The sequence below is a fragment of the Lactuca serriola genome, chromosome 6 (genome assembly GCF_051521515.1).
Source record: "Lactuca serriola cultivar US96UC23 chromosome 6, Lser_US96UC23_V15, whole genome shotgun sequence".
In the NCBI taxonomy this organism is placed as follows: domain Eukaryota; kingdom Viridiplantae; phylum Streptophyta; class Magnoliopsida; order Asterales; family Asteraceae; genus Lactuca; species Lactuca serriola.
Window position 1 is genome coordinate 136521170 of NC_136413.1, and position 72089 is coordinate 136593258.

The 72089-nt window shown below is 35.9% G+C and overlaps 3 protein-coding genes across 3 annotated transcripts; 1 reads left to right on the plus strand and 2 right to left on the minus strand.

Annotated features, from left to right (window-relative positions):
* Positions 1-8687: 8687 nt before the first annotated feature.
* Positions 8688-14077, plus strand: LOC145056924 (putative transcription factor KAN2). Its single transcript, XM_079004656.1, has 6 exons — positions 8688-9481; positions 9606-9682; positions 11289-11334; positions 11424-11586; positions 12539-12599; positions 13958-14077. Exons 1-6 carry the CDS (start codon positions 8875-8877, stop codon positions 14075-14077), a joined length of 1074 nt encoding a protein of 357 aa, XP_078860782.1. The 5' UTR covers positions 8688-8874.
* A 10453-nt stretch (positions 14078-24530) lies between these two features.
* LOC145060190 (uncharacterized) lies at positions 24531-25672 on the minus strand. Its single transcript, XM_079007899.1, has 2 exons — positions 25069-25672; positions 24531-24994 (listed from the first exon to the last, which is right to left on the minus strand). Exons 1-2 carry the CDS (start codon positions 25670-25672, stop codon positions 24531-24533), a joined length of 1068 nt encoding a protein of 355 aa, XP_078864025.1.
* A 25194-nt stretch (positions 25673-50866) lies between these two features.
* Positions 50867-55519, minus strand: LOC145056925 (lysine-specific demethylase JMJ13-like). Its single transcript, XM_079004657.1, has 11 exons — positions 55095-55519; positions 54018-54384; positions 53767-53923; positions 53441-53660; positions 53215-53268; positions 53041-53120; positions 52674-52951; positions 52203-52592; positions 51812-52113; positions 51514-51675; positions 50867-51431 (listed from the first exon to the last, which is right to left on the minus strand). The coding sequence occupies exons 1-11, from the start codon at positions 55095-55097 to the stop codon at positions 51237-51239; spliced, it is 2208 nt and encodes a 735-aa protein (XP_078860783.1). The 5' UTR covers positions 55098-55519; the 3' UTR covers positions 50867-51236.
* Positions 55520-72089: the final 16570 nt, after the last annotated feature.

Sequence of the window (72089 nt, forward strand, 5' to 3'; positions counted from 1 at the left end):
AATCTTAGAAAAATAGTTCGCCCCTTGCAGTTGGTCGAATAGATCATCTATGCGTGGTAGAGGATAACGATTCTTGACCGTCAGTTTGTTGAGTTCTCTGTAGTCAATACACATACGGAAGGATTCGTCCTTCTTCTTAACAAACAAGACCGGTGCTCCCCAAGGTGAGAAACTTGGCCTTATAAAGCCCTTGCTGAGCAGTTCGTTAAGTTGACCAGAGAGTTCTTGCATCTCGGCTGGTGCTAAACGGTAGGGCGACTTGGCTACTGGGGTAGCTCCTGGGACTAAGTCGATTCTGAACTCGACTTGTCGTTGCGGAGGTAATCCGGGTAGTTCTTCTGGGAAAATGTCGGGGAAGTCGCTCACTACTGGGAGGTTCTTTAGTTCTTTCGTTTCTAGGTTCGTGTCGACGACGTGAGCAAGGAATGCGTGGTATTCCTTACGCAGGTATTTCTGTGCTTGAATACTTGATATGATGCGAAGACTTGCACCGGGTTTGTCGCCATAGACTATAAGAGTTTCGTTAGACGGAAGGTTTAGACGGACTGCTTTCTCGAAGCACATGATGTCGGCACGATGAAGGCTTAACCAGTCCATGCCAATGATGACGTCGAAACTTTTTATTGAGACTGGCATGAGGTCGATTGGAAATGAATGGTTGTCTAGGGTTAGGGTACAACCTAAGTATATGCTACTCGTATTTTCAGTTTTTTCCATTAGCCATTTCTACTGTAAATAGTTCTTTGAGTGCGTGCGGTGGTTGGTTGAGCATGCGAGCAAATTTATGGTTTACGAAGCTTCGCTCCGCTCCACTATCGAATAGAATGCATGCATAGGAGTTATCGAGGAGGAACGTACCGGTTACTACTGTCGGGTCAGCAACTGCTTCCCCGTGGCCTATAGCCAGTACCCTCCCTGCTCCTCCAGCATTCCTCGTTTTGGGGCAGTCTCTCTTAAAGTGGCCTGCTTCGCCACATCCATAGCAGGTTGGGCTTGCGCCAGGGCCAGGGACTTGGTTGATAGGTTGTGCCGGGAACTTACAGAATCGGACGGTGTGTCCTTTCCTGTTGCAGTTAGAGCACTGCAATTCACGGCAGGGGCCGTTGTGGTGGTAGCTGCATTTGTTGCACTTGGGCGAACTTCCAGCATACCGACTAACCGGGGCAGTAGTAGTAGTAGGGGTTACTGCGGCATGAATTGCCACCAGTTGCTGCTTTTTGGCAGCCTGCTGCTTCTTCCTTTCATCCCAGAATTTCCGCTTAGTATCGGCGGGTTTGGAGGGTTCCGGGATGGCTAGGGTGGTTGTGGTTGCAGGGGTTTTGACTCCATGGTCAATGAGTCGTTGTGCCAATCGTTTGGCACTGTCGAAGGTAGCGGGGTTTGACGCTAGCACATTCCCCTGATACGGAGGCACTAGTCCCCATATGTACCTCTCGATCTTCTTCCCCTCGGTGGGAACCATATTGGGGCAGAGGGCCACCAGCTCGCTGAATCGGGCAGTATAAGCGACCACATTGGTGCCCTTCATTGACAGGTTCCAGAGTTCCTGCTCCAGTTTCTGGATCTCGCCCCTCGGGCAGTATTCCTCAGTCATGAGGTCTTTCATTGTTTCCCAGCCCATGTCGTTGGCTACGACGAGAGTTAGTGCTTTGACGTGGCCGTTCCACCACGTTAGGGCTTTACCCTCAAAGGTGCATGCGGCGTATTTCACCTTGCACGCAGCAGGGCATGAACAAATTTCGAAGACTGATTCAGTCTTCTCAAACCATTGTGAGAGAGCAATGACTCCGCCGGTGCCATAGAAAGGCTTCGGCTTGCAGTTTGTAAAATCCTTGTAAGAGCACTCCCTTGAGCGCACAGGGATTTCGACCGGAAAAGATTCCACAGGGGTTCCACCTCTGCTGGCATCAGAAGAGTGATACTGAGCCATGGCAGTTGCCACTGCTGCAGCTACAACAGCATTCAGGGCTACAGTATCGATGACCGGAGGCGGAGGAGGTGGTGGAGGTGCAGGATTATTCCTATTCCTAGGAGACTTGCGAGGAGGCATCCTTTAGCTGAAAGTTTAAAAAGATAAGAAAGATGGTAAGAATCAATTTGTAAGCAACGCGAGAGTGACCCATGGACTAACTAAACATAGTCCAACAGTTGAAAGGGTGCTTGAAACCACAACAAGCATTATTAGGAGGAAAGCACAAGTGTATATATTTTTCCCAGATAGTTAGATCTCAAAAATACTGGTATTACCGATGTAATAAGTTCAGTGAAAATCGACCTAACAGTAGGTCATACATCATACCATATAGAAAAGTTTGACAGTTCTTAGATTTCAAATTTGAGTACGGAAGTTAGAAACATTTTACACACAAGTGCTACTTGGAGCACAGATGTTAAAGGCTATTCTTTAAATAAAAGACGGAGCTGTACTAGACATCAACCAACGGCGATGGGAAAATCCCGGGCGAGTACTGCGGTCGGACACTTGACGAAACACCTCTTGAATGGGTCGATCCTGAGTCCTCTGACGAGCTCGAAGTTCCAATATTTCAGCTCGTGAGGCAGCCAACTGCTATTGCAGGGTTTTATTTGTCCTCCGGGTCCGTTCCATGTCTTCTTCAAGACGGCGGATGCTGACTGTGTTGACACCTGAGTCGGCATCAATCTCTATGACCCGGTCGACGGCTGCTCCACCTTGCTCGACAATACGAGCTATTCTGCGGATAATGACAGGCAGAGCTCGGTCAGTAGAGCCACCATCGCTGACGTTGTAAAAGGTTCGGTCCCCAAAGTATGTTAAGGGTTGACCCTGATCATCGCTCCAGCGGTTCAGGTTGTTTGCCCACATAGGTGTAGGGCCTGGAAACGCTGGTCGAGGGTTGTTGTTCGGGGCTTGACCTACAATCGGTAGGTTGTTGACTTCAGGCTCGGAGTCGGACCCATCTGAAAAGCCTTCTGCGAGGTGATCATCCAAAGGGATTGGATGATCAACTTCGGCTCTTCATCGATCCACCCGGCATTGCCTTCATTGGGAAAGCACGGGTCGCCATGATGGATATCTAGCCATCAAGATCTACGCGAGAATAGAGGTATAAAAATATAGTATACGTGTAACTAGTAGCGCAAAATACTCCTATAGTATTTTAAGTTTAAATTCTATTGATCTTCTTGTGGTATTGTTGGTAAGTTTTTAGACTTGTTAACCTATCACAACCATTCTAAGGCATGTGCTAATCACTCCTAGGATCAGCATAGTTGATCAGGCTATGCCATTTCCAGGACTGACCATACATCCCCGAGCTCACTTGTGATATTTAACAATCGTAATACTTTTGTTCTTGTCATTGTGACACTTATTTTAGTATGAATGCAGACTAGTATACTTAGTTAAATATTTTATTATTTTAAGTATAGACTCTTGGTCAGAGTTTAATCCCCAATGGGTTTATAGTTTAGTATATCTTTTATGGGTTGATATACTCAATTCACTATAAACAATGCTCTGATACCAATCTGTCACACCCCAAAACCAAGAACGGCGGAAACGTTCTGGGGCGGAGGACGTCATGTAAGGTAATCACAACACAGTAAATGTAAATAGGCAAACAACATCATCCATTGCATTAAATATATAACTTTAATACATGTGTGTTCTGTAAAATTTTAGACACCAAAAATATAACGTAAATCAAAATAACAAAATGATGAGTCTTGAGTACGCTCCATCATCTCAAAAGCTGGCATCGGTACCTGTCTACTGATGACCTGAGAATACAAGTTATTTTGAAAGAGTTTATCAGCATTAAGCTGGTGAGTTCATAAGTATTTTAGTGTCAATGTTCATTGTCAAAAACGTTTGAACTTGTCCCAATGTATAAGTTTGTAAAAATGTAAATAAATGTTTAAAAGTATTTGCAAAAGTTTGAATCTCTCAGAAAATCCTATATTTTCTATAATAGTAACCTTCTACCAAGGCTTAACTGTTTTGTAAACTCGTCTGTTGTAAAAGTGTGTGATTACCCAAGTATAACTATCATTTGATAAAATATAGTTTGTACATTAATGCTTAAGTGACATTATCACCAAAATATGTAATGGGTAAATCATTGTAGTACTGTAGTTTTGTATAATAAGAACTACTGTTGTACTGATTACTACTACCTTAAACCGGATTTATATTAAGGTATAATGTGATAATTGCACCATACTATCGACTGATAACAACGACATAAAGAACGGTCGTAATAACGGAATGACGTTTGGCACCCGCAGACCTGCAGGTCCGGCTGTAGCTAGCAGCAAGGTGTAGGATAGTCAATCCAGTATAGATCTATACGCAAACTCAACGCTCTCCCTCCAAGAGAATTCTGGCTACAACTCGGGCCATGACATTTAAGGCATGCTCCGATACAGTGGATCACATTTGTTATCGTATTCTTGCATGTGTGATGAAATGTTTCTTGTTCTAGTATAGTTGTATATGTTCTCGTAGTATAGTTGTATATATTCTCTTCCTAGTATAGACTCATGAATGAACTGACTCATTGATCTAGCAGTTGTAATAGTATGATTCTGTGTTACCCCGATGGTAACTTGTTAACAGTGCGTTTAGTACATATGATTATGGAAGTATTTTTATGTCTATATATGTATATTTTATATATAATTAATATGGAAACGACCTTCGGATGGTCACCCAAAATCCTATCAGACCACATCCAAATCGAGGAAAAGGAAACAAGGTGGATAGCCTTCCTAAGTCCTTTAAACATTATTTATACGTCTATACATATATGGGCATGCAATTTGTAATATAAAAGCATAAATAAGTATTTATAAGGCATTTGAAACATAAGTATTATTTTTAAAGAAAGATTGACTTGATGTCAATCTATAAAACCATTTGAAGGTGTAGATTTGATTAAAACAGTTTAAGTATAAGGAACATTTGCTTAAATCACAGTTGTAGTGTAAATTCGAAAAGTAAATGGGTTTGGAAAACATTTAGAAGTAAAACAGTTTGATAGATAGTTTGAATAGTGATAAAACCACTGATTTCCCTAGTTATTAATCACATGTGATTAGTACAATCACATGTGATTGAAACAATAACTATAAGTATTTAACTTGTATTCCCCCCTTTTGAAAGCATATAAAAGCATTTAGAATATTTAACAGGTTGATTAAGGGGTATGAAACTCACTTGATTGATTGAAGAAAGCGAGATGGAAAACCGGGCAGAGTTTCGTCTCGGAAAACGGATTTTTTCTCGGGATTCTCGGGAATCTCGGGAGTAAAATCGACCCTCGGGACTTGAGCAAAAAGACCAGAGCTTCGGGTTATAACGGGCACGGAAAACGAGACAAAGTTGTGAGAGAGAGGAGAGAAATGAGCAACATTTTCGGAAAGCCTCGCATCCTATTTATAGGAAGGCTGAACCGCCTCCGAACGCGGGGCGTACGCTCGTACGCAGCGCGTACGCGTACGTCATGCATGACCGAAGCCTCGACTGCCTCGGTTCGGATGGGACGGGTTGCTGGGTACGCGGGTCGGATGGGACGGCGGGTCGGACGGGACAGCGGGTCGGACGGGTCGGAGCTTCGGACGGGTCGGACGGGTTAGAACTCTTCGGATAGTGCGACGTGGACGATCCGAGACCCTCGATCTCAGTACGCGGGGCGTACTTCGGTCCAATCCGATGACTCCCCTTCGGATATTACCGGGAATTTATAATTAATTTTATATTTATTATAAATAAACTTCAAAAATTCATATCTCCCTCATACGAACTCCGTTTTTGACGTTCTTTATATCCTCGCGAAGGTGAGACCATGATCTACGACTTTCGTTTAGATTCCGTTGGCTAATTCCGAAATTATTTTTATTATTTATTTATTAAAATGACGTGATTAAGGAATTTCTTCAAAATTTCATAACTTCCTCATCCGGAGTCAGATTTGGACGTTCTTTTTATGTACGCAAACCTTGATATGATTCCTATTACTTTATTTAATCCGAATAAGATTTTAGGAAGGTTACATTTTGACTTAAATTTGATCGGTTTTACATTACATTGACCCGAAATATCGGGTTGTCACACTAATGCTCTGAAAAAAATACACATGATATAGTTCTCAGATGTGTGTGTGTTCTACTGGAATGATTTTATTCTAGATATGAATGAACTAGCTAAGATTTTGATTGAGTGGCAATTCATCAAACAAACTGTAAAACATCAACCTGATGACATATTTCATCTCCAGGATCTTTAGCTAGATGATCCTCCACAACAGTAAGATCTAAAGGAAGATTCAATCCGACAATAGCTAAATTTTCTCGAATCCTCCCCCATTGAGTTTTCATATCATTCAGACGATTTTCAGCTTGCCTTTTTTTCTCCCTCTCATACAGAAATCCTGATCGCATCTCATGTAATTCCCCCTCAATGTCAGTTGCCTTATGCTGGATTCCGGTTTCTGTTTCCAGTTCTATTAATGGAATCATCAGTTCCTTAGTATTGTAATATGCTGGACTTCTGCAATAACAGATAAAACTTACGCATAATTAGCTCAAAATAGAATCTCTGAATCTCGAATTACCTAATTTATATCAAATGGGATTTGTAGAATTCATCATTTGAAATTGAGTGCAGAATGAATAGATCCACATATTAGGAAGAAAAATTGAATTAAAACGATTTTAAATATGAGATCGTCGTTGATAAATGAAGAACAGGGTAACGCTTTAATCCATACAGATTCATTCCATCTCTAATTGAAATAACCAACAATTTAATATTAGTTCTGTTACAATCCACTGGATCAAAATTAATGCAATAATATAAATCGATATACATGGATTTCTAAAATTATGTGTTGAAATCGAAGAACTTGCCAAACTCCCCGATTTCATCAATACGGGTCTATTCTCTGAATCCAAATCACGATTGTACAAAAATGCTTTCTGATCTATCATACTCCGTGTTCACATTTCCATTGACATCCTAATATGGGGAAAACAACGATGAATATGTATGAGTGGTCGATTAGAGCATATTGTGGGATTGAGAGAACGACAACGAGAGAGATGGAGAAAGAGATATGGGGAAAATAATTAGTTCACGGATTTAAGATATGTCGATTAATAAAAATAGATTTAAGATATTATTTAGTTATATATTTGTTTCCTATATTACCCCTGTCTCATTTAATTGATATGCCCCCTCCTCTTTAGTTTTCTGATTAATTACAAAAACGTTATTATGCATCTTGACCCTTTTTTTTATCCAACGTTCCACTTTTAGTTCTCAGGTTCTCGGAAAACTATAAGTTCTCAAATGATCATTCCTCTCTCTCTCTCTCACTCTCTCTCTCTCTCTCTCTCTATATATATATATATATATATATATATATATATATATAGTTAAGTTATGTGAGACGGTCTAATTTTGTGAGACCGTGAGACGTAATCCTAACTATTCATTTGGTAGATAACACAAAAATCATTTTTAAAATGCAAAATAATTGAAAATTTTCAAATTTTTTTTTCAAATATTATTTTCGGAATTTATATTTTCCAAAAAAATAAATAAATAAATAAAAATATTTTTTTACATATTCTAATAGAATAATAGAATATTCTACAGATCCGAGAAATCTAGTATAATATTCTAGCATTCTAAATATCACATTAGAATATTTACAATGTAATAATATATTATAATATTATTTCATGTATTTTAAAAAAAAACGGTATTTTTTTATTTTTTTTAGGTAATTAAAGTTCCAAAAATAATAATTAAAAAAAGATTTTTAGATTTTTCCTTTTATTTTGCATTTTAAAATTATTTTTAGATTTGGTCTCCCGGTCTCACAAAATTAGTATGGTCTCAAATGAAACTGAATATATATATATATATATATATATATATATATATATATATATATATATATGTGGGAAAAGTGAATATACCCTTAAGGGTATATAAGCTTAGGTACCCAAACTCACCATACTATATCGTTTTGTATCATATATAGACATTGTAATTGTCCAATATTCTTATAATTCAACTTCTAAATTGAATTACTTCAAAGTTTTTATAAATTTCATGTTTATCTTCCTCTTATATAATTATCATTTTCAACAATAATATATATAGCCTAGTAAGTGTTCGATAAAAAGATGTGATGTAAAAAGAAGATAATAGTGAAAATTTAAAAATATTGAATATAAATCAAGTTAAGGATTGAAGTTTAACAATATTATAATGAATATATCAAACAAATAGACGTATTACTATGAGTTTGGATACCTAAGCTTATATACCTTAAGGGTATATTCACTTTTCCATATATATATATATATATATATATATATATATATATATATATATATATATATATATATATATATATATATATATATATATATATATATATATATATATTAGGAGTTGAATTATTTCAATAATTTCCTTAGATTTCGGATATTGTATGCAATACTTTAGGATATATTATAAAGTTAAACCTAAAACTTAAGAAGAAAAAGTTAAAGATGGTAAAGGAATCAAGTCTCAAACTTATTCACTTTTTTACTTTTCATCCTTTTCCTCGCTTTCTTTCCTACCCCCACGTCCACATACAGAAATTTTGGCCCCCTCCCCACTCTACCCCACCCGAACTCTCTCCCTAGGTCTCTTCAAGTGTCATTTTCACACATATACTTCACATACCATATACAAACCATTCCCTTCACTTCATACTCTCCATCTCCATCTTTCTCCATTAAACCACAAACCCCTCGCAAGAAATCTTGATTATACTTAAAAGATTGGAGCAACAAGACAAAGAGAGAAAGTTGAGAGTTTTGCAAGTGAAAATGGAGTTCTTTCCTTCACAACCAGACTTATCTCTTCGAATCAGCCCACCCAACACCCAACCCACTTCAATAAGTTGGAGAACATCAAATCCAACTGATCAAGATCATGATTTTGATTTAGGTCATTTCTGGACGAGAGCTTTAAACTCCCAAAACCACCAACATGACTCAACAACAAGATCTCAATCCTCTTTCGGTTTATATGAACCATATCAAGCCCATTCTAATGATTCCGGCCTCAACCAGAACACAATCACAACAAATCTTTATCACCATCACCAGGGAGTAAGCTTACAGGAAGAGTTATTGAAACCCATAAAAGGAATTCCTATTTTTTACCAAACTACTCATCCCAATTTACAGATTCCAGCTCAATATCATCATCATCACCAAAATAATCAAGCTTCATTAGATTCTTGCGCTGTTGCTACTTCTAGTAGCTCTTCTTCTTTAACTCATGGCAGTAATTTTAACAATATTGCGCGATCAAGATTCTTGTCTTCGAGGTTTCCTGCAAAGCGTAGCATGAGAGCTCCGAGGATGCGATGGACGACGACCCTCCATGCTCGCTTTGTCCATGCTGTTGAGCTCTTGGGTGGACATGAAAGTAAGTTCTCTAATTTTGCTATATTCATTTTTACGGAATTTAAGACAAAATTTTATCCATCAATTGGTTCTTTTGGCTTTCTTAATTAATTTCGTTTGCGGATATGCTTGTGTAATGAACATAGGAGCAACGCCTAAGTCAGTTCTTGAGCTAATGGATGTAAAGGACCTGACGTTAGCCCATGTCAAATCTCACTTACAGGTAAACTAGCTTACCCCATATCTCTCCTATTTTTTCGAATTATTTCAAGTGAGGTTTTAAGTCTAATCTAACTGGTATTAGTATTTTTAGCTAATGCAACATTCTCAAACACTCCTTCCCGTAAAGCTAGCTAACATGTACAACGCTGTAGTCAGACAACAGAAGAGTACTATTTTTCGATCAGATTTTTTTTATAGACTCAAGTGTTTTTTCTTGGGTAGTTCTACAACATGTTCGTTCTTTAAGGAAAGGCAATGCCTTATTTAGATTACGTATCAAAGCAAAGGTTCTCGACATACATCTTAGTTTTTCTTGGTTCATCCTCTTTGAATATATATATATATATATATATATATATATATATATATATATATATATATATATATATATATATATATATATATATAAAGTCTTCAATATATATGATATATGAGGCCCAGGCACAGATCTCTTTTTATTGGTATTGACTTTTGACTTTTAGACTCTGAGAATAACTTCTTATTTTCAGAAAAAAACAAATAAATATTTTAAAATAAATTCAAATCACACTGAATTTTCCCATGCAGAGACCGATCTCCAATCTTTTGAACGCAACCTTGTTCTTCTTTCTTCTTCTTCTTCTCTTCCTACAAGATCTGATGGCTCTGCAGTGTTACAGCTTTAAAATCAGCTTTTTTTGCTTTCCATGACACATGTTTTTTTTATAATATACTTTTTCTTATATATATATATATATATATATATATATATATATATATATATATATATATATATAGAGAGAGAGAGAGAGAGAGAGAGAGAGAGAGAGAGAGAGAAAAGAAAAAAGAGAAGAAGAAGACAAAACCTAATGAATTAAAAACAAAGAGATATTAGAAGCCAAGACAAGTTTACACACAGTCCACTGTGCAATTGTATGTATTTATTAGGATTGAATTGAATAACAGCATTAATAATTCTCTCTTTTCAGAGGGGAACTTGAGATATGGGAAAGTACAAAAAAGGCCATCATTTCTCAATGATATATGTATACATATGTCTAGTAGCATCACATGCTGTTTCTTAACCACACATCTTGACCATGGTTTAGTACATTGATTGAAGTGTCTTTCCCTCGTATAGACATGCACCATTCCACCCCACAATAGATCCGTTCTTTTTTATTCTGTACTTTCTTTTCGCACCATTACACACACAGATATATATATATATATATATATATATATATATATATATATATATATATATATATATATATATATATTCACCTTTTTATAATGCATAAAGCACATTCACAGGCTATTTCTTTTACAAGACAACTTTTTTATTATATATTTTTATTTAAAAATAAAAAATGGTAACAAGATAAGGATTATTTTTTTCTGGTTTGTCCTAAATCTTTTAAGATATTTAATTCCTCAAGATCGATTATATTTTGCACAAAATGAAGAGATATGGACATAAAATGAATATTTGGTTGTACCATTTAAAGTATATTGTGTTAAATCATTGATGAGTTTGTTGGGAATAATTTAGCGGATAATCAACAATATAAATTAATCATTATGATTCTAAGAAAGATAACATTTAAGTTATTCTTGTTTTGCAGATGTATAGAACTGTAAAGACTACTGATAAAGCATTGGTTTCATCAGGTTAATTAAGCCCCTTATTTGTCTTGTATATTTAATACATGATGCTTTGTACTAACTTCGAATCATGCGTATTTTTCATCTTTACTTAGCACAATCAGAAGTCTTTGGCAATGGAAAATCAGGAGACAATTCTGTTGATATAATGCTTGGCATTCAGACTCACGGAATGGAGTTATTACCCGAAAATGGAGGAATGTCTAGTGTTCATCAAGATAAAGATTTTAATTTTGGTCGTTGGTGCAATTCATCAAGGTGAAACTTTTATTAATTATGTATTTTTACTACTAAAATTAATGTTTCTTGAAATGCAAAATGTAGCTTTATTTATGACAAATATATGATCCAAAAAGGATCTGAGGTACATGCCATGATTCCTAACAAATTTAGAGGGCTTGGACAACAAGCTTAGAATAGTAAACTTGGCAGACAATTTTCACTGTTCATTTGTGGCTGTATGTACAAATTAAACATGCTTGCTGAATAATTGGGGAATTCTTTTGCGGGTTCTTTTGCATTGTCCTTCAATTTAACTTCTACTATCAATCATCTTTCACTATCAGTAATCTGAACATTACTTGTCTACTATTCTCAACATGCGCCTTTTGTAGATTAGTAAAAATCTGTAATCATGTCTTTTGGGAGAACTAAAGTAATCCTTAATTCTGTTTATCATGAAGGAAAGTCAATTCATAGAATAAAAGTCCTATTCTAGTAAATGTGCTTTTTGCGTCTTCTTAAATAAAATCCACCTTTCAAATGGCAGGAAGATGGGCTTTATAGTTAAAATAAAACAATAAAAGTGTATTTACCCTTATCGTTGCATGTTAAGAAATATCCCTTCCCTCTCATCATGTGGCCTTTAATCAACTATGGCCATTCTAGAAGGGCCCCATTGTTTCTAAGTCAAAAGCTCCCCTCTTTGAAACACCTTTGTACCTTTTGTCTATACATTTGTGTTTATTATACTTGTTCTTGTTTCCCCCCTTTTTCATCTTGTGTACATGGCATGGGTATAATGGGACCTCACATGGGTTGGTTTTAACTTTTTATCTCAAAGAAAATGGTAAAAGTGAGAAGCTATAGCTAGCTACAAAACTAGGCATTGAAAGAATTAAAGCTTTCTATACATGGTTTGCTTTTCTCATCTTTTTCTTTTGGTATGGGCTTTAAACTGATGGAATTATTCTTTTCATGGTTTCTGTAGCGGGGAAGTTTTGATGCAAGTTAAACATGGAGATCTTGAATCGAGCATATTATCCCTTGAGGTACATATATATATGCTATATATTTCCATTTATATTTCGAAATAATTGCTCTCGCAGCCCGAGACGCTAGAATACTTTCTAGTGTGAAATGTCTCTGTCTCGTGAAATTTAATGCAGTCGTTTGACGATCATTTATGATGATACTTTTCAACTAATAAAAAAATATAAGAATATGCACCCGTTCATTAATTACTTGTAATGATAGTAAAATGATAAATAGTTAACTTTAAAAATAATAAATAGCTAACTATATGATAGTGATAGCATTAATTTCAAGTTTTCCCTTCTTCTTTTATTTAGAGGCATTTTATATTAGATTCAAAGACAATTTAATAACTACTTAGTGCATTTGAACTTGTATTCTTAATTTTGTGATATTTTCTGAATGGCATAATAAACTTTTAAGATATATATATATATATATATATATATATATATATATATATATATATATATATATATATATATATATATATATATATATATATATATATATATGTGTGTGTGTGTGTGTGTGTGTGTGTGTGTGTGTATGAATGTTTCTGTGTGGGAGTAATAAGTTTTGGCGATGGAATACATTGTGCACAATGATAACGTAACTTTTGAGGAGGTATTATCATACGGAAACCTAATTTACCACATAGGATACCCTCTACGTGTGATAGTGATATTTAAGCTTTGCATGGGAATATATAAATACATGTTAGCTTGTCATATAAAGTGGAAGAATAAATGTGTAGCAAAAGCAAAGGTATTTGGATTTGGCAGGTCATTAAAATATTTAAGTGTAAAGTAGTTCCTTTAATTTAGCAAGTTAAAGGAAGCGAAACATAAAGCAAAGGAAAAAAAAACATCCTCCGTCAAATCTAGGTAACATCCTACAAGACTAAGATCTCTTTTTGAAGTTTGTGGTATCGGACATATGAGGTTTCCTTAATTGTATCAATTTGGCTACGTGAATTTAAAAGGGACACTTGTCCAAATTAAGGATAGTATATGTAAACCCTAATGGCCAAATTCATGGTAGGAACGCTTTAAGTTTAGTTGCATGCTGTAAAGATGGTTGATCTATTAAGACGTATTTGGTATATGCCCATTCTCAACACAATTAAACTTTATTAATTGTGTTTAGCATCAATAAGTAGACAATATACAATAGAAGCTTGATACATTCAAATAGGTTATACGGTATACACGATGAAATGAGCTTCATATATATATGGTTAACCTACAAAGATTCAAATTGCAAACTAAACTTGTTGGTTCTATGGTGTTGTAATCACTTTCGACTAATATTTATATATTACAACTGGATTAAAAATGTATGGTGTAACCCTGGACTAGCTTTCTTCTTGCAGAAGGAAAGGAATTCAAAAGGCATGAAGAATGAGAGGTCATATGAAGTAAGCTCATCAAGCCATTCACAGACCAGCCTTAAGAAGCCTAGCCTAGAGTTCACTTTAGGAAGATCTCAGTGAATTTATATATATATATATATATATATATATATATATATATATATATATATATATATATATATATATATATATATATATATATATATATATATATATATATATATTACTACTCATTTAGATATCATTGAGTTTTTTTAATGGGAGCTGGTGAAAAGAATGGTGCCCACTGGAAAATCTGTAGAGAAAAGTAAAAGAATGGGAAAAAGAGAGCAAAAGGAAGGCAACAAGACAAGAAAGGGTACACAAAGCAACAAAAGGGAGTAGGGTTTTGAAAAGCATATCTTTGCTATTGAAAATTTGTGAGAGACCCATTATCTGACCCTTTTGATATTATAGATCTTGATTATATGTAAAAAAAATTAATCAGTTTTGACTTTTCAATCGATCTTATAATTTTTCTTGAATTCTATGGCAAACATCAATGTCTTGACTGTGTTCTTTATTTTAGTCGATATCAAGTGATGTTCTTTCTCTTTGAGATCGAGAGTTTTAGTCTCATCGTGGACATAGCCAATGTTTTAAAAACTGATGTTTTAGTTAAACCGATATGATGAATGATTTATGGTTCAACCGGTTTAACCGGTTCGACCGTCTGATAATCTGATGTATCGTAACTTTCATCTTTATTCCTAGTTTCCTACATACATATATAAATCAATGATTTGACGTTTACAAACTCAAACATTAAAAAGATACATAAAAACAAGTTATAGATCTATACAAACACATTAAAAAACATATAACGATTAGTCTTACATCAGTCTATGTATATTAAAAAGAAAATAAAGTACAAACTGAAATAAATTATAGTTTTAAATGAATACAAAAGCTTCTTAAAGTTTACCATGTTTTTTTTTTAGAAAATTCCAAAATCAATGTGAAAAAAATTATCAATGTTTATTATGCAAAAATGTTTAATTTCCATATGTTTTTATCCAAATTAACTGATTCAACTGGTTTTTTTTTACAAAAACTGATCGGTTTTTTCTGGTTCAGAAATATAAAAAAACCGGAGCTAGTTGAATGTTATCTTTTCCGATTACCGGTTCGACCGCCCGATTCAAACCGATTTTTAAAACATTTGACATAAATGAAATTACATATTAACTTAAAGAAAAAATTAGATTTGCTGTTTAAACATAAAAATTAGTCATTTCATCTTTGCCTTGCCACATGTGCCAATAAAACAGATATAGTATAAGTGATAAAGAACTTAAGATATATTTTAAATGACGACGACTATATTAAACTACGTATATGCCTGCTTTGTATACAAATTAAATTGTATGGTAAAATGTTATTGTCATATATATGAAGGTAAAAATTTAATCTAATATAAATATGTAAAAACTAAGATATAAACTGCTAATTACAAATATGATAGATACAATGTATTAATAATCTTTTCATCCAAAAGTTGAACAAAATATAATCATCCTTCACGTCAGTTATATATATATATATATATATATATATATATATATATATATATATATATATATATATATATATATATATATATATATATATATATATATATATATATATATACAATCCAATATAAAAAACATAATAAATAAATAAAAAATATATATTACAATAATTATCTCAAAATCAAAAAATAAAAAATAAAATGTTACATATTAACAATAATAGAAAAGTTCATGACTCGTAGATATAAATAAATAAATAAAGTCACAATTTTGTGATTTGTGAGACATACTTTTAATCGATTTCATCTTCGTTTATGATTTCCTTTTAAATCAAACTGATTCACTTATAAAACTTTATCTTTCTATTTTTTTCGTACAACAAACTTTGATTTCCTTTTTATTTCATCATGAAAATTTTAAAGAACCCTTAAACTCCATTTACGAATTCAATTTAAAGTGAGAAAAGAGAGGAAATTGATGGAAGAGAAAGGAAAATAAAAAAAATTGGTGTTCATGAGTTTTATTAAAAGAAAGAAGTTGAAGGAAATGAAATGATCACTTTCCTCCTAACTTTTATTTCGATTTGGAAGGATTTTGAGAGAAAAAACAAAAATGTTTAACTTTCCTTCCACTTCTCTCAAACTCGGGAACACAATATATATATATATATATATATATATATATATATATATATATATATATATATATATATATATATATTTTCCTTTCTTTTTTCTTCTTTTCTCTCCTTAATTTCTTTTCTCTTCTCTTCTTTATTTGCTACAACTCATTAACGGAGTGTAAGTGTCATCTTAATTGGACATAGTTCCTTAAAGCGAAAAATCAAAACTGATGTTATTAGGGCCATTCCAAGCCAATTTGGGGCCAAATGAGACCCCTTAATAAATGAAAAATCAAATAATTATAACTGCTAGTTCTTTTTGTTTTAGTAACATTTATCAAAAGACAAATGAGATCTACAATAAAACTTTTTTATAGATTAAATATACAATACCTTCTATATGATTTCTGATAAATAAAACATTCTATATGTCTTCATATATCTATAATGAGCCTTTGTATAGATTAAATATAAAATACCCATAATTAAAAAGATTAATAAATTAAATATACAATATTTTCCATATGACTTTCTGATAAATTAAACATTATATATGCCTTCATATTTCTATAATGAGCCTTTTTATAATGCCATGCTTTTTTTAATGGTATAGGCAAATAAGTAAAACCAAATAAATCAACTTTAGCTGGAGTACATAGTACAAACTGTTGGGTTTTGAGCATTATAACACTCTTATGGTGCACATGCAACCCTGAATGCTTTGGATCTATGTTTTCTCTAATTATACATGCATTTTGTTTTTCCAAAGCATTCACCCTAGCAAGCATACAATTGAAGTTATATAATAAAACTTATTTTGGATGCATACCTCTTGAATAGGGTAGAGTTCTTGACCTTTGAAAGCTTGAGAACCTCAAGTGTGATGCCTCTATTGGTTCACAAACACCATATGCAAAAGGAGGCTTGAGAGGATAGGCTAGCAAACTCAAAATCGTTTATCACTCTCTTGGAATGATGGGGCAATCGATTTTGGCTCTAGGGAGCTCTATTTATAGTGTTGTACATGCTAGGGTTACACTTTGTAAACCCTAATAACCCATGACTTTCCACATTCTCATGCTCCATGGGTTTAACCTCCATGGACTATCAATGGATTAGTTTAGCCCACCTACATGATCATGGATCATTGGCCCGCACTACAACAATGATTGATCTACATAATCAATCCCCCTATATTTAATTAGTCTCTTTTGACCACAAAATTAGTTCCAAATTAATTATTGATCAATACTAATTAAATAATATGATTTCATATTAATATATTATACTTTTAATATATTAATAAACCCTAAATAACCTTACTGTAACATCCGGTTTACCAAGTATAATATTTTAATTATTTAATTTAAAGATTTTGGAGGGACTCGACGAGTTGGTGCCTCAACTCGTCGAGTAGGGTCGCGACCTGGTGACATGGATAATGAATGGACTCGGCGAGTCAGAGAGATGACTCGTCGAGTCAGCGTTGTTGGCAGAAACCCTAATTCTTTTGGGCCTGGGCCTATTTAAAGGCACTTATAGCCTCCTTGACACCCCCCATTAGTGTCATTCGTCACTTGAGAGAAACCCTAGAGACATTTGTGGGCAAGAGAGGGAAAGAGACTCATTGGAGGTCATTCCTTGGGGAGAAGATCAAGGGTGTTGCAAGGATCAAGAAGAGAGCTTGTGGATCTATTTCATCCCCATCTTTAGCTTCAGATCAAGGTATGAAGTCCTTACCTTTCTTGTTTTATTGAATAGATCCTTTGAGTATGAGAAGTTAGGGCTCATATCACTTTTGGTGGGGTTTTGGGTGCATCAAACCCCCTCTTCTGAGTATGCCATAGATTTGGACCTTGTAAGGTACAAAGAGTCAGAAAGTAGGAAGATATTGTTGTGCAACCATGAGGTTTTGAAGTTGGGAAGCTTTAATAGAGCGAAATATACCATGCATGGATATCAAGATCAGACCTTTATTTAACTTTTGAGTATTAGGAGGTTCGATCTATGAGTTAGAGTTATAGATCTGACCTCAGGTGGCTAAATGAGAAATATGATGGAGCCAACTCACCGAGTCCATGGGATGGCTCGACGAGTCATGGTAGGTTTGACCTTGTAGCCTTGACCCAGTGTTAACTAATCGAGTTAGGAGTCAACTCAGTGAGCTGAGTGAACCCTAGGAAGAACGTGGAGAATACGAGTGGACTCGGCGAGTCAGGTCAATCTTGATTGTTGAGTCAGTCTGGCTTTCTGTTGACTTCCTGGGTGGTGCAATAAGGGGTAAAATAGACTTTTACCCATCCCGAGGGTAAAAAGGGGAAAAAGGACTTAAGGAGTAAATGAGTAATAAAGAGGATAATGATTGAGATGCTTGTCTTATGTGTTAGGCGGAGGCTAGTCCAAGATTTCTGAGTGCTTGTCGGTTACCTGCTAGCCGAGGTGAGTCTTCTCATTATACCTTATCTAGAGTGGTAATTATGTGTGTCCGGAAGCTCTTATGTGCTTATACACGATATGTGATATATGTTTTATGTGATATGCTATGTTATGAGTTTGCCTGGTTTGGACCGGAAGGTCGACAGGGTTTGAACTGGAAGGTCGACAGATTTGGGTCGGAAGGTCAACAAAGTAGGACCGGAAGGTCATCATGGGTAGGGTCGGAAGGTCTACCAGAGTTGTGGTACCGGAAGGTCTCGTAGAGTTATACCTCGAATGGCTAATCATATGTGTCTGGTATTTTGGTCAACTCACTAAGCCTCGTGCTTACCGTGTTATGTGTTATGTGTTTCAGGTTTTCCTCAAGATCGCGGGATGGCACCGGCTTGATTGTACACACCAGAGAAAGAATTATGTTTCGAGGATCCTGGATTATTAATTGATTAAACACAGAGTTATGTTTTGTAAACTAAAGAAATGATGTTTTATGAAATGTGTTATGAAGATTATATGATTAAAAATGAAAATTTTGTTTTGAAAATTTACGTCGTTACAATTTGGTATCAGAGCCTTGGTTTAAAGGATTCGGATGCACCTTCGGGTAAATCTGGACTCAAACTGAGGATTTGAGAAAAAATTTCAAATAAATGATTTTTCTAAAGCGAACAAGAGTTTCTAAGAGAAAACGAGAAAGAGCAGTGTGTACAATTAGCCAGAGCCTGAATGGTGATTTCCCTAAATACCCTTACTTTTGTATTATGAGATATTTATGATATATGTTATGAGATATTATGCATGCTAGAGATGGGCTAGGTATTTCATATTTAGGACTAGAGTGACCCGATTTGTGATGCCTTAGCCTAGGAGTTGTTGTTATCTGTGATATGCTTTCGAGTATGTGTTAACTAAGAGTATCTAGCAGTAATCCTTTTTAGAGAGGGATTTGAGTAGAGGAGTAATCTAGGAGAGATACCTACATGAGCATTTGTGGAGTCTTCTGAGAGGGTAGCCATATGCCCATGTGGGGTGAAGTTGCTTGAGTTCGGTGATATCCTACGAGTATGAGGAGAGTAAGTAGGATAATAGCCTAGAGGGGTTTTACGTGCTAGTAGAGATTATTCAATGCCCGAATGCTACTTGCTTCGTGCTTTGTGGAACTCTCGATGATGGGAGTCAGCTACCAAGTGAATATGATGATATTCAGGAGATAGATGGCTGGCATCATTAGGAGTTCTTCAGCAGCTGATGGCGGAGAAGTGTGAGGACCTAGGAAGAGCCTAGGGGTGACCATGGTCAGATGAGTGGGCTGACAGAGTAGAGCGTTTCGATGTGGAGTGAACACGCATGATGGGATGGGTGATCAAGAAAGTTGAGCAGCTACTTAGAAACATTGGGATGGTCCGTGTAGAAAGTATGGGTAGATGTGGCAATTAGTATAGGCCCGTACTACCGAAAGCAGAGGACCTATACTCAAAACAGGGGGTATTCCGGAGGTTCTAAGTAGCAGATTGAGAGGTGAGGTCATGGTTCGAGTACCATGCTTTGTAACAGATTGAGAGGTGATGTCATGGTTCGAGTACCATGCTTTGTAGCAGATTGAAAGGTGAGGTCATGGTTCGAGTACCATGCTTTGTAGTAGATTGAAAGGTGATGACATGGTTCGAGTACCATGATTTGTAGCAGATTGAGAGGTGAGGTCATGGTTCGAGTACCATGCTTTGTAGCAAATTGAGAGGTGATGTCGTGGTTCGAGTACCATGATTCATAGCAGGTAATGCTTGTGTTTTTCCAGTTATCCCATCGTGATTGATTAGGCGGAGATCAGATGTGATAGAGTATGAGGCCAGGGGGGCATGATTTGTCACACCCCAAAACCAAGAACGGCGGAAACATTCTGGGGCGGAGGACGTCATGTAAAGTATCACAACAATGCAAAGTAGTGAACAAGCAACAACATCATCCATTGCATTAATAGTAAAATTTTAATACATGTGTGTTCTTTCATAGAATAAAACACCATAATAAATAACCAAAATAAAAGACGAATCTTGACTGCTCCGTCTTCTCAAAACCTGGTCATCGTACCTGTCTACTGGTGACCTGAGAATACAAGTTATTTTGAAAGCGTAGATCAGCATAAAGCTGGTGAGTTCATAAGTATTTTAGTGTCATTGATTTGTAAAGTTTTGAAGAAAAGACTTGTAATTGTTCAATGAAAAAGTTTGTATAAGTATGAAAACCCTAGAAAATCTCATATTTCCTACTAATATAAAATGTAGTCTTTTACCAATACCCGACTGTTTAGAAGGTTTGCTTCTCTGTAAAAATGAAGGTTTTTCCCAAGTACAACTATTACTATCAAAATATAGATTACCTCATCGCTTATGTGAATGTGTCACAAAATAAAAGTAATAGGGAAAATTATATAATCATTGAAATCGTATCCATTTGTCTAGGATAAACACGACGCGGTAAATCGCCGAACAGTACAATCGAGGTCATCCATGGATGAGCTGATCCCACTATAGCTAGCAGTCGGGTGTAGAATGGTCAGTCCCGTAGTGTGTAAACGTCTTCCTAGTATAGTATGTAGTAGTCTTCCTAGTATAGTATGTTGCAATTCTCTTCGTATAGTATACTTGTATAGACTCATGAATGAACTGACTCATGTGTAATTCCTTGTACTAGGAATAGTAAATAGTATCTCCTAAACTATACCTATTATAGTTTACTAGTAATTTATGTATAAGAATGAATGAAAGTATGCCTTTGCTACCCAAAGGTATTGAACCGACTGATAGAACTTTTATGTCTACATATGTATACATAATATATAACTAATATTTAGACGACATTCAGACAAATAACCAATACCCTAAGGCCACATCCAAACAAGGAAAAGGAATTAAAGCGAGTTAGCAGTCCTAAGTCCTTTAAACATTACTTACATAACTATATATATATATATATATATATATATATATATATATATATATATATATATATATATATAGGCATGCATTTGACAATATATAAAAGTTTAAAAGAAGTTTTGTAAAACATTTGAAGAGTTGAATAATAAATATTGATGACTTGATGTCAATTTATAAAACGATTTAAAAGCAGTTTGTTTGATATAAACAGTTTAAAGTATAAGAAATCCTTTGTCCGAAACGTAGTTTGAAGTACATGAAATCCTTTGTTTGAAACACAGTTATAACAGAATTTGAAAGGAAAGATTTAGTATATAAAACAAGTTTGATAAAGAGTTTAACATGTAAAAACGTTTGAGAAAACATTTTGAAGTAGTTTGCTTGGTAAAACAGCTAAAAGTATAGTGAAATCCATTTATGTGCTAGTTATTAATCACATGTAATTGATATAATAACTAGTATGATTTAACTTGTACCCCCCCATAAAATCATTTAAAAACATTTAAAAGGTTGATTAAGGGGTATGAACTCACCTTATGTTTGGTGATCCAAATGGTTCAAGTAAGGATTGAGCAGTTCCCCAAATGAATTCCCGATACATAAATGAGTCCTAATGACATATATTGATGCATATATGTGTATAATTAGTGTATAACACAACTAAGCATGAAGGAAACAACCTAAGGGACTAAGGAACTTGGACATGAAGAGATCAATCACATGTGATTGATCAAAGGGAAGTGTGTGGCCACACTTAAGTATGTTTACGGCCAACACACATGAGTTTGCGGCCAAACAATGAGTTTACGGACGTAAACTCATGGACATAATGCCTAAGTGAGTGATTTAAGGTCCTAACAACATCCATTAAGATTTTAACGTTAATGGCTTGCTTGTTGCAAGAGTTTAGTGCTCAAATATGCATCAACATGGAGTTTACGGCCAAGGGTGTTCTTGGGTCATAAAATCAAGGTGTTTCTAGGGAAATACATGTTTTTAAGGATTTAATTCAAAGCTTCCTAGTAGATATGAAGTATAATGAAGAGTACTTACGATATAGAAGCTTGAAAGGGTTGATTTTGGCCAAGAACACTAGTGTGTGTGTGTTCTTGGTGTTCTTGGTGTTTCTTGAAGATCTAAACAAACATGATTTTCATGGATGAAATCAATGTATGAAGCTAGTTAATAAGGTGTATCAACTAATCAAGCGATATAACACTTACTCTTTTGAAGATCTAAGGTGAAAGTTGGATGATACTTGAGAGAGAATGAGGGAAAATCGGCCAAGGAAAGAAAGAAATGAAAGAAATTGTCAAAACTTGTATATATGGGGTGAGTTTACGGCCCACATGGAGTTTACGGCGGTAAACTCCAATGTGGTGGCCGTGAACTCATGATGTTTGGTGTTTGAGGCTTGATTATTGTTCAGTGGTTCTAGCTGGTACTTCCTAGCACTCATTCCTTCAGTGTATTGGGCTCAGAACACTCAAACAGACTCCAAACCATGCCAAATGTTAGCAGGAGTGAGTCTGACTTAAGGTTGATTGGATTGGCTTTTATAGCAAAAAAAATCGGGTTGTCACATGATTGAACGAGTTTCAACGAATCATCCCTTGTGAGGGAAGCAAGATAACTACAAGGTATTTTTGGTGAGATGTCAGATGAAGTCGCAAGACTCAAGGATGAGTAGAGATGGCATTTATGGAGGATTGCAGCCTGAGTTGAGCAATCAGCCGATAGTGGAGATGTCACCTTCTATGAACTGAGTGGTGCTATTTCCGTTTCCTATGGGAAACATAAGAGGTGTTGAGATTTCGGTTTCTGAATTTTGGGGGTAAAATCTGCGGGTTAGCATTAATGGCGATCTTCCACTAGAGTATTTGGGTAGTATGTCTGCCGTAGGGTAATGTTATAGCATGAACAGGTTGTCAGTGGGGACTGGGATGGTCAAGGACCAGGATACACCATATCTGAGTATAGTAGGGCATGTCTTAGCTACAACGACGGACGATCAGGAGGAGTATATCAGGGCGGTGGCTCTTATTGTCTATGATGGGTATTGAGTGTAAAAATGAGGTCTCTACTCTTATAATGGTGGATTCGAGGCGGTTGGCTCGTAAGGTTCGTTCGGCGGTTGAGAATTTATGGTGCAATGTATGGGCTGGTATATGCAGTTGGGAAGGGCAGAAGTTGATTAGGCAACCAACTTTCGGGTCGTTATGAGTATACTTGCATGAGTTTTGGGAATTTTTAGGAGGGAGTTTCGGATTGTCGACAACATTTTCCGAGTCATTGACCATTTCTCCGTGTTTCAAATTGAGAATTGGAGTATCCTGAAATTTTGGGTTGTGTGACAGGAAGATCAGTGGTGAAAAGAATTATGCAGGGATGCGTTGCGTATCCGAGTATGATGGCGTAAGTAGGAGATCAGTGCCTGAGGCAAGACATTGTGAGGTTCTATGATGGTGTACCGAGATATCTGAGTTTAATGCCTTGAAATTTGGAATATTTGGGGTCTTGAGTTTGAGACGGAAAGTGGGGCACCAGGTATATATGGTTCCAGTGGGAGCCCTTCGGCTAATGGCAGCAAGTGAGATTATTTAAGAATATGGATTGCAGTGAGAAAAGGGGGTTTGGTCGTGACAGTTGCCGCCAGAAATTATGATGCATAATTTGGATAGTGTGAGCACCTATCTATGTTGGTCCGCGGAGCATGAGTTAGGTGTTGTTTGTTTTTCTGAAGCCAAAATGTCTGCAGTCTGCGGACCACATCTGCAAGCCTCTACAACAGAAGAGGTGGACCAAACGTATGTAGTCTGCAATAAGAAGACTGTTTGTTTTTTAACGTCTGCAGGCTGCTGAAATAAACTGAATTTTAAATAAAATTATTTTACAAACTTAAAATGATTTTTCAACACCAAAATTTTAATAATAATAGTCTTATAACATTGAAAATAAAATTCATGCAACTCAATTAGTCATACAATAAAAAAAATTTGTTTTACAATAACAATTTCATTTAAAACAATTCAATTTATATAGTGCATCAACTGATCAGCAATTTCATCCCATAACTGAGTCATATATTCACGGTCTGCTGCAGTACCATGTGTTGGAATCTCGTCTTCGTCATCATCAATGGCCACATTGTTATTTTGAAACGGGACATTGGGTTCATCGTATTGTGCGAAATACTCATCACTCAATCTTTCTTTCCTTATATAATTATGAAGCGCGAAGCATGCCATGGCAATGTTTCTTTGTGTCACAAATGGGAATGGTGCCATCCTCTTCAATATAGGGAAGCGTGCTTTCAAAGCACCAAAAGCACGCTCAATGACATTCCAAAGTTTTGCATGTCCATGGTTAAATTTTTCTTTATTGGTCAATGCACGTCTTTGACGAAAATCTCCAAGCCAATACCTCACATTAAGATAAGGGGCCATAAATCCTCGAGGGTGTGCATACGCGGCATCACAAAGATAATATTTGTCTGAAAAAAATGCAAAACACTAATCAATTTTCAAATTAAGATAAAAATATTTAAAAAAAAAAACAAAAACTTACCTGGTGGTGGAAACAGGAATGATGCTTGTGGATCGGCTACTGCTTTTGATAATATTCTAGAGTCATGTGCTACCCCTTCCCACCCGGTCACAACAAATGTAAAAATCATATTGAAGTCACAAATTTCCAATACGTTTTGGTAGCAATCTCCCTTTCCCCTACTTCTATATAAGTCTTGTTTCTTAGCAAGGACAACAGCATGTATCAAAGTGCCATCAAGTGCACCAACTGCTCCTTTGAAAACCCTTCGTAGCCTCTTATTATGTCCTGGAATGTTTGGATTCGGATTAAAAGATGTTGGTACTATAACATCTTGTGCGAAAAGCATCATTTTTTCCAACACTTCATAAAAAAATTTATGAATTGTTTGCTTCGAGTGTTGAAATCTCCGCTTGATAATCACGTAACGTTGATTATGTCCGATCATCATCAAAAACATAGCCATCTTTTCCTTAACTGATACATGTTTGTTGTCCTTTAATGAGTAATTTGCTCTAAAACGAGCACATAGTCGTACAAAAGATTCACGGGACATGCGTAATACTTCAACACATTGTAAACGATTACGGTGTAATAACTCCAATGTGTATTCATGTCCCGTCATTTCCGAATCATTATCCCGCAATCGTTTCACACCCCTCTTCCAAAAATAACGGATGTATAGGTACATTAGAATTACGAGAAGTAACTTTTGATCGTGATCCATATGAACCTAAAATCAACAAAGTAGAACTTTAAAAAACATTACATAAACCATATTTCAAGTAGCAAAAAAACATTACATAAACCATATTTCAAGTATCAAATAAACATTCCATTAATCATATTTCAAGTACCAAAATAACATTACATAAACCATATTCCAAGTAGCAAAATAACAAAAAATAGTTCCAACAAGGGCAAAAAGACCTAACAAAATAGTTCCAACAAAGGCAAAAACATTTAACAAAGTAGTTCCAACAAAGCAAAAAGACATAACAAATAGTTTCAACACTAGAAAATCATCGAACAATCTTCCCATCCTTCAAAACTCCTAAACTGGTACCCGTCATCTCAAGCCACCCTCGTAATATCTCGGGAACATCGGGCAAATGCATCCACATCTCTCTCATGTTCATGGTTCCTCCAAAAATATGATATGCGACAAAGCGTAAAGGATCTGTAGGGCCTAACTGAAGGACCTCTAACTTCTCTAAACACTGAGGAATTGTATACCCTTTAGTCAAACTTTGTAGAGCTTTCTTCATTTCAAATGCTAAATCGTCAGCAGTAATAGAAGTTCCATCAGGTGAAGAAGCAGACGGTGAGGCACTAGGAGCTACAGGAGTTGAGGGTTTAGCCCTTTTGTTGGGGTTACCGGATGGTGTAGCAGCAGAAGGTGAAGCAGCAAAAGGTGAACCAGCAGAAGGTGAAGCAGCAGAAGGTGGTAGCTCATGATGAGAAGTGTCAACACCATCATCATCCATTGCATCAAAAGGGGTGGCGGTGATCTAAAGTGATGGAACACAATAGGAGGATGCGCCAGCTACTGATGATGATTGGGTTGAGTAACTCCTAAAATTACCAGTGGCACTATTTCCATCAAAAAGACGTGCACAAAGATCTGGAAAAGGCAGTGGAATTGTTCTCAAAGAAGCAGCTTTCGGATGCCCCTAAACCCAAATGTAACAAGAAATAGTATAAGAATATTTGGCAACTTCAAACGTAAATGTTATATATATATATATATATATATATATATATATATATATATATATATATATATATATATATATATTGTATATTAATGTATATGTACCTTCTTAAAATCATCCCACTCCTCGGCTGTTAAATTAAAAGTGTTTGTTTGAAAATTGTATATATTACCGGTTTTGTTTTTTAAATATACCCATCCAGTGTATTTGGCTTTCAGAGTATCATATGCGTTTTTCATTTGTTTTTGAGTCAACTCAACCTCAAATTTCTCCTTAAGAACTCTTCTAAGCCTTATCCATGAATCTTTCTGCAAACTCAATCCTTTTCTACCAACACTCTCTACTTCTTCAATACAAGTATCCAATAAGCATTTTAAATGCTCATTGGTCCATTGTTGTTTTTCTCCCATTTCTAATAACCAAATAACAATAAACAATCAACAAGTAACATCATTATTTCAAGAAAAAGCTTGATTTTAGCACATCCTAGGCAAATTATATCATCCACAAATCGAAAAAGGGCTACCTATTTAGGGAATTGAGAGGGTAAGTTTGTAATTTTGTTTTATTTTCAATGATAATAATGTGTAATTTTGTTTTATTTTCACGGCATTATTTCAATAAATTTTGTTTTAGTAAACTTTTTATTTTCACGACAAATTTGTAATTTTGTTTTATTTTCAATCACAATAATGTGAAACTTTTTATTCAATTATAAATAACCTCAATTAGAGTGTTTTAATTCAAAGTTTTCTAAAAAATTTTATAAATCAAAATCATTAGTACCAACACACATCCAAACAGCTAGTGAGTTTTCCATTTTACTTCTATCAAATAAACAAAACTTATGACTCTTTTTGATGCTTTCTATCATATACGTATACACAATCAACAATCATATACATATACACTATCATATACATATACACAATCAATAATCATATATATATATATATATATATATATATATATATATATATATATATACACACAATCAAAACTCATATACACATATACAATCACAATCAACAATCATATACATATACACTATCATATACATATACACAATCAAAAATCATATACACATAAACAATCACAATCAACAAGAGAATATGTTATCTTTTGCTTCACAGTTATGTATATTGGCTTCCAATCAAAGAAAAATATAAATCCAATTTGTTTACAAATCCAATTTGTTTACAAGTAAGATTTTCAATTTGCTGGGAATTTGGCTTTCAATTTTAGCAAGAATATATGATAGATTATACACCTCCAAGATTTTCTGTGAAACAAGGATGTGAATCAAACAAGAAATTGAACAAGGATGTGAATCAAACAAGAAATTGAACAAAGATGTGAATCAAACAAGTTGAATTGAAATTGAAATCGACAGAGAGAGAGAGAGAGGAGGTGACGACAAACCAGATTGCTCGCTAGTTCTCGATGTGTCCTTGTTGTTCGCTCGCTGCTGCAATCCACGGTGATGGTCGCAAAATCGGAGGACGCCGGATCGGAGAGGAAGGCTGCGATCGGTGGTTTTGATCGGAGAGGAGGGCTGCGACGGTGCCGGTCGCTACAAGATGGAGTCGAACAATCGAGGGTTTTTTTCTGGGAGGTTGGGAGGTTGGACGACGAATGGAGGCGGAAACCAAAAAAAACGCATTTTTTTAGGTCAAAGGCATTGCAGACTTTAAAAGAGGCTATCCCATATCTGTGTGGTGTCTGCGCTTGGTCTGCGCCTCGCAGACAGAAGAGGTCACGCAGACCCGCAGAGAAAAAACAAACACGCTCTTAGTGGACGTAGTAGGGTGTTGTGATGCTACGGGGACTAGTCAGCGAAAGGTTGTTGTGGTGCTACGGGGAGCCGTAGTACTCACTGGTCAATGAGAGGGTGTTGTGATGCTACGGGGAGTCATAGTACTTACTGGTCAGCAAAAGGGTGTTGTGATGCTACGGGGAGCCGTAGTACTCACTAGTCAGCAAAAGGTTGCTGTGGTGCTACGGGGAGCCGTAGTACTCAATAGTCAGAGAGAGGTTGTTGTGATGTTGCGGGGAGCCGTAGTACTCACTAATCAGTGAGAGGTTGTTGTGATGCTGCAGGGAGCTGTAGTACTCACTAGTCAGCGAGAGGGTGTTGTGATACTACGGGGAGCCGTAGTACTCACTAGTCAGCGAGAGGGTGTTGAGATGAAGTACTCTCTAATTAGAGCACGACGTAGAAGAGTTTTAGGCTTGGGTAGCCCTAATATTTGAGTTTTGGGAGTCTGGTGGTCGGACCAGGGGCAAGACTGGGGGTCTCCTCAATGATCGGGAATCGTTATATCTGCCATACTTTCACAAAATGGTGTGAAGCATAGTGATGAAGGCGTGCATGCTATAATTTCTCGAGATCACGAGTTCAAACATCATTCTGCTTGTTTTCTTCCTTATGCGTGTTTTTTTTTCAACCTAAGATGCTGACATGACATGCTACGTCGGCTGTCACATCAATCACCCTTCCACATTGGTACTCCACCTCACAAATTAACTATCTGAAAATGTCAGATAGTTAAAATGAATAAATTAGCCGATTTTTTGATTTGTCTATTCAATTTAATCGTTAATTTTCCTAAAATTTTGTAGATTTCCTGTAGTCTAATCCTTATTTGGCTTGGAGTTTTTGGATTTCAGTTTTTATGGCATCCATGTTTAGGACATGAGAGACCAAGATGCGTTGTTTCCTTAATATATGAATATCCTCTTAGCTATCGGAAGATGTAATACCTTAGGAGCTAATTGATATCACAAAGGTAGAGTAAAAACATGATATTGGTTTTGTTGTGATATTTAAAATGGTATTTTATACATGTTGAATTGTAATATATGTGTAACATAGTTTGTTAAATATATAAATATAAATATGTTAAGACTTATAAATAGATATAATAAAATATGGGACCTAGGGACTTAGATAACTATTTTAATAAGCAAGTTTTAAATTTAATAACTGTTTTTTTATAAAACTGTAAATTTGTAACATCGATTTTTCAAATATTGATTTTGAAATATACATTTTTCAAAATAAAAACTAACCTAAACGTATGAATAGAACACAACTCATATATAATTTATGAAATATCAACTTGGTGAATATGCGCCGGATTGACCAAGACTATTAGAATCATGTTGGTCATCGAATGACCTTCCACAGTTTGGGCTGGTCCATCAGACTATCAATGTAAAGATATGATATTTTACCAATGTGAAATGTTTTTACTACTATATTATTATATTAGTTGTGAGTCTCGTGTATTATACGGGTTGATTAAAAAAATTAAATATAAGATGTAGATATTAAGTATTTTCTAAAGTAAAATTTTGAAATAAATATAAACTAAATGATGAATAAATAAGTAATTCAATTTATACTAATAAAAAATTATTATCATGTTTTAAATAATGGTGTTGAATACGAAGGTGTAAAAATTAAGTATTTTTTAAAGTAAACTTTCAAATAAATACAATAAATAGAATAAACCACAATGACCATTTACGTAATTTGTCTTAATTATTCTATAATAATAAAACTAATTAATATAAATTCACAAATGGAATTTATTAATATATTAATAGAAATAAGTATTCACAAATGGAAGGTTTACTATATACATTAATTGACATTAATTACTATAAGGTGGCATTTAATATGTGAAATTGAATAAAAAATGAAAAAATATATATATAAAAATGACAAGTGGAAAGAAAATAATTTTAAAATTATAAGAAAATGACATGTGTCAAATTCAATAAGAAGTTGACATTTGGCAAAATTATCTTTATTTATTAGGGTAGACTAGTTTATAATTCTTAGAACTATGGTGACAAAATTAATTAAACTTTTATTGTGATAACTCAAAATTATTAATCAGTTATTTTAAATAAATTATTAATTAAAAGCAATTTTCTAGTTATAAAAAATTATAATCGTTAATTTAAATAAATATGTAAAATTATATTATCTTATAATTTGTATCAATTTTATTTTAATTTTTATTCTAATGTTATTAATTTAATTTAATTAGAGTGAAAATTTTAAATTTTGAAATTTGAAATTGAAAATTAATAGGTTGACAAGTGGTATGTATTAATTAGGAGGCTTAATAGGGTAACACTTGGCAAAAGAAAAATAAAATATGTATTAATTAGAAGACTTAATAGAATGACACATGTTAAAAGGAGATTAAAATTATTCTTTTATTAAAATAGGAGATTATGCGTCAATAAAACAAAAAGAGTTATATAACAAGTTTACAAGAATATGTTGTGTAGATATTGCTAAATGGTAGTGTGGTCCTGGACTGGTGGTACTGAACCCGACCAAACCGGTTGGTACCGGGTTTTTTTTAAGACCATATCCGATTGCTATAAAATCCAGTGTAATTAAGTGGCTTATAGATATTCAAGTTGCATGAGAGATTAGTGAATTGTAAAGTCATCGATTAAAAACCAAAGTAGTAAATATGTATCAAGCAATCTTTCAAAAAAAATCCAACATGTAAAAACTTCCAAAGTATGTGATGTAAACATTTGGAATCGGGTTATGGTGCTACATACCCAGTAGTATCCTTGTTTTTAATCGAGTTGAAGCTTGACATAATAAAATTTGTGTTAGACGAACAACACTCTATATACTTGATTAGGATCAATCTTTAGTGATAAACATGGATTTGTTGTTATTTAACTAATTACTTAATGGCATATTCTTGTTTTGATACTACGTTTCAGAAAATGGCTGTGAAGCACGTAACAAAGCAAAAATTACAAGGCAAGATTTTGGTCCAAATCGAGGTGTCTATGCCACCAGATGACAGCATTATGTATTATTATTGTAGTTATTTAGTTTTTTTTGTTAGTAGTTTCATGTTAATTAATAATAATACAGAATACATGTGTTTGTTTTGTTGTTGATTAGTGATGCAATCAAAGCGGCGCAAGAAGCCAGGCCAACTCTAACTCTATGTATGTTTTTTTAGGGAAATTGTGTAATCTAACCCACAAATGAAGTCTTTAAAAAAATATATATATTTTTTTTAAATAACTACTCTCCTGTATAAGTCATTAGGCTAGGGGGAGTGATCACACCCACCCCACCGGAAAAGTGCTGCCACATGTTGTCACATCCATAAATTTTACACCAATTTTAAACTTTTTCAATCATAAGTGAAAGTCAAATAGCATTGTTTACAAAAATGCTTTCAAATCAATATCCATCAGAGTGTCCCAAAATCATAACATAAGGATGAGGAGCGGTACGGTCACGCTTTCGCCTTTCCATGATCTCCTGAAGTACCTGAAATAATAAACTGAAAACTGTAAGCCCGAGGGCTTAGTGAGCTACCCCCAAAATACCAATACTACACTGACAATGTCATATCAGGAACAATCAATCAATCAACATGCATACTGGCCATCGGCCTGACTGGACCGCCCTACTGGGCCTACAGTCGATCTAAATCAATCCCGAGCCTTCGGCATGACTGGTCCGCCTCGTGGGCCTGCAGTCTCCCCGGACCGCTCATAGGGTATGTTGGCCTTCAGCACAAAGCAGGACCGCCTCAACCCAACCAATCAAGCAAATAACCATGTGCACATATCTATCATATACTGGCATATACAAACATCAAACATGTCTATCACACTGATCATCAATCATAGAATTCTCTCATAACTAGAGTACCGACCTAGCAGGTCACTAACATACCAATCCTTACGGATCATAAGAGCATAACATACTGTCTACCCTGACTCCGATCTAATAGATCATAACCACAGGTAGCATATCATACAATAACAACTAAAGGGTCGGCCTTAGTGCCGTAGTCCCTATCGATATAGTGAGGATAACTCACATTGCAATTGTCGACTCGGAAGATACACTCCAACTCTCGGATCACTCGACACAGGCTCCACCACCTATGATCATAGTACAATATACTCATAAGTCCTTAACCTTATAAGGTACTCCATAACCCACCAGTCAACCCCTGGTCAAAGTCAAAGTCCTCAGTCAAGGTCAACAGTCCATGTTGACCCCAACTCGCCGAGTACTCTCGTCTACTTGTCGAGTTCCTTGAAGTACAATCCAACTCGCCGAGTCATTGGGGTGACTCGTTGAGTTCCTTCGATCCTCGTTTCAACTTTAAGGCCACCCGTCGAGTTCCCTCCTTGCAACTCGACGGATACACACGCATACATAATACAAGGAAAACTCATCTGACTCGCCAAGTCGTTCTTCAACTCGTCGAGTCTTATGGTAATCTTCATCGGACTCGCCGAGTTGTTCATCCCACTCGTCGAGTTCACGACCATCTTCATGTGACTCGCCGAGTCGACTTTGCGACTCGCCGAGTCGACTTTGCGACTCGCCGAGTCCATTCAGTCCTCTTTCCATACAAACTTGTTTTGAGCTATGCAGCGGCTCCAAATCACAGATCCAAGCTTCTAGGGCATGCTTATCACGTAAAGTTGCAAACTTTACGTGCATGCATGGCCTTAAAGGCTCCAAATGCCAAATCTAAGTTCTTAATGGGGCTTCATGCCCAAGAGGGACCTCAATCACAACCAAAACTATGACTTTATGCTTCTAGAATCCGAAGAGGGTCCAGATCTGAAGTTACAACTTCATATCTAACCCATAGCTCATCATACCAACTTGAAAATCCATAAAAAGCCCTAGAAACTCAACAAAAGGGAAAAAGGGAAGTAAGGATGGCACTTTGATACCTCCAAAGGATGCTAGCTGAGGTAAATCCTACTTCCCACGCCTTCCTTGCTTCAATTTCTTTGCACTCCTCGCTTTCTTCCTCCAAGATTCTCTTCCCAAGCTTCAAAGACCACATAAAGGCACACACACACGTATAAGGACTCTCAGGACTCTCTAGAGCTGTAAAGAGGCCCAAGGGAGGCTAAGGTCCCTTTAAATAGGGGTGCAAACCCCGGGATTTAGGGTTTCATCTTCCAGCTCCTACTCGCCGAGTCCCAATATGGACTCGTTGAGTAGGTCACTTAACACGCGATCCCATCTCGCTGCTACTCGACGAGTGGGTCAACCAACTCGTCGAGTAGAGCTTAACCCAAGAAATTCTATTTAAGCAATACCTGAGAATCGGGGCGTTACAACTCTCCCCCACTTGAACAAGACTTCGCCCTCGAAGTCCACTGGAATAAACAACGTCGGGTAATGCTCGCGCATCTCCGCCTCCGGCTCCTATGTCCACTCGGATCCCCTCCGATGTTCCCACTGTACCTTTACCAAAGGTATTTCCTTGTTCCGTAGAATATTTTTCTTCCTTTCCAAAATAGCCACGGGCCTCTCCACATAGTTCAGGCGCTCATCGACCTGAATGTCATCCAACGACATCACTGCCTACTGGTCCATAATGCATTTTCGCAATTGTGAAACATGAAACGTGTTGTGGATCCGGCTGACCTCTTCCGGAAGCTCTAGCCTCTAAGCCACCCTTCCAACCCTGGCAACAATCCTGAATGGATCAATATAACGGGGACCCAATTTTCCCCTCTTCCTGAAGCGGATCACACCCTTCCAGGGTGAGACCTTCAGGAGAACCATGTCACCCACTTGAAATTCCAGCTCAGATCGGCATCGGTCGGCATAACTTTTCTGCCGACTCTGAGTGGTCTGCAGTCGCTGTCTAATTTGCTGTATCATCTCGGTAGTTTGCAAAACTACATCTGTCCGACCCATCACCCTGTGTCCAACCTCGCCCCAGCAGACTGGGGTCCTACACTTCCGTCCATACAACAGCTCGAAAGACGAGGCGCCAATACTAGAATGATAGCTATTGTTGTAGGCGAACTCTGCAAGTGGTGGGTGGGAATCCCAACATCCACCAAAGTCAATGACGCACACCCTCAACATATCCTCGAGGGTCTGAATGATCCGCTCACTATGCACATCGGTTTGCGGATGGAACGTCGTGCTAAAATGCAGTCGTGTACCCAGTTCCTCATGGAATTTCTGCCAAAAACGGGAAGTAAACCTGACATCTCGATCGGAAATGATAGAAACTGGAACCCTATGGCGAGAGACAATCTCGCGGACGTACAGGTCGGCCAACTTCTCTACCGACGAACTCTCCCGTATGGCTAGGAAATGGGCACTCTTGGTCAATCGATCCACGATGACCCATATAGCATTGAACCCCCTTGCCGTCTTCGGCAACTTCATGATGAAATCCATTGCGATTCGTTCCCATTTCCACATGGGAATCTCCAGAGGTTGCAGCTTACCATGCAGCCTCTGATGCTCAGCCTTGACCATCCTACAGGTCAAGCACCTCTCAACAAACCAAGCGATATCTCGTTTCATGCCAGGCCACTAATAGCTCGAACACAAATCACGGTACATCTTGGTGGCTCCGGGTGAATAGAAAAACGAGACTTATGAGCCTCCTCCATCACTGTCTGTCGGACCCCTCCGGACATCAGAACCCAAACTCGATCGTAACGGGTCAACAATCTGCGGCTATCCTGAACAAACCGAGCGCTTTCGCCCTTAATCCTCTCCAACTTCTAGTTCTCTGGTCTCATACCCTCAATCTGAGCATCCCTGACCAAACCCACCAGCGGGGAATCCACCGCTATCCTCATACACCTGGTTGGGGTCGAGGAACCAGTTGGCTTGCAGCTCAGAGCATCCGCAACCATGTTCGCTTTACCAAGATGGTAAAGGATCTCGCAATCATAGTCCTTGACCACATCCATCCACCTGCGTTGCCTCATGTTCAGGTTCAGCTGATCCATGATATGCCTCAAACTCTTGTGATCCGTGTAAATAGTACATCGGACCCCATACAGATAATGCCTCCAAATCTTGAGGGCGAAAACCACCGCTCCCAACTCAAGATCGTGCGTATGGTGTCTCATCTCATGTGGCTTCAGCTGCCGCGATGCGTAGGCTACCACCCGCCCTCTCTGCATGAGGACTGCCCCCAAACCTGTGATGGATGCATCACAAAATACCACAAAATCCTCCACTCCCTCGGGGAGTGTCAATACTGTCGCCTCGCATAGACACTGCCGGAGAGTCTTAAACGCCCTCTGCTGCTCAAGGCCCCACCGGAAATCCACCCCCTTCCTTGTTAAACGAGTGAGGGGTATGGCAATCTTGGAGAAATCACGAATGAATCTCCGATAATACTCTGCTAAACCCAAGAAACTCCTGATGTTAGAGGGAGATTTCAGGGTCTCCCACTGCATCACCGCCTCCACCTTGGCCAGATCGACCAAAATCCCCTCCTGGTTAACGAGGTGTCCGAGGAACTGGACCTCTCGTAACCAAAACTCGCATTTTGAGAACTTGGCATACAGCTGTTCTCGCCTCAAAACCTCCAGCAGCTCCCTGCGATGCTCCTCATGCTGCTCTCGAGTCTTGAAATACACCAATATATCATCTATAAACATAATGATCGAGCGATCGAGCATCGGTCTGCATACCTGGTTCATCAGGTCCATGAACACTGATGGCGCGTTGGTGAGCCCAAACGGCATCACCACGAACTCGTAATGACCATAACGAGTCCAAAACGCGGTCTTCTCCACGTCTTCCTCCCTCACCCTGACCTGGTGATATCCTGATCTCAAATCAATCTTGGAAAACCAAGATGCACCCTACAGCTAATCGAAAAGATCGTCTATCCTCGGGAGCGGATAACGGTTCTTCACTGTTAACTTGTTAAGCTCATTATAGTCAATGCACACCTTGTGCGAACCGTCCTTCTTCCTGGCGAAAAGGATCGGTGCTCCCCAGGGTGAACTACTCGGATGAATAAACTGCTTACCCAGCAGCTCCTGCAACTGAGATGATAGTTCCTGCATCTCAGGCAGTGCCAATCGGTACGGCGCCTTGGCGAAAGGGGCCGCACCTGGTACTAGGTCAATCATGAACTCAACCTGCCTCTCCGGAGGCACTCCGGACAACTCCTTTGGAAACACATCAGCAAACTCCCTCACCACCGGAACCTCAGAAACTGAAATCTGCTCTCTAACCCGTGTATCTACCACATACGCCAAATAACGGGCACACCCATGCTGAATATACTGTCGATTCCTGGCTGCCGAACAAAACCCTGCTCCCAACCTGGTGCCCTCACCATATACTACAAGTTCTCCCCCACTTGGGGTTCGAACCACCACCCGTTGTCCTTCATAGTCAATCATGGAGCCAAAACGGCTAAGCCAATCCATCCCCACAATCACGCATACATCCCCCATGGGGATAGGAATCAAATCGATCGGGAAGGACACCCCTGAAATATCTAACTCGCATCCCCGGTAGACCGAAGAAGCAGAAACCCCGTGCTCGTTGGCGATCGAAACTCGTAACGGGCACTCATGATCATCCATCGGCACACTGAACCCTCTAGAGTAGGTCTGAGATACAAACGATTGACTCACCCCCGAGTCAAATAATACCAAAGCGAGCAAAGAATTTACTAAAAACGTACCTAATCACAGGTACAATCCATAAGCATAACACAAATACAATAACTGAGACGGAGAATAGAAACGTACCAGCAAACACATCCGGTGCTGCCTTGGCCTCTTCGGCCGTGAGCTGGAAGGCGCGACCCTGAGCCTTCGGAGGCTCCACCTTGACTGGCCTCCCATCTCCAATCCTCATAGTAGCTGGCGTGGAACCCTGCGCCAGCTTGGCAGCGAGCTGCGAACAGTTGGTCTTCACATGACCAACCTGATGACAATGGTAACAAATCCTCATATTTGCAGGAAGGGCAGACAAACGGCAGTCCCTGGCATAGTGCCCCTCCTTGCCATATTTGTAGCATCCACCTCCTGCTCGACAAACTCCTGAATGAACCCTGCCGCACTTTCCACAACCACGGCTCTGTTGACTCCCAGACCATGTATCAGTGGTCTTAGACTGCTTAGGCGCTAACTGAGACTGTGTCGGTGCCTGACGCTGCTCCTTCAGCTGCAGCTCTATTTCCAATTCACGCCGCCTCGCGACTTCCTGTAGATCCAGGAGGGTATCAAAACGCTGTGTAGCCACAAACTGCAGTATATCCATCTGGAGCATACTCAGATAACGAGTCATCTGAGACTGCTCTGACGCAAACTTCGGGTAAAACATAGCTCTCTCAGTGAACATCCGGGTAATCTCCATCACAGACTCCCCATCCTGCCTCAATGTCAAAAACTCCTGAGCAATTCACTCCCGTTCCACGCGCGGAACGTAGCGGGTGCGAAACGTATCCCGGAACTACTCCCAAGTAATAGCAACCTATTGATCATCAGAATATGAACCCGTCGTCAGTCTCCACCAGTCCTTTGCCCCAAGCCTAAGCAGGTTCAGAGCACACCTGACCTTCTGGTCGGTAGGACATGAGCACGTGAAGAAACATCCCTCCACGTCAGACAACCACCGCATGGCTCTAATCGCATCCTGAGTACCATCAAATGTCGGGGGATTCGTATTATCGAAGTCCCGGTACTGGAAAGCCCTTCCGGCTCCCCCTCCAACCCCTGCTGCAGTTACAGCCGAAGTGGCTGCAGCGGCAGCTGTCTCTGCTAGAGCTGCATATCGCTCATCAAAGTACTCAACCATCGTGGTCTTAATTGACCTAAACATCTCTGGCAGCTGCGCTAGGAACGTAGCAGCAATCTCGTCATGCATGATCTTCCGGATCCTAGCATCCAACTCATCGGTCCCTATCTGTACCACGGGCTCAGGTGCTACCGGTACCTCCAACCCTCCGTCTCCCGACCCCGATCCTGATCCTGATCCGGACCTAGAAGCAACACGTCTCGTCACCACCATACTGAATATATACACAAGTCATCAGATAAATAACATAATGTCGGGAGGCCATAACCTACAAATCCTAGGGGTTGTGATTTCCTTGCTACGCGTATGGGTCCTGTGCTTTCAGTAGTACGGGCCCATACTACCTTCCACACCTACCTATATTTGTCTCAAGTATCACCACAATGTCCTCGCAATATCATCAACATAGAAAATGCGTTCAACCCTCACTTCTAGGGGAATACCAACTATCTCGCATCTAGTCTCACCGCTTATCACAACTCACACATCCATGAACCTTCCATCATCCCCTGCAGCGCCAGTACACGCTAGCTGCACATAACGTTGGACCCAATAGACTTTCGAATATCCAATCCTACCCGAAGGCCGGATCAACGTTCTCAGGCTACAAAGTCTTTATTATGCACAGCCTTGATACATACACTAAACGTCTACAGTTATGATGTCATTTCCACTTAAAAGAAACCCTAGGCTAATAGGCATCATGTAATCAGGCAAATCTATCATGTGATTCCTGAAGATCCCTAGCTTAGCACTAGCATGTTGTTCTAACATATTAGAATATCAAATAACTGCATGGTATTTTGGGGTTTACTTACAGGCTCCGGCTGATCGTACCCTCTACATCCTCCATCCTTTATTTTGATAACCAATTTAAAACTAATTTTCCGAAAATCTCCTTGATTTGAGACTGGATTCACACGAGTGTTCCTCCAATTCACTCAAACCAAGGCTCTGATACCAACTTGTCACATCCATAAATTTTACACCAATTTTAAACTTTTCAATCATAAGTGAAAGTCAAATAGCATTGTTTACAAAAATGTTTTCAAATCAATATCCATCAGAGTGTCCCAAAATCATAACATAAGGATGAGGAGCGGTACGGTCACGCCTTCGCCTTTCCATGATCTCCTGAAGTACCTGAAACAATAAAATGAAAACTGTAAGCCCGAGGGCTTAATGAGCTACCCCCAAAATACCAATACCACACTGACAATGTCATATCAGTAACAATCAATCAATCAACATGCATACTGGCCATCGGCCTGACTGGACCTCCCTACTGGGCCTACAATCTATCTAAATCAATCCCGAGCCTTCGGCATGACTGGTCCGCCTCGTGGGCCTGCAGTCTCCCCAGACCACTCATAGGGTATGTTGGCCTTCAGCACAAAGCAGGACCGCCTCAACCCAACCAATCAAGCAAATAACCATGTGCACATATCTATCATATACTGGCATAGACAAACATCAAACATGTCTATCACACTGATCATCAATCATAGAATTCTCTCGTAACTAGAGTACCGACCTAGCAGGTCACTAACATACCAATCCTTACGGATCATAAGAGCATAACATACTGTCTACCCTTACTCCGATCTAACAGATCATAACCACAGGTAGCATATCATACAGTAACAACTAAAGGGTCGGCCGTGGTGCCGTAGACCCTATCAATATAGTGAGGATAACTCACCTTGCAATTGTCGACTCAGAAGATACACTCCAACTCTCGGATCACTCGACACAGGCTCCACCACCTATGATCATAGTACAATATACTCATAAATCCTTAACCTTATAAGGTACTCCATAACCCACCAGTCAACCCCTGGTCAAAGTCAAAGTCCTCAGTCAAGGTCAACAGTCCATGTTGACCCCAACTCGCCGAGTACCCTCGGCTACTTGTCGAGTTCCTTGAAGTAAAATCCAACTCGCCGAGTCATCGGGGTGACTCGTTGAGTTCCTTCGATCCTCGTTTCAACTTTAAAGCCACCCGTCAAGTTCCCTCCTTGCAACTCGACGGATACACACGCATACATAATACAGGGAAAACTCATCTGACTCGCCGATTTGTTCTTCAACTCGTCGAGTCTTATGGTAATCTTCATCGGACTCGCCGAGTTGTTCATCCCACTCGTCGAGTTCACGATCATCTTCATGTGACTCGCCGAGTCCATTCAGTCCTCTTTCCATACAGACTTGTTTTGAGCTATGCAGCGGCTCCAAATCACAGATCCAAGCTTCTAGGGCATGCTTATCACGTAAAGTTGCAAACTTTACGTGCATGCATGGCCTTAAAGGCTCCAAATTCCAAATCTAAGTTCTCAATGTGGTTTCATGCCCAAGAGGGACCTCAATCACAACCATAATTGTGACTTTATGCTTCTAGAATCTAAGGAGGGTTCAGATCTGAAGTTACAACTTCAGATTAGCCCATAGCTCATCATACCAACTTGAAAATCCATAAAAAGCCCTAGAAACTCAACAAAAGGGAAAAGGGAAGTAGGATGGCACTTTGATACCTCCAAAGGATGCTAGCTGAGGTAAATCCTACTTCCCACGCCTTCCTTGCTTCAATTTCTTTGCACTCCTAGCTTTCTTCCTCCAAGATTCTCTTCCCAAGCTTCAAACACCACACAAAGGCACACACACACACGTATAAGGACTATCAGGACTCTCTAGAGCTGTAAAGAGGCCCAAGGGAGGCTAAGGTCCCTTTAAATAGGGGTGCAAACCCCGGGATTTAGGGTTTCGTCTGCCAACTCTTACTCGCTGAGTCCTAATATGGACTCGTCCAGTAGGCCACTTAACACGCGATCCCATCCCGCTGCTACTCGACGAGTAGGTCAACCAACTCATCAAGTAGAGCTTAACCCAAGAAATTCTATTTAAGCAATACCTAAGAATCGGGGCGTTACACATGTGCACCATGTCAACTTCACACCCAACCCACCATGTTGGGGTGCAAAGTTATTCATTCATGACTTTGTAAATGTTTGACTTTTGTAAAACCCACTTGCATGTGGTGCTTTAGCCTTTAGACCCATTTGTTAGAGAGTGAGAGAGAGACATGTAAACACCTCTATAAATAGTGGGTTCATACCACTTGTAGAGGTGTGCTTGAGAGATGTAAAAGTGAGTGTGTAAGTGTGTGTTATTTATGTAGTCTAGATCTAGATCCTTTTTGTGTAACACCATATACATTCAATATATCTCTTAAACACCCAAATCACCATGTTCAATTGTGCAAGCTTTAATTCCGCATGTCAAACCATGTTCTTTGTCACTACAATTGGTATCAGAGCGGGTCTTCAAGATCAAGGTGATTTTTGAAGAACGATTCTCGGTTTGGCAATTTTTGTCACAATTTGATCAATTTTGGTGAGTCTCTCTCTATGATCTCTCGTAATAATTGAATTCGTGCGTTGCGTTTATGATTTTTGATCGTTTTGCCTCGGATTGGATCGAGTTTGTTTCAAGCCTAATTGGAGATCCAATCTATTTTCTTAATAGATCAATTTCTAACCAAAATCAGTATCAAATTCATATTCTAATTCTTAATCTCAAAATCGATATCTGATTATTGTTCACTATTCATTGTTCAAATGTCCAAGCCCAATAAAAAAAAAATCAAATTACTGTTCATGATCTCGGTTTGAAGCCCAAGTGATCATAATCGGATACTGTTCATCAGTTGTAAGCCCACATGTTTTTCTTTTGTGATCCTAATCTTTAAGTCTTTTTCACTGATTCGTCTTCATTACACTACGCTTAAAAGACTTGTACTATTCAGCGTTCTTGAATGTTAATATGAATATGATTTCTTCGTGTCTTTCTTAGCGATTGTTGATTATAAAATCTGTTTTGTGAATCGATTCTATCTAGTTTGTATAAACTCAAAATCGATTTTAAGCAAGCAATCAATAATCCGATGAAGAACAGTCAATCTAAAAAGTCAAAATCAATTATTATTTGTGTCTGAAATCGAATGAAACAAATGGTTTTGTAATCAATTTTGATCTTTGAAATTGATTCTTGGAGTTGTATTTGATTCACAGTTCTTTTAAACGATTTCAATTTTTGACAAATGCTTGAGTTCAGCGCTTGAAATCTAACTCAGTTTCTTTTTCCGATTCTTTAAATTGTTTCTGATATTGATCGAAACAATTAAGTTTTCAAATTGATTTCGATTTTGGAAAACATCTTTAGAATCGATACTTGTTGATTCGTTTTGGAGATTGCACACGAGATCGTATTTAGATTTTGATCTGTGACACAATTGAGTTCTTATTAATCTCGGGCATGAACGTGATGAACAAGTGATGAAGAAATGTTCAAATAGTATGTTTGATCGGAACTTGATTTGAAAAGTTTTCGATTTGTGTTTGTTAAGTGACGAACTGCGAAAAGTCGATTTTTAAATTGGGAGTAATGTTCGCATGATTGAAGATAAAGAATCGATTAAAGCAGAAACTGATGATTTTGGAAGACGAACAGGAACGAACTTGGGAAGGCTGAAGAAATCGATTGCGAAAGTTTGAATCTGGGTCTTGATTTTGGATTCGCATTTGGCTTGTTAGTTCGAAATCGAGATTTGATTATTCATGTATAAAGGGAAGAATGTTGTCGATGGATATAAGAAGGATGCGAATGTGATTCAGTTTGTTATTCACTTCGCATTTAGTGAATCAATATAAAGATTAAGATTTGTTTCACAAGATTGAAGTTGAAGATCTGTATGTGTGATTATCAATTTTGGATTCGCATATTGATTTTTTGGTTCGCATATAAAGATGGGATATAGAATTCGCATTTGGGAACAGTTCACATGTAAAAGCAAAAATGTTCGCATTTTGGAAATACAAATCAAAATTGGGTTTCGCATATGAGGTTGTATGGATTGGGGTTAAAGATGCGAAGGTGATTATGGTTAAATTTCAGTTCGCATTTGGTGATTTAAAAGATGCGAAACATTTGATGAAACATGCGAAGTATTAACAAGATGCGAAGTCTTTTACAGTAGAATGCGAATTGGGGAAGAAAGCTAAGAGTTTCGCATTTGGTCCCTGCTCTTTTCAAGAAATAACACAAGTTGCCCAACTTCGCAAGTTTGAAGAACATGCAGAAATTGTCAAAAAGCGTACCTGTAGTTTCGCATTTTTGACAGTTTATACCCAACTTCGCAAATGGAGTCATAAAATGCTGAAATTGCAGAATTTTCAAATCTGGTCCCTGCAGTTTGTGCGAATTTACACATTTTACCCAGTTTCGCAAATGGGAATGTGTTTCGCATATTTGGCTGTTTTGGGCGCAACGGGTCACTGCAGAATTTTGAAATTGACGATTTCTACCCATTTTTGAGAAATTTTGTCGAAGGCGATCCGTGAATGAAGCTAAAAATTCAATATTTTTTGGATTTTTCGGATTGAAGCACAATGTTTATGCCACATGTTAAGGGGGAGCTTTGACATGAAAAATTCTGAATAGAGCACGTTCTTTTTCCATGGAGTTTTATAATCAAATTTCGATTATAAAAAGGGGGAGAAGTTTTATATGGAAATTTGAACTTGAATTTTTCATATTACGCGGATTTGAAGACCGAAGTGATCTTGAAGTTTTGAAGATTACGAGATGATGCAATTGGAAGTTCGGAAGTGATGTATTCGAAATGGGTTTGGAATTATTGAAAATTTTTGGGGTGTGTTTTTATGCGCAACTTTGGGGTGATTATTTGAAGTTAATCATTCGTTGCTGCTCGGATTGTATGGTCTCACATCCTAGAGCCCAAATTGAAGAATCATGGAAGAATTGAAGATTGAAGTTCGTTTCGACATGTGTCACCTTTGAGGCTCGAACCGCGTAGTGCTTAATTTTGGAAGATTTGAAGTGGGTCATTCATTCCTAACTTTGAAGGGGAGAATGTTGGGGTGCAAAGTTATTCATTCATGACTTTGTAAATGTTTGACTTTTGTAAAACCCACTTGCATGTGGTGCTTTAGCCTTTAGACCCATTTGTTAGAGAGTGAGAGAGAGACATGTAAACACCTCTATAAATAGTGGGTTCATACCACTTGTAGAGGTGTGCTTGAGAGATGTAAAAGTGAGTGTGTAAGTGTGTGTTATTTATGTAGTCTAGATCTAGATCCTTTTTGTGTAACACCATATACATTCAATATATCTCTTAAACACCCAAATCACCATGTTCAATTGTGCAAGCTTTAATTCCGCATGTCAAACCATGTTCTTTGTCACTACACACCATCAACCTACTAAAGACTGGAAATGGTTACCACTCCACAAATTCTTTTTTTTTTTATTTTTTGAACATTATATTAATTAAAAAGCATAATTTATAACATACATTAATTTTTTAAAACATAAAAAAATAAGAGCACATTTCATTAATTAAAACATAGAAATTTAAAACTTAAATTAGTAAAATTAAACATTACATTGTTGAAATAAAATAAAAATTAAAAAACATAAAAAAAAACATAGAAAAATAACATTACGTTGTCTAAATAAAATAAAAATTAAAAAACATAAAAAAACATAGAAAAATTCTAGTCGTCGTCGTTGTCGTCACCGGTATCATCTACCTCGTCGCCACCATCGTCATCCTCCTCATCGTCACCATCATCACCATCATCACCATCGTCATCATCGTCGTCTTCACCGTCATTTTGCCCTTGAAATTGTCATTCCCATATGTATTCGGTCAAATCATGTCGTAGATTGTGATGTGTTTCACGGTTTTGTATTTCCAAAACCCTTGAGAAGTATGCCGGACTGCCAACTTGTATTACTGCGGGTGGGTTAAGTATATCGTTTGTGGTATATGAACAAATAGCCTTACCCTCTTCTTCTATTATCATGTTATGTAAAATAACACAAGCAGTCAACACCGTCCTTAATTTTTCTCTGTCCCATGTTCGTGCCGGATGTTTGATTATGTGTCACTTTTGTTTGAGGACTCCAAACGCCCGTTCTACATCATTCCTTGCAGATTCTTGTGCTAACTTGAACATTTTTCTTTTATCGTCGGCTGGAAATGTGTATGACTTGACAAATGTAGCGTATTCTGGATATATCCCATCACCTAGGTAATACACATATTTGTATTCATTTCCATTGACAACATATGGCATTTCTGGTGCTTTTCTCTGTAAAATATCGTTAAATATCGGAGACGTTTGGAGCACATTCAAGTCATTGTTTGACCCGACCATACCAAAAAATGCATGCCAAAACCATAGGTCATTTGAAACTACTGCCTCCAAAATAATAGTCGGCACCCCATGATCGTCTCGCGTGAACTAGCCACGCCATGTGTTTGGACAATTTTCCCACTCCCAATGTGTACAATCAATGCTACCAAACATCCCTGGAAAACCATGCTTCGCTTGATGTGCGACATGCAACTGTTCGACATCGCTTTTAGTCGGATGTCGCAAGTATATGTCACGGTAAAGCTCTATGACATACTCACAAAATAAATATGTACACTCTTGACCCGTCCTCTCAGGCATTTTCAGATACTCATCTGATGCGTCTGCGGTTATACCATATCCCAACTGTCTAAGAGCGGCCGTACATTTTTGTATTATAGTAAAACCACATTTACCTCTAGCATCCAATCATAATTGAAAAAATTCATAATTACGTGCCAAATCTCTAGCTATACGTAAAAATAAAGTTCTACTAATACGAAAACGTTCTTCGAATTTAGACAGATCATATAAACTATCAACAACAAAATAATCACGTACCAAAAGTTCATGTGACGCCTCTCGATCCCGGTTGATCCATTTTCTATGCTTCTTGTCGACGTTGTATACAAAATCAAATCTTCATCAAAATCGTTATCATCGGAAGACGAATGAATTGGAGGTGGAAATTATCCATTTTTGGTTTAATGTGTGTGTTTGTTTGAAAAAAGGTGGGTGTGGTTTAGTGGAAATTGTGATTAAAGTGGATGTATATATAGAGAATTTGAAAAAATAAAAAAAAAAAAAGTTTTTTTTTATTTAAACAGTCGAATATAACGTTCGAAAATCAATTGGCCAATCAAAGTTCTCGTCTTCGTCCGTCTTCCGCCTCATGCCACACGCAACCCATCGGCTTTGGGGGCGGTGTTCACGCGTGGGAGAGGGTGTCACCTCAGCCCAAGATGCGTGAAAAAGCCTCCATACCGGGTAGCCTTATAGTGAGATCTCTGGGATAATAGAATAGAATTTCAAACAACCGTTCAGGAAAAATGAAAGCTATTTAACGGTCTAAATCGTATATTGACACATATTACATTGATCTCATTTTCTAGGGTCAACAAAAGATAAGACAAAATAGTACTTCTTCGGTTTGGCACTTTCTTGGTTGACAAAGGACTTTGGGTAGATAGATTGATCGGACAAAAACTTGTTCGGATTAATACAATTGCTCAAAGAGGTTAGGATCACTTTACTTGAACTAACACGAATGTTACCATTTCAAGGTGGTTGCAAAATGGCCTAAAATATGTTTTTTTTAATAAATAAAATTTCACAGGTCTAAATAATTTGAAGATGGAACCTACAAAAATAGTTTTTTGAAAAATCATATTTTTAGTCAAACTCAACTTTTTCTCTCTTTTTTCTTAAAAAACTAGGTGTGAAACTCGTGTATTATATGGGTTTATTAAAAATAAAAATTTAATATGAATATATATATATATATATATATATATATATATATATATATATATATAAACATTAAATATTTTATAAAATAAAATTTTTCCATAACAAAATGTAATTTTTTAGAGCATTTATGAAAGAAATTAAATCGTTTGGATCATTTATAAGAATTTATTATCAAATTAATAGAATGATAAACTTATATATATATATATATATATATATATATATATATATATATATATATATATATATATATATATATATATATATATATATATATATATATACTAGGTTAAAACCCGCGGAAATCACGGTTGGTATATTTAAATTTTTTATATAGATAAAAAACAATGTAAAAAAAAACCAAGATGTTATCGATTGTAAGTAATTATGAATTAATTTGTTAAACAAAATAAATATAATAATGATATTAGGATATGATTTTGTATTTTCAAAACTTGAATTGAATTTGATTTATTACCAAAAAAAGAAAATAATAAAAATCATAGAAAAATGACACATGTCAAAGAGACATTATAAAAAAACTGACATGTGTCATTTTTAGGTTTCATTTATTAGAAGAGGTATATATATATATATATATATATATATATATATATATATATATATATATATATATATATATATGGGAAAACTGCAATAAAGTCACTACATATTGGTCTCATAATCGATTTAGTCCTTATATTTTTTTATTCAATTAAGTCTCAAATACCGGTAATTGTATTCAATTTAACCCTTTGACCCGGTCGACAGGTCATCCTACTTTCAAAAATTACATTTTTGGCGCAGATTTCAAAATTTATTACAAAGTTGGTCCAAAATTTACACTTTTGGCCCAGATTTTAATTTTTTTTACAAATTTGGTCCAAGATTTACCCTTTTTGCCCAAATTTTAGAATTTTATTATGAATTCATACTAACTTTAGTTTTTTTTACAACTTTTTTCTCAAAAAATTGTTTCTAATATGTTTTTTCTTTATAAACTTATATTTATTCAAAAATAACATATTTACACATAAAAATCTTATTTTTTCTATATAAAAACATTTTTTAAAATGTTTTTTTTTTATATAAAATATCTAGTTATAAAAATAGGTTTGGATTATTTGTATGATATCTCTTAAAAAATCACTTAAGAAATTAAAAGTAACCCTAAATTATAAAAAGTGGTTTGGATTATTTGTTCTTTAATCACGTTTATATGAAAGTTTAAACTAGTTACATTATATATGAAAGTTTAATATATATATATATATATATATATATATAATATTATATTTTATTCGTAAGAATCTTTTTAGGAAAAAAGTTAAAATCATAACTTTGATATATTTTTTATAACTTTTTAATAAATATATTATCTAAATAAAACATATCCATTCATGACACGTGTCCGATCTAGGTTGTGATTTTTTATTGCCAATCAACCTCTTCTTACTTGGATTATTTATAATCTTGTATTTCCTTTCTTTTTTAATGTCTGTTATATGAAATATCGGTTGCAATTTATTATCGATAAACATGTTTTTAGGGGAGTGAGAAATGATCAAAAATACAATAGCAACATAAATATATAAAATATTATAACTATCAATAACACAATAGAATACTTTAACTAAAGTTTTAAAGAATTTACACATGAGTTTGGTTAAAAAATTCTTTATGAAGCTCAACTCAAGCATTTTTCAGGTCTTTGAGTAATTTTTTTTAACCAAACTCATGTGTAAATTCTTTAGAACTTTAGTTAAAGTATTCTATTGTGTTATTGATAGTTATAATATTTTATATATTTATGTTGCTATTGTATTTTTGGTCATTTCTCACTCCCCTAAAAACATGTTTATCGATAATAAATTGCAACCGATATTTCATATAACAGACATTAAATAATAAAGGAAATACAAGATTATAAATAATCAAAATAAGAAAAGGTTGATTGGCAATAAAAAATCACAACCTAGATCGGACACGTGCCATGAATGGATATGTTTTATTTAGATAATATATTTATTAAAAAGTTATAAAAACAATATACCAAAGTTATGATTTTAACTTTTTTCTTAAAAAAATTCTTACGAATAAAATATAATATTATTATATTATATATATTTTAAACTTTCATATATAATGTAACTAGTTTAAACTTTCATATAACTATGATTGAAGAACAAATAATCCAAACCTGTTTTTATAATTTAGGGTTGCTTTTAGTTTATGAATTGATTTTTTAAAAGATATCACACAAATAGTCCAAACCTACTTTTATAACTAGATATTTTATATACAAAAAACCTTTTAAAAAAAGTTTTTATGTAGAAAAAATAAGATTTTTATGTGAAAATATCTTTTTTTGTATAAATATGAGTTTATAAAGAAAAAACATATTAGAAACAAATTTTTGAGAAAAAAAGTTGTAAAAAATACTAAAGTTAGGATGAATACATAATAAAATTCTAAAATTTGGGCAAAAAGGGTAAATTTTGGACCAAATTTGTAAAAAATATTAAAATCTGGGTCAAAAGTGTAAATTTTAGACCAAATTTGTAATAAATTTTGAAATCTGGGCCAAAAATGTAATTTTTGAAAGTTGGATGACCTGTTGACCGGATCAAAGGATTAAATTGAATACGATTACCGGTATTTGGGACTTAATTGAATAAAAAAAATATATAATGACTAAATCGATTATGATGCCAATATGTAAGGACTTTATTGCAGATTTCCCTATCTCTGTGTGTGTGTGTGTGTGTGTGTGTGTATATATATATATATATATATATATATATATATATATATATATATATATATATAACACATTAAAATTTTTTGGAAATTTGTTTTAAGAAAATTGAAATCTCCAAGAAATGACATGTGGAAAATAATAATTTTAAAAATATTAAAAAATAATATATGTTAAAATGAAACTGAAGTGCACAATTGGCAAAAGTATTTTTATTTATTAGGAGGAATAGTATATTACTCTGCCCATTAAAAACAGCTACTATGATTCCTATTTCACTTTTGCTCATTTATATACAAACGGATATGATCAATACTAAGGTGATAGGCCATCAACTACCATTACACTAAACATAATAATTGATCATCTAAAGTCTACAACAATATTTTTAGACATGCTTAAAATAATTTAACATATTTTTTATATTTTATGTCATGTACTTGCTCCAATTATTGCTTTTTTTTATGGATGAGAAAACTGTAAAGGTGCGAAAAAGTAATGCAAACAAAATCTTCCCTTTAAGCCAAAGAATCACAAGATCCTCTCCCTTCTTCAACCCAAAGAATCCCATTCTTACTTCCTTTCAATGCAAAGAATCATAAAATCGAAATATTCTTAAAAATAATTTCTGTTATTTGTTGATTTCAATATCGTAATATAATCTACTTTTATTTACCAAACTTTAATGACACAAATCTTCAAGAATTTTATAGAAAAATAACTTGTATTTAATTATTATTGTAATTAATTAATATAATGCATAGTACTATTAAACTAATAATACATTTAAAACACAATCTTGGAATGAATCACTCATTCTATTTCTTACTCCATCTCTTTAGCTACTCCATTACGCCATTCCTTTCAATCCAAACAACCAAACTGATCATCAAATTATACACCAACTTTCATCCAAGATTCTTTTCAACACGTGCGTTTATTGTCCTTTCCATTACAACCAAAAAAGCACGATATACAACCCATAAAGAATCAATTCCAAAGAAAGAAAAAAAAAACGAAGCTTTTAATTAAATAATTTGGTTAAAAAGATCTGGATTTTATTATGATGTAGTCAATCAATATCAATGGCTACAAAAAGAATAAAAGAACCCCTCCAGAAAGGAAAGCAGCAGGAGATTTTTGTGACATTTTTCATCTCACAAAAACTGTTAACATCAAGATGTACATCGAATTTAAAAAAAAAAAAAAAAAAAAAAAAAAAAAAAAAAAAAAACGATTCACGTGCCAATCACGCCCCAATTTGAGGCCTGCACAAAGAATATTATACTTTTTTCTTCTTTTCTTTCATCTAAAAATATGGGTCAATTTTTCTGCTGCTTCCACGTGTTGTTAAAACTTAGAGAAAAAAAAACCCGATTTGGATCCATGTTAGCGTAGTCAAATCTTTAGTCAACCCGACCCGTTACGTTTTCCAACCCGATAATAATTGATGGGCCTTTAACTTTAAGCCGCTTTGGACCGGTTTCTAAACTGCTTTTTCCCGGTTCGTGGTACACGTTATCATCAGTGCCGGTTTTCTTGTACTTGATCGAAATGGAAGTGGGGTTTGCTTTTTGTACTTTTTTTAATCGTTTAAGCCCCTAATGATACAAATCCAGATTAATAATTAAAAACACTACACAAATATAAAAAAGTTGGAATTTTTTTATAAAAAACGTTTACCTGATTTTCGAAATTTGAAGGAACGGAATCTTGCGTGTTTTTATTCTCTGATTTTGACCGGCGTTTGACCCTAAATGTTTCGGAATCGGAATCGGAATCATCGGTTTCTTTATATGTATTTCTAACATCCACAGGGTAAGAATTACTATTATCTGCATGTACCTAGGATATAACAAAATTCTTTTGTTGTGTTAGAATTTAGATCTCATCCATTGAAGGGTATTTTTGTCCGAAAATTAAGAGCTGTTTGTTTTGGATTGAATAGAATGGATAAACAAAGATGAAAGTTTAATCTTACATGGTTAATTAAAGAGATACTCTCCGGTTTACAAGTATCAAATATTTTTTCATCTGTACGATTCCATTCCTTCCTTGATTCCATTCCGATCTCACAATACGGAACATACGAATCACCATCTATTACCGGATACATTTTCGATAACAGAATCATATCATTAGCAATTACAGATTGCTCTTTAACCAAATTCACAACATCTCTCTCCTCCTCAAACCTCCTCGCCACACTTTCCAATTCCAAGATATCTCCTCTCACAGAGACCGTAAACCCATCTCCACATGGTAACCCAAGCATGTCCAACTCTGGAATGGAATCACACATTCCGATCATAATCATAAAACAAAATAAAAGTAAACAGAATTTATAGTTTAAGTTTAAGTTTTTAACATACCATGACGAAGGCATACAGGGTGTAGATAGCAATTACAGTTGATATACGCAATGTAACAATCACGTTTACAAATGCTGCAAAGAATGGTTCCATGGGAATGAATGGAATCACCATTGTAATGTTTTGATCTTGTCAGATTCCAACGGATTTGGTGTTGGAATCGGATTAAATTCACGAATGCTGCTTTGATGTTTTGGTGAGATATCATATCTGTTGACGATTCCGATTCCGATTCCGGAGTTGAATGAAGAATCATGGACTCTTTGCATAAAAGTTCTTCATGTGGAAGGAGAGGTGTACGATTTAAAAGGGCATATCGATGACTAGCTATTGACCCCAATAAGAACCAATCACCTATTGCAAAATTCACAGCTTCACTGCAATTGAAACCTAAGGGAAAATTTTCATGGAATTATTGGAAAATGGAAAATGAAAAATGGAAAATGGGATGATGTTATTATTGTTATATACCATGACTAAATCCTGCATGATATGCTCTAGGAAAAGTGACAACAAATTCCCCAGGCTTTTGAACAGCTTTGTAAACTGGAACACTGTGATCTGATAAAATATTTGGAGGAAATAAGGTTGTCTTCCCCAAAAGAACATCAAAAGCACCATCTTCTCCATCAGTTGATAGAATATCATGAGTGTAAACATTTTCTCTAACAACTTTTTCAAAATCCAAAGCTGCATGTCCAGGAACACCATACCATGTTTTTGCAGCTCCACAGTGATGATAATTAATGCTGCAAAATATGTCAGCAAGTTAAAAACTTAAAATTGCTTTGTATTTGGATGACATTGCTATAATTAGTAAGATTTTTGAAGTGTCTACCTATATAAGTAATGATCTTCTACATGCCAAGCAAACATGCTGAATAGCATCCCAATGTAAAGCATAGGCTCAGTTACACCCTGAAAATATAGATGAGAAATGGATATATAACCATATAATCATATAAAGAATAGTAAATATTCGGAATCAAGAAATGGGAAATTATCAAAATACCGGAATTGTTGTTTCAAGGAGACGCAAAATGGATCTTGAAAGCCTTGAAACTTTCTGAAATAAGAAAACGAAATGGAGGTTAAAGTAAAGATTTGTTACAATGATTGTTGAAATAAATATTCTCGAGATAACAAGAAATAAAAACAAACAAACAAGATGATTGTAAGTTTGTAACACTTCCACGATTTGTTATTTGAAAGTTTAATGACTAAATTGAAATGAAAACCTTTAAATTCCAATTGCTATTAGCAAGTTGATCAGTGGGAGAAGATGAAAAAGCACTTCCATCAACATCACAAGCATATTCAACACTTTCTGTCTTTCCACAAGCTATTTCATGCCAAAATTCTTTTTCCACATATGTAGCAGGAAGACATCCAGCACTATAATATCTACGTGCAAAAACCTTGTTCGCCATTTTCTCATAATCACGGAATGTATAATTTCTGATGAATAAAACTCATTACTTAATCTTAACAAAGATTGCATACTTATTGATTATAATAATACATCAATAATATCATATGGGAAATTGGGAAATTAGGAACCCACCTTCCACTCATGAAGAATTTCACCTTATCTTCAGTATTCCACTCAGCAAGACGAAGAGGTTGTACTCTTGTGGTAAATTTAAAACCAGATTTCTCTCTCATTAGAACTATTCCAGCAGGAACTGAAGCACTTAAAGGTGAAACAATCTTGCATATACCTGAAAACAAGGGGAAAAGAATCAAAGATGATCAATTTAGAGATTATAATTTATAAAGATAATCAGTGGATTCTAATTTTTAATGAAGTATTACCAAATCTTGAAGCTTCTGGAGAGATCTTTTGGAGATAAACAAGAGGGTCCTCGAACTCTTCTTTAGTTGGAAAGTATACTGGACATTCTGGGATTTTATCTGTCCAATCAAGATTATTTGGGTCAAACTTGTCAGTCTTCCACTTTGACATAGCATTAGTAGCAGGAGGTTGAAGATAGGAGTCCAGATTGTTGAATAATCTATCACCACAAGATGTAGAACCTCTTAATGAATCTCCTCCACTTCTGGTCATTAGGTTAGACACAAATGGAGCATCATTCATAGTACAAGCTTTCATCCGTTGAAGCCTCTTATGCTTCAGAAATTTCAATGTGTCCTCTCTGGAGAAACAAACCCTTCCTTCCACCTGATGAAACCACATGATAAGTGTGAATACTGAATACACTCGAGAGTTTATAAGTGATGAACAAACTAACAACAGATATAGATAAGTAGAACAATTGATTGGAAAATTCAACCAATTTCCCTTGTTATAATACATAGAGAAGGCTATAATTGTTCACTTTCAGTTTGCTACTGTTTTGTCGGCTTATAAATGACTCTGGGTATCTTATAATTTTTGGTATTCGTTGTTTTGAGAATTCGATTTCATCTCTTCATGAAGAGGATGTAGAAAAGAAATTAGTGGCTAGAAAACTAGCTTCATACAGAATTGAACTACACAAAGTCAAACAACCGTTTTTGAACAGTAAAACCAACAAATTCATAACAACATTTGGATAGATGAAAAGCAAGTGAACAGTTTTATTTTCAGGTATGAGAAGGTCAGGAAATTGTAAAGTAAATAGATGATTTACAAAACTCAAATAAAACCAAAAAATATATTTCATATTATGATTGAAATTACAGCGCAATTCCATTTAGCACAGATAAAACAAAAGAAGAATTTCCATTGGAAGGTGAACGAAAACACAGATTCTGCAAAATTTGCCCCATCGAAAAAATATTTTGAAGAATAACAAAATGCTAGAGATCTCAGGGACGAATTATTCCCCAAAAGGAGATAAATTAACATAATTACAGATAAAAAAATATATATTAATGACGTAATCATACCATCTCATTCCGAACTTTCTCGCCGGAACTCTCCGTCTTCTCTCACTTCACCAAACACAAACAAGCGAAATAGAAGAACAAAAGCGGTAACACAACGACAAAACTCAGCCTTAAATCACGATCTTCTCCGTTATCAGCCACATTCCCTCCAAACGACCTCCGACGTCGAGATCGGACAATTTCCACCTGTTAAAACTCTGCAATCTCAGAAAACCACTCAATGTCAACACCGGTATCTCCAATCCGAATGTGTGTGAGCGTTCACGTCAGGAATTGTCCTTCGGCAAGGATTAGCGGAGTAAACACCGGGAAACAAGCGGTTTACCGGCGACAGAGAGCAGTTTTCCGGCTGCCTGGAGAGAGAGAAAGAAAGAGGAACAGTAGATGAAATCCAGAAAGAGTATGGCTTTAGAAAACCGAAAAAGAAGAGAGAGAGGATAATTTATAACTTTATATATAATTTTTTATTTTTTTGCCATAATTGTAACCACTTTATTTTTTTAATAAGTTTATTATTTTAAAATAGAAAAAACAGAAAAATAGTTGTGAATAATGAATGAAGTGGCGGTTGGTTAGGCTTGTTCAACCAAACGCACCCTTTGTTGCCGCCTCGAAACGCGTCGTTTTAATGCACACTTGTTTTTCCGAAATTACCCTCAAACCATGGGTTCTTTATCTTTAGTTATTTTTGGGCTAACAGGATATTAAAGGGTAGGATAATCACAGATTCACTAAAATTTGTGGATGATTATGATTTATGGCCATATTTTTGGTAATCAATAAACAAATTATTAGGTTAGAAGAAATAGTGGCTTTTTTGTACTTTCTCTCTCATATGTCTGGAATTGTTGAGAACTTGTCGAGCTCATCTTGTTAAGGACAAGAAGTCGTGTTTCCTTAAAACTGTCGATTTCATGTCATCTTGACGATGGGTACGATCGAGCCACTCCTTCTAGTTTTATTAGAATATTTTTGTTATTGAACATATATAGAGGCAAAATAATAAAAAAGAACAAAAGAAAAATATGAATATATAATTGGTTTTTCAATTTTACAAAAATTTCTAATGGATAGTTAATTATTTAAATTTTAAAAAACTAACATGAATTAAGTACTTGAAATTTTTAAAATTTTAAAGTTTCAAAATACAAAACTTAAAACTTTGATATGGATTTAAATATGTGTAGTATTATTTTAAAATTCTCATATAAATATTAAAATTTCGTAATATTATTTTAAATTTTAATATGAATATTAGACTTATACAATATTATTTTAAGATTCTAATAAAATATTAAACTTGTAATTATTTATATATTTCATTACAAACAAATAATAGAAATTCATATTAAAATGTCGATTCAAAAGTTAGGCTATTTACACAAAAATAAACTATATCAATTCATTGAAAAATATTAATATGATAAGGATATGTGTGAATATTAACCACGACTACTAGGCAATATATTTTTTTGTCCTAAAACCCTCCGGCGTATCGGCACGATAATATAATATTCATATGTGAATAAATATATCTATATATGAATATATAAAGTATATTCATATATGAATAAATATAGGCATATTCTCAAGTGATTATATATATATATATATATATATATATATATATATATATATATATATATATACTTCCTCCGTTCCAAATTGATAGTCCACTTTTGAGTTTTGAAAGTCTTTTTTCTTCAAGTTTGACCTTAAATATTTTTATTTGTGTTGCATATTACTTGGTAAAACTTATAACAATGAAAAACATTTAAAATACAATCCGTTCATATATTTTGCATCAAGTATTATCTACCAAAAACAAAAATATTTAAGATCAAAGTTGAAGAAAAAAGACTTCAAAAGTCATAAATGGACTATCAATTTGAGACGTAGGTAGTATATATATATATATATATATATATATATATATATATATATATATATATATATATATATATAGGAATCTCTAGAAAAGTCCTTATATTTTGGAAAAAAATTTAATAAAGTTTTAAATTTATTTTTTTGAAAAGAAAGTCTTGATTATTTAACTTTTTGAATATGATATCCCAAAAAACCGAGTAATTTATTCACTTTATCCTTTTGTGACTTGTTTAGCAGGTCATGAGACCAAAGCGTTATTTTTTTCAAAATAATAGGACTTTTCTATAGATTTTGTCAACATTTAAATATAATATATAAACGTATTTTTATGTATTTATATCTATTTTTTGGTATTTATGTATTTCTTTTAAGTTTTTATATGTATATGTTTATGTATTTTTTTATTTTAAATGTATCGACATATTGTTTTACGTATTTTTTAAGTATTTTACATATTTTTTATGTAAAATTTTGTGTGTTATTTATTTATGTATTACATATTTATATGTATATTTATATATTTATGTATTTCTTAAATTTTTTATATAGATGCTTATGTATTTTTATGTATTTTAAATGTATAAACATATTTTTTTTTACATATTTATATGTATATGTAAATATTTTACATATTTTTTAATGTATTTTTATGCGTTATTTTTTATGTATCATGTATTTATATGTATTTTTATGTATTTATATATTTCTTAAGTTGTTTATATATTTTGAATGTATAAATGTAATTTTTATGTATTGATGTATGTTTAAGTATTTTAAATATTTTTTATATATCTTTATGTGTTTTTTATGTATTATGTATTTTTACGTGTGTGTATATATATATATATATATATATATATATATATATATATATATATATATAATAGTATCGTGGCGAAAAAAAAAAAAACAAATTTCGTAAAATAATTGAAGTTATATACCAACTTAATTACCCATTTGTCTTAGACGGTGCTAGGAGTGAAAATTGATAATTGACTTGGAAAACAACTTCAACCTTAGGCTATTAGGTATATATACCACATAGTCATGCCAAAAATATTGTTACATAAATATTACTTCCTTAGGTATATATACCACATCACCATGCCAAAAGTACTGCCACATCAATATTACTTTATGGTCGCTTTACTTAAAATATAGTTAACACTCCACATCATTGTATCATTTGTTTTTCAATTATTTTTTACATCTAGACACTAACGAGTTTCATTAGGGTTGGGTCGTCATTAGTTGCTTTGGAAGCACGTCAGCGGGACCCCAGCCAGGGGCTCTGCCCCTTGGACCTCACTAGGGGCGCTGCCCCTATAACCCGCCAAAGGGGCGTCACCCCTTTTCAAAACCCCGGACTCAGGGGCGCTGCCCCCCGAACCCCCGACTTATCGTCGAACCAGCTTCTAATTTGATCTTATACATGTGTGCACTCTGCACACCAACCCGTACATATATTAGAGCACAAATTATGAAGCCCCTTAGCTCATATGTTAGTTCCAGTTACATAAAATGACATTGTAACACTAAAATCACAAACAAATAGTTCGTTGTTGAATCTTATGATAAATAATGTTAAACATATTCACATTTCATCTTATGTCTTTAAACTTGCTCTCGACTTCTTCTTCTGTTTGATACTCTTTAGTCCTTGTTATTTTTTATGCATATGTTGTACCCTATAAATAGGGTAGGTACATAGAGTAGAGTAACAATCGAAATAAGAGTTATTCTAATTTTTACTCAAACACTCTTGTACTTTTCAGACGATATTGAGCCAAAAATATCGTATTTAGATCGTGTGTCTGTTTACAACTTTTATTGATTCATTTATGTTCTTAATCAATCTCTAACTCACATCAATTGGTATCAGAGCAGGATTCTCTCAATCGATTGAAGTTTCTTGTAATTTTTCATTTTTTTGAATCGCCCCTTCCAATTCAAAATGTTCTGCAAATTGAATCAGGAAACAGGTGTCAATTGATTGTATTGAATATATTTTGCACTCTGTGTGTTGGATTGATTGGTTTATGGTCAATCTCTGATTGATTTCTTTCTTAGATCTCATTTTGAATCAAAAGTTCTCTTTCTTCGAAATCCGTACAACAATGGCGAAATTTCAATCTGAACATAATGTCTAATTTCTCTCATTTGATCGGATCATCGACAAAGATTCTGAGGTTGATTCTAGAATATTATGAGCAATGGGCTGAAAAGATGGAGGACTATTTGAATGGGATTGATGAAGATCTGACGAGATCCATCAAAATAGGAGAATATTGTCCGACAATGTTAGTTGATGTTGGTACATTTGCAAGTTCTAATGACATGATCACAAGAGGATCCAAGATGAAGGAAAATGATAAGGAATGTATGACTGAATTACGTGGTGCTCTTCTACCAGTAGTCTATAATTACGTTCGAGGATGTAAAACTACAAAGCAAAATTAGGATACACTGAAGGAGAAATATCAAGGAAATGAGAAGACAAAGAAGAGTTCTATCAAATAATGCTTGCTAAAGTTGGGAGAGTTCAAGGAGAAGGAAACATAATTAATCAAATCATATTATGATCGATTGAATTAATTGATCTTCAAGTGTTCTCGATTTGGAGTGACATGTTCAACACTAGAGTTCAATCTCACCTTTCTCATGCGTTTAAGAAAGGAATGGAGAAATATCAGTTTGATGATCAAGACACAAAAAAATTTTAATGGTTACTCTCTTGCAGATCTATGCAATGTCTTGAAATCACATGAAAGCGAGATTAATAAGATTGCTAAAGAAATCAAATTGAGTTTAGGAGGACCTTTAGCACTGGTGTCGAAAGTTGCTGGAAAGGAATCCGAAATCGAATCTGATGAAGAAGCCAAGAATGGTGAAAAAGGTTTTTTGTTTAACTCTGATAATGAAGTTGTCGCATACTACTCGAACAACTAAGTGAAGAAATTCTTTAAGAATCCTTTTAATCAAAAATTCAAGAATAGCAATTAAGTTAAAGGAAGCATGTCATCTGGAAAAAGGTTTGAAGGGTGATTTGAAAGAAGAAAAGAAGGATGTTAAGGGGTTGTATGAGAAGAAGAAGAATGAGTTGAAACTGAAAGAAAACTCAGGTTACGATTGTAACTATTGCAATGGGTCGAATTATTTGACAAAGGATTGCATGCTGAGGAAGAAAAAAAGAGAAAAAGGAGAGAGTCAAATACGAAGCCTATTACATGGGGAGGCTTGAAGAGATTTGTTCATAGACAAAGAACCTTTCGTTATTGCTAGAGGAGATGACGAGGAAAAAGAAACTTATCCGATTTGGTCATCTAGCTCAGACGGTGAGGAGATGTGTAATCCAACTCATGGGGAAATGTATGCGAAAATGGAGGGAGATGAAGAGGAGAAAGATGTTTCGGATGAGAAGAATGAAGAAGATGACATCACCGGAAGGTATTTCGTGTCGAAAAACTCGACTAAATCACCGATGACTGCAAAGGTACGTGATCTTCTTAACTCATTTAAAATTCCTTCATCTTCTTATAATGATAATTTATCTAAGTTTGATAACACGTGTGCTTATCTTAATGACATGTTAATCTTCATGAGTAGTGAAGCAGAAATCCAAATCCTAATTATATGAAGTTAGAAATATCCTCGAAGAAAAGAAAGGACTAGTGGAATCTCTTGATCTTAGAATAACAAATCTTTTAATAGATAAAGATTCACTTAGAATGGACAATTCGATGCTTATTAAACAAAGAAACATATATTGTAATTATGCTAAGCATTTGTATGGTAAACTGATAGAATTTTATCATTCAACTGACATATACGATGAACGTCATTGGTAATTGCTTCCATTTTTTCGTTTAAAAGAGAACAAATAAATGAAACAACATATGAATGTGAAAGTAATATAGCAGCTGAATTTCGATTAAGGTATTTCGATTGAGGAGGGAGAAGGAGGTTCAAGTCGTGCTCTTGTCAAAACAACTTCATCGATTGATCCAAAAGACAAAGGCAAAGTCATTATTATTGAACAATCGGATGAGGAAAAGAAGAAGCAACAAGCAGCTAAATTGGAACGACAAAGGAAAATCAATATCATTCTTCGTCAAAGGGAGAATGATCCACCATGCCTAAACAAAGGTGAACCCAACAAGCACTGGTGTTATGAAACGATTGAAATCGCTGTGTTGGGGAAGAATGACGAATTTCTTAAATGTAACGCCCGTAGATCCGGGCTAGTCAATTTAGAGACGATACGCATCAAAAATGACTTTTTTATGGAAGATTATTTAGAAGGATTAATCTTAACCAAGTGGTAGTATATGTCACAAGGTTTCCGTGCATATAAAGAACGCCAAAATCCGAGTTATAACGAAGAAGTTATGACCTGTCAAAGTTTCGCGACAGAACCGGCACGACCCAGCGCGACCCAACGCGATGTAAATAGTGAATTTAAGGTAGATAGATATCTACCCTTAGTGATCTAAATGAGAATTGAAGATCTCATCGATAGTAGTGCAACGACGGAAAGACGGACGAAAACGGAGTTCAGATGAAGGAGTTATGAATTTCGAACGGAGTTTTCCTGTCCCGACCAACTAAGAATAATATATAAGTAATATAATTATAATATATTAAAAATAAAGTCAAAATTAGCCAATGGAGTCTAAACGAGAGTTGTAGATCATAATCTCACCTTCGCGTCGATATAAAGAGCGTCGAAAACGGAGTTCGTATGCGAAAGTTATGAATTTCTGAAGTTCGGGGCGCGAACCCCAAAGCTGTGTCAGAGACCACGATGTGGCAAGCAGTTCCATGACGTGGTAAGTCTCCTGACACCTCCGGGAGTCCCCCAGATGCAACTCGCGATGACGTATGCAGTGACGACCAAGCCCACGACGTGGAAAAAGGATCCCACGACGTGGCAAGGGCCAAATTCGCCCTATAAATAGATTTGAAGGGCCAGCCAACTATGGTTGCTCCATCCCTTCTCTCCCACTCCCGATACACCCTCTAAGCCCTATTTTAATCCCCTGAAGCCCCGGTATCAACCCCGAGACCCGAAGCAAGTTCTAAAACCCGAAGATCCCGAGAAGAAAAGAGTTTTCGAGCCGAAGCTCTGCCCGCGAGAAACCCGGTGTGTGAAGTGATCCCGGTTTCACCGAAGAATACTACTCTTAGAGCTATAGTGTTGTCCGATCATCTTCTGATCAAGTGAGTGTATAGTCACTTTCATCTTACACATAGATATGAAGTATTTTATAAAATACGTGCTATGTGTATATATATATTGTTGTTTATATGTGTCAATGTGTGGTTACTTTCTTCTAACACATAAATATAAAGTATTAGCTATGAAATACGTGCTATGTGTTATATATTATTTGTCTATTTGAAATGGGCATGGAATTGATGTTTTATACAAGTGTTAAATGATTTAAACTGTGTAAGTATTTATATCTACGAAAATGTTGGGTAGAACATTGGTAGATGGGATAGTCGGTGACTATGGAGTTAGCGCCTATTGTATAAACCTTAGTGACTATGGAGTTAGCGCCTATTGTTAGATAAACCCTGGTGACTATGGAGTTAGCGCCTACTATTAGATAAACCTTGGTGACTATGGAGTTAGCGCCTATTGTATAAACCTTGGTGACTATGGAGTTAGCGCCTATTGTATGAACCTTGGTGACTATGGAGTTAGCGCCTATTGAGTAAACCTTGGTGACGATGTGACTTCGTGCCTGTTAAGTGAACCTTGGTAACTATAAAGTTAGCGCCGCTTAAGTAAACCCCGACGACTATGGAGTTAGCGTCTGATAACTATGAATTTAGTACCTGATAGATAAACTCTGGTAGCAATGGACTTCATGCCAATTCCTTAGGTCAATCCTTAGGAATGAATGAATAAAGGATAGTTGATTCTTAGGGTAAAACCTTAAGAGTAAAGAAGATAATGGTGATGGGTAATTGGGTTGTTTGTTTAATGATTGAATATAATAATTGTATTATTGTGGGTTGAAAACCCTATATGCTCACCAGGCTCCCAAGCTTGACCCACTCAGTTTTCTTTGCATTACAGGTAATGGCACAAGAGTATAAGTTGGTGGACTTGACGAGAGATTTTGGATTATAGATCAGTAGTTATAAATAACTGTTGTAAAGTCTATTTTATATTGTTTATGCTTTTGGTCTGTATCGGAACATGACATCCCGAGGTTTTATTATTTAATGAAAATACATTCTCTTTGAGAAACGTTTTGATAAATTTTATCATATTTTGTTTTGGGAACAAATTCCGCAACCGTTTTATTTAAACGATCACTCTGATTTATAAAACAAAGCATAAACAAATCGGTCTTTTCTAGCCGAGAAATTGGGGATGTCACATTAAAAGGCCGAAGAAGAGCTTTGAAACTGAAAACTCAGACTTCAATTAACTCGATTTTCCAATCAATTACATATTGTTCACATCTCTACAGTTCAAAGTAGCAGATAAATTCAAATATAAAAACAAATACAGTTGCCTAAAGATTCGTTTTCATGCGATCTTGGTGAAAAACGAAGTTGATGTATGGTCGTTGGTGAAAATAGTGAAGGTGATGAAAATTAAAAGGGATACCTTGTTTGAAGGTCTGATTCAAAACTTTTGATATTCACTTGTGAGAGCTAATCACTGACTTTCCACTGATGAACCTGATGTTGGATTAGGTGTCTAAGCTCATTACTAAAATTGGTATATGCTTAAATTAATAGTAGCATAGTCCTTTTGGGTTGCCCTCAAACCTAGCAATTGGACATGATGATTTTCTTAAAGAGAGATTAATTATTATGTGAATAATAAATTAAATAAATGGTTTATTTAATGTGTTATGAAAATAATATATTAATTAGAGATCATATTATTTAATTAATAATTAATCAGAAATTAATTGGAATTAATTTTGGGATTAATTGGATTAATTAAAAGTACAGGGAGTGTTTGGTTATTTATTGATAGTTAAGAAAGGAAGGCTCTAGAACCTCAGGGAGGTAGGTGGACGAAAATCGTTAGGGCAAGCCTAAGAGTTTTCGTCCAAGGCCCTTGTCTAAAGGGTATTAGGCTGCTTGGTCACCAAGCACATGGATCCAGGGTATATCCCTTAAACCCTAGATTTGGTACCAAGTATCCTCAACTATATAAGGAACCCTTGGGTCCTATATTGCGCCGATCCTTCTCTTCCCAAGGCTTGGACGAAATCTTGTCTACCCTCTCCTCTCTCTTACATTATCCTTTTGCTAGCTTGGGTGTGATTACGTTAGAGGCACGGCACTTGTGGTGCTTACTTCCAAGAGATCAACAAAGAGGAATTCTAATTGTTTGCTATAACAACTAAAAGGTATGTAACACTAAATCCCTCTCATCTAAATTTTGAAAATTCCCTAGGGTTTCCAAGTTTCTTATTAATGTTCTTAGTTATAGATTCAATAGAGAAAACATAGATCCTATTTAGGTTGCATGCAAACTTAAGGGTTTTAATTTTGTTTGTTTACCTAAATCTCATCACTGGTATCAGAGAGTTTGGTTTGATTTCTGTTGAATTTGCTATAATTGAAGAATAGATCAATTAGGGTTTATTGAAATTAAACCCTAAAAGACCATAATTTCAACAAGGGCTAGGGTTTTGGAAACCCTAACTTCCACCCCTTGGATTTCAAAATTTAGGGCTAGGGTTTTCAAACCCTAGCCTTCCTCCCCAAGTAATTTTGAAAATAGTAGGTTGTTTGGGTTTCCATATTTTTATAATTGTTAGTTTAATTTGATTAAAATGGATAATTATAAAATTGGATAAATCATATACCCTAATTTTTAAAAATTAGAGGGTAAGGATTAGGATTAAATTATTTGATTAACATAATTAGATAATCCTTAATTGATTTAATTTATTTAATTGTTAAAAAATTAAATCATTTTTAATTTATTCTAAATTTAATTAATTGAATATTAATTTCGAAATTTAAAATATAAACCATACTATTTTGAAAAGTTTAAAATACACCTTATATTATATGTAAAATTAAAAGCTTAATTATTACTCTATATATAAGAATAAGTCAGTTAAATCGCTAGTATGCCTCATTTATGAAGATAGTCTATAAGGAGGGTATAAGGAAACTGCATATAAAATGGTAGTTGAATGAGTGCCCACTCTCACTCACCGCTTCCTTGATTAGTGGAGGGTCATTAGCCGAAGGGTGTGATAGGACAAATTAATTCTCATTAAAAGTATAATGCTATTAAAGTAACTAATACTTTTTATTAAAAATCCCAATCTGAGTTACTTTAGAAAAATGTGAATTTGTATGCTAAGCCATGAAATTGCATATTTGCATGGTTATTCACATCTTGTTTGTGATCCTCGGTATCCCAATCACAAATAGAAGAGCATAATATGAGATTAAACATGTAATTGAATAGTTTCAATGAATCTCAAAAGATCTAGGAATTTCACTTAACTTGATTTTATTTTTCATTTTCTTTTGGTGGAATTGGTAAATCGTCATTTACCTATCTTTATAAAATTTACAATTAGATTACGACATACCTTTTTCTAAGTTGTGAATTGTTGGATCCTAGCCTTAATATTTTATTTTGGGTTATTATATTAAGGATTATTCTTATCTCACTAAAACTACCTTCCTTTTACAGATGTCTACTCCAACTGATGCTTCTGGTTCCTCCTCCTCCAACCACCATAACTTATCCCTGATTTCCATCTTCTCCAAGGTCATATTGGATAGTTCCAATTACAATGATGCAAAATATCAAAATGGACCTTCGATCTGAGAACAAAAAATATGTTCTCGAAAAGGAAATCAATGAGATTGATGAAGAGAAGGTCACTCCTGAAGAATTAGCCTCCTACAAGAAGCACTACGAAGATGCAACAAAAGTTGCTTGCATCATGGTAGCCACCATGACCCCTGACTTGTAAAGGTTTTATGAGGATTACTGGCCCTATGAGATGAACAAGGACCTTGTGGAAAAGTACCATAAGCAAGCTCAAGTAAAGTACGAAATGATCAAGTCCCCCATGACATGCAAGATGAAGGTAGGAGAATCTGTATGTGGCCATGTGCAAAGGATGCAACATAACGTGGAATGCCTTGTTAGGCTGAATGTGCATTATGATGAGGAGTTGGCTATTGACATAGTCCTAAATTCCTTACCTAGTTGTTGTGATCAGTTCATTCTGACCTATCATCTGAACAACAGTGAGACCACCCTAGCTTAATTGCACAATCTCCTGTAGACAGCTAAAACAAGAATGAAGGAAAAAGGTTTTGCCTCCGCTCCTGCTAGTGCTCCCGTCCTAGCCATTGGACAAGAAAAGGGTAAAAAGAGGAAACATCCTCCCAAACAAAACTGGAAGGGAAAGCCTCATGCAGGGTCATCCAGTAGTGTCCCCAAAGGAAAGTCTAGTTCTGATCATCCACCCTCTTATGATCCTAAAGAGGCTATCTGCTTTTACTGCAATGACAAGGGGAATTGGAAACGAGGTTTTCTGAAGTATCTGAGAGATATCAAAGATGGAAAAGTGAAGCCAACTTCTGCAAGTATATACACTATTTCATCTAATAACCCATCATCTTCTTGTTCTTGGGTTCTTGATATAGGATGTGGCTTTCACATTTGTTCTGATTTGTAGGGGATAAAAAGAAGTGAATAGGTGGAGCACAATTAAATGAACTTGATCATGGGGAATAGGCGATCTTCTCATGTTACCAAGATTAGAGTTTATAGTCTAGTTCTTAGTAATGGTGTTAGTTTAGATTTAATAAATTGTTGCTACTTGTCAAAAATGACAAGAAACGTTATCTCTTTTCATGCATTGTTCAAACAAGGCTTTAGATATTCATTTAATGATTTGAGTGGTTCTATTTAATGATTTGAGTGATTTGAGTGGTGTGTATGAAATTGTGATGTGTGTAGACAACTTAGGCAATATTGTATTTCAAATTGATTCATTTAATGGTATAGACAAAGCATATTTGTGGCATTATTGTCTTGGACACATTAACAAGAAACGCATCGCCCAACTCCAAAAGGATGGAGTTTGGGAATCGTTTGACCTAAGATCGGATGATGCATGTGAACCTTGTCTTTTGGGTAAGATAACAAAATCACCTTTCACTGGATCTTGTGAAAGAGGTGAAGATTTGTTGGACCTCATACACACAGATGTGTGTGGACCCTTCAGATCCACCACAAGGGATGCAAATCAAATTTATGTGACATTTACAGATGATTATAGTACATATGGTTATATTTACTTAATCAAACATAAATCGGAAACGTTTGAAAAGTTCAAAGAGTTTAAACATGAAGTCGAGAACCAATTGGGCAGGAAGATAAAGATGCTCTGATCAGATAGAGGCAAAGAGTATCTTAGTATCGTCTTCCACGACTATCTCAAGGAATATGTAATAGTTTCAGAATTGAGCCCTCCTAGGACACCTCAACTTAATGGTGTGGGTGAGAGGCGCAATTGAACCTTGTTGGACATGGTTCGTTCCATGACGATTCAACCTTCTCTTCCAATTTCATTCTGGGGGTATGCCATAGAGACTGCCACCCATATTCTTAATCTTGTCCCAACTAAGAAGGTTGCAAAAATACCTCATGAGATGTGGATAGGGAAAGTTCCCTTGTTAGAAAATATAAAGATTTGGGGTTGTGAAGCTTTCATTAGACGAGAGACTCACAACAAGTTTGAACCTCGAAGTGAGATGTATTTTCATCGGCTACCCACAAAGCTCCTTTGGATATTTGTTCTATAGACCTAGTGAAAATGTTGTCTTTGTAGCACAAAGAAGAGTCTTTCTTGATAGAGATATCATATGAAAAGAGGGGAGTGGGATTACTATTGACCTTGAAGAGATTCAAGAGTCAAATGATGAAGGAACCTCTGAAGACGTTAGGGTTCAAATAGAGGAAGAGATTCTAGTTGAACCAGTTGACAATTCATTACCTCTTCGTCGCTCTAGTAGAGTTAGCATGCCACCTGAGTTCTATGGTTTCTATATAACTACAGATGGTGATACATTTATCAGTGATCATACACTGGTAAATTTGGATGAACCTGCTAACTACATGGAAGCAATGGCAGGTCGTGAGGCAGCCAAATGGAAAGAGGCAGTGGACAAAGAGATCAATTCTATGTATGACAACCAAGTTTGGAATTTGGTTGATCAACAAACTGGTCGAAAGACGGTTGGTTGCAAATGGATCTTCAAGAAGAAGACTGGCATGGATGGTAATGTACACACATTCAAAGAACGATTGGTTTCAAAGGGCTTTACTCAAACCCCAGTGATTAACTATGATGAGACCTTCTCACCAGTGGCTATGATAAAATCTATTAGGATAATGCTAGCCATAGTTGCCTTTCATGATTATGAAATTTAGCAGATGGATGTCAAAACCGCTTTCCTTAATGGGAATTTGGTTGAGGATGTTTACAAGATTCATCCAGAGGGTTTTGTTGATGCAAAGTTTCCTAATAGAACGTGTAAGCTTGAGAAATCAATATATGGATTTAAACAAGCATCTCGTAGATGGAATCTTTGTTTCGATGAGAAAGTCAAAGAATTTGGTTTCTCTATAAGTGAAGATGATTCATGTGTATATGTCAAAGCTAGTGGGAGTATATTTACCTTCCTAGTATTGTATGTTGATGACATACTTCTTATAGGAAACGACATTCCAACTTTGCAAAAGGTTAAGTCTTGGCTTGGAAAGTGTTTTGCTATAAAGGACCTAGGTGAGGATGCCTATACTAAATGGACTTAGTCAAAGTACATATTTGGAAAATGTGCTAAAAGTTTTAGTATGGAAAATTCCAAGAAAGGAGAACTGTCCATCTAGAGTAATACTAAACTGAGTAAGACTTAGAGTCCGAGTACCGATGCAAAACTAGCTGAAATGAGTAGGATTCCATACATTTTCGTTGTAGGATCTATCATGTATGTTATGACATATACTCCACCTGATGTGTCCTTTGCTTTAAGCATGGACATTTGTTATCAGGGAAATCCAGGTAAAGCTTATTGTATAGGAGTTAACAATATTTTCAAGTATCTGGGAAGGACTAATGACTGGGTCCTAATACTTGGTGGCAGTGATACATTGAGTGTAACTGGGTATAGTGACACCACCTTTCAAACAGAGAGAGACAACTTCCATTCTCAATCTGGTTGGATGTTTACTTTAAATGGATGAGCGGTTACTTGGAAAAGTTCCAAACAAGAGATAGTGGCTGATTCAACTTGTAAGTTAGAATACATAGTTGCAAGTGAAGCATCAAAGGAAGTAATTTGGTTGAAGAACTTCATCAGAGATCTTGGAGTTGTTCCAACCATTAAAGAGTCGATGGAACTTTTATGTGATAATGAAGGGGCAGTTGCCTTGATAAAGGAACCAAGAGATCATGTAAGATCAAGAAATATCGACAATAAGTGTCATTTCATCAGACATAGAGTAGAATAAGGTCACCTCACTGTGAATAAAATATCATCTGAAGAAAATCTTACAGATCCACTCACGAAAGGTCTGATTAGGGCTAAACACATTTAACATGCCAGGAGCATAGGTCCGAGAGATGATATTAGTTTTAGTAGTTAGATAGTTAGTTTGAAACTTGTAACAAAGTAAATGTAATTGACTTTTGGTGATTAAATAATAGAGAGTTAGTTATGAGTTTGTTTACTACCTTTTGTTAATTGTTTATTATTGTGTTTTTCATTTTGCTTGTTTTACTTCCCGAATAATTTGATTATTCAAACTCCATAGTCGTTCGTACTTTTGGTAGTAAGTAGTGAATTAAGACTGTAATGAATTGAATTGTAGATTGTGTAAAGAGTTTTAGACATAGAAATGGTATTGCTACAATGTTCATGAGTACTTATAAATGGAGATTTAAGTATTTGATAAGCCCACGCTCAGAGATTTACTTCATGGAATTTATTACAAGTAATTTTGAGACGATAATATCATATAATATTAAAACAGAGATATATGACTTGTAGTTTACAATTCAGTCGTGCATTAATAATACGTAAACGCATCAATAACTTGATGTTATAAACTGTATTGTCATGCATGATTTGATGAGTAAATGGTGCAAGCATATAAGTCAAAATTTATTCGTTCCTTTTTCCATAACAGGAAAAGCAATATATTTGGGCCCCTCAGTGATTTGGTGTTGACTTATAGTGTTGGGCCCGATCAGGACTAAATTGATGTGTTTAATTAGAAGTACTATGTCATTACAAATCAGAAATTGAGAAATAAAGTCTTGGATAATGAGACTGATTCTATTCCATGTCTCATGTTCAAATGATATCTTGTAGAATGGAGGATTATATGATCACTCATCTTAGGACACGTAACTAACTAGGTTAGAGTTCGACAACGGCTTTTGGAAGCTACAACTTGTTAATCAATTCAGAAGTTATACTGGAAATTATAGTTATAAACTTATTCAAGTGGGGGATTTTTGGATTAGGTGTTTAAGCCCATAACTAAAATTGGTATATACTTGAATTGATAGTAACACAATTCTTTTGGGTTTCCCTCAAACCTAGCAATTGGACAAGATGATTTTTTTTGGAGAGAGAGATCAATTTATTATGTGAATAATAATGTAACGCTCTAAAAATTTCAACCAATTTAAACTTTTCGAAAACAACCCAGTTTCATAAAGTTATTACAAAAAGGTTTTCAATACAATTATTATCAGAGTCTTCCCAGAACCACATCATAAAACAAAATCATGAGGAGCGGTACGATCACGCCTTTGCCTTGCCACGGTCTAATGAAGAACCTAAAAAACATTAAACCACAACTGTAAGCCCGAAAGATTAGTGAGATACCCCCAAAATACCAACCACATATACCATACACGCACAACATGCCATATCATAACAGAACAGAAAACAACCATGCACTTCGGGTCTACTATGAGACTGGTCCGCCGCACCAGCCAACAGTCCACCTGGTCCACCCTCCGAGTCTAGCCATATACATCGAGTCTACAGTGTGATTGGTCCGCCCGCACCGGGCCTTCAATCCACCTGGTCCACTCTCTGAGTCTATAGTATGATTGGTCCGCCCGCACTGGGCCTTCAGTCGGTCTGGTCCACTCTTCGAGCCTCGGCACGTTTGGTCCGCCCTCTTGGGGCCTACAGCCTATCCGGACCGCTCGTTGGGCCTTCGGGATAACCGGTTCGCCCTGGGTATGTTGGCCTACAGCACAAAGCCGGACCTGCATCAACCCAAACCCCAGTCCAACAACCATGTGCACATATACATTCAATCATATAACAACTCACATTCAATCAAGCCGATCTAGCAGATCACATAACATATCATCATCCTAACCAGAATACCGACCTAACCGATCACTAGCATAGCATCATCCTATATACTAGGATACAGACCTTAACCAGGTCTCTAGCATAATACCATCCTAACTACCAGGATGCAAACATAGCAAAGCAATAACATAACAACGATACCCGGATCACAATCCGATAAAGGGCCGGCCTTGGTGCCTTAGACCCTGTTGATATAGTGAGGATAACTCACCTCGCAATTGCCGACTGAAAGATAAGACCAAGATGCTCCGACCATTGATACAATCTCCACCACTAGCCAACACCAACACTGAACTCAAAACAAATGCCGACAATTACCAAAATGTCCCTGGAAGTCAACTGGTCAACTCTTGGTCAAAGTCAAAGTCAACTTCCTGACTGACTCTACTCGCCGAGTCAACCCGATGACTCGTCGAGTCCCCATGCTCAGAACTTCCCCAATCCACGACTCAACTCGCCGAGTGACCCCGAGACTCGTCGAGTCTCACAACTCTGAGTCCCCTTGCACTCAACTCACCGAGTCCTCCCTTGACTCGCCGATTCATGGCTCAACCAGAAGAAGGTTAGGACCTCATGACCAGACTCGCCAAGTCCATGGCTATCTTCAACCAACTCGCCGAGTTGTTCTTCCAACTCGCCGAGTTCCTGCCCATCTTCAAGCAACTCGCCGAGTACACCTTTGTG

What these genes read in the sequence shown, in the direction of transcription:
- LOC145060190 (XM_079007899.1), bottom strand. Translation starts at nt 25,672, where the DNA reads ATGACGGGACATGAATACACATTGGAGTTATTACACCGTAATCGTTTA. An exon ending in ATTCCTGTTTCCACCACCAG is followed by an intron (nt 24,995 to 25,068) that starts GTAAGTTTTTGT and finishes CATTTTTTTCAG; the next exon opens with ACAAATATTATCTTTGTGAT.
- LOC145056925 (XM_079004657.1), bottom strand. An exon ending in TCATGCAGGATTTAGTCATG is followed by an intron (nt 52,593 to 52,673) that starts GTATATAACAAT and finishes ATTTTCCCTTAG; the next exon opens with GTTTCAATTGCAGTGAAGCT. An exon ending in CCCTGTATGCCTTCGTCATG is followed by an intron (nt 52,114 to 52,202) that starts GTATGTTAAAAA and finishes ATTCCATTCCAG; the next exon opens with AGTTGGACATGCTTGGGTTA.
- LOC145056924 (XM_079004656.1), top strand. Translation starts at nt 8,875, where the DNA reads ATGGAGTTCTTTCCTTCACAACCAGACTTATCTCTTCGAATCAGCCCA. An exon ending in GCTCTTGGGTGGACATGAAA is followed by an intron (nt 9,482 to 9,605) that starts GTAAGTTCTCTA and finishes TAATGAACATAG; the next exon opens with GAGCAACGCCTAAGTCAGTT. An exon ending in ATGTCAAATCTCACTTACAG is followed by an intron (nt 9,683 to 11,288) that starts GTAAACTAGCTT and finishes CTTGTTTTGCAG; the next exon opens with ATGTATAGAACTGTAAAGAC.